Source organism: Maylandia zebra, linkage group LG15, assembly GCF_041146795.1.
Source record: "Maylandia zebra isolate NMK-2024a linkage group LG15, Mzebra_GT3a, whole genome shotgun sequence".
Classification (NCBI taxonomy): Eukaryota; Metazoa; Chordata; class Actinopteri; order Cichliformes; family Cichlidae; genus Maylandia; species Maylandia zebra.
The window spans coordinates 17,430,274-17,502,362 of NC_135181.1; the positions used below are offsets into that span (position 1 = coordinate 17,430,274).

At 40.7% G+C, this 72,089-nt stretch overlaps 1 protein-coding gene and 2 long non-coding RNA genes across 4 annotated transcripts; all 3 read right to left on the reverse strand.

The window, feature by feature from the left end:
* Positions 1-15,694: 15,694 nt before the first annotated feature.
* On the reverse strand, positions 15,695-24,776 carry LOC143412645 (uncharacterized). 2 transcript variants are annotated; one of them, XR_013093155.1, is made up of 4 exons: positions 24,566-24,776; positions 23,746-23,902; positions 21,929-23,653; positions 15,695-16,853 (listed from the first exon to the last, which is right to left on the reverse strand). It is a non-coding gene; the product is annotated as an uncharacterized LOC143412645 (long non-coding RNA). The 2 variants fall into 2 exon arrangements; XR_013093154.1 differs by having other exon boundaries at positions 15,695-16,874.
* Positions 24,777-32,763: 7,987 nt separating this feature from the next.
* thbs1b (thrombospondin 1b) lies at positions 32,764-44,921 on the reverse strand. The gene is made up of 23 exons (XM_076874025.1): positions 44,692-44,921; positions 44,451-44,527; positions 43,361-43,920; positions 43,166-43,241; positions 42,751-42,831; positions 42,517-42,626; positions 41,938-42,063; positions 40,829-40,925; positions 39,789-39,962; positions 39,484-39,660; positions 39,224-39,397; positions 38,839-38,966; positions 38,577-38,729; positions 38,166-38,384; positions 37,944-38,051; positions 37,384-37,543; positions 37,160-37,278; positions 36,462-36,696; positions 36,118-36,345; positions 35,731-36,002; positions 35,520-35,617; positions 35,293-35,432; positions 32,764-35,173 (listed from the first exon to the last, which is right to left on the reverse strand). The coding sequence occupies exons 2-23, from the start codon at positions 44,512-44,514 to the stop codon at positions 35,166-35,168; spliced, it is 3,507 nt and encodes a 1,168-aa protein (XP_076730140.1). The 5' UTR covers positions 44,515-44,527; positions 44,692-44,921; the 3' UTR covers positions 32,764-35,165.
* Positions 44,922-58,101: 13,180 nt separating this feature from the next.
* On the reverse strand, positions 58,102-60,309 carry LOC143412646 (uncharacterized). Its single transcript, XR_013093156.1, has 3 exons — positions 60,182-60,309; positions 58,585-58,877; positions 58,102-58,348 (listed from the first exon to the last, which is right to left on the reverse strand). It is a non-coding gene; the product is annotated as an uncharacterized LOC143412646 (long non-coding RNA).
* Positions 60,310-72,089: the final 11,780 nt, after the last annotated feature.

Consider the following 72,089-nt stretch of genomic DNA (forward strand, 5'->3'; position numbering starts at 1 on the left):
TTATAATGTTCATGCTGAATCTCACTGTGTGCTTAGTATACACAGGATATGCATTTGCTATAGTCTCATGCAAACATACAAGTGCAACAAAGATGTTGGATTGTGTTCATAAGGGCGACATTCAGCAAGAGAAACAAATATAGCCACTTTCCTCTTAAAATTAAGAGTCAGAGGTACAGAGGGGAGCCAGGCTGTCTGGGCGGACCCACTTTTAGTCAAAGGGAAACTCTCAGCACGTGCAGAAGCAGTTCACCTTACAGGTCAACAGCCAGAGAGGGGAAAGTTGTTGGAAACATGCTAAATAGAAACAAAGAACAGAAACTGCGGCTGCGAGGACACAAATCCCTCCCAATGGAGGTATTTATACGACACTCCCAAGGCTATAATCGCGGTCTTTTAACTATGTCTCTGGGACTGGAATGGAAGTGTTTATCTGAACCCACGGAGAACTGACAGGAATAGCCAATAGCAGTATAACATGACAAAGCCCTCTGCTGGCCATAGTGCAGCCAGAGTTAGACTTTGCTATTTTGGGTTAGGAACCTCTGTGCTTATTTTAGAGCCTTACCAACTTGGCCTGTCTGTAATCAAAGGATCAAAACTACTTTATTCTGAAAATAGGCATTATAGTACCAGCTACACAAAAATGGCATCAAAGACCTCAGCTGAAAATTTTGCTGACTTGTTGATGTAGTATGATTTTCAGCACAATTGCTTTGGCTTCTAGGAGAACATGCTGACAAGATGTTTTCCATATTTAGTCATAAAACAAAGTCCAAGATTGACTTTTCAGGCTGATATTCTTGAAGTTGCCATTGTTGCATTAATAGTTTAACGTTAATCTTAAGTGCTGACCAGTAAATTTGTATTTTTTAACATCACCACTGTTATGAACATGTTCCATGAATACATTACAAAAAAGTTTTTGGGGTTTTTTTCAGTAAAAGCATATAGGAAAAAACATTTGATCATTCAGTGAGCAATACTCGGTGTCTGTGGTCTTTGCATCCAGCTTCTTTGTGCTAAAGTAAAAAGAAGCTGGATGGCTAATGTGCATGCATCACTGTTTATCATAAAACATAATTTCATCTCAATAGTTTATGCAAATAGCACATCTAGTGTCCTTAATAAGCTAACCACCTGCTGACAGTGCGATCTTAAAAAACAAGAACTCCGTTTGGCTGCTTCTCTTCACTATGCCAATGCAACGTTTCCTTCCAGGCTCAAATGTGAAATTGTAATTCCCATTTTCTTTTTCTCCCTTTTTTTTTTTTTTTAATTGCCACCAGAGGCTAAGTCATCAGGCTAGCCAATGGGTTCACAGATTTGTCTTTTAGTGACTGACACAGCGACACTCGCAAACTTGAAGAATCTGAAGCATCTGGCGTGAAGAATCCGTCCTGTTTTAATATTGTGGCACCATCCCATAAATATGTCTTTCAGCTGTCAGCATTTGCGTCAGAGAAAGGCCGGCTTCATTAAGCAGATTCGTTACATGTGATGTTCTGCAAGAATAACCGTGTGCGAGTCTTTGGCTAGACCACATTGTGTTGCGATATTAGCTCCCCCTCTTCACCCAAACAGTCCATAGACATCGACCCCGCCCTGAGAGGCACTAAGCTCAGTGATACGGCTGTCAAACAAAATCTCTGTGCTTCCTTAAGTCCTGGTTGCCAGGGGAAAACATCAGGAATGCCGCCGGGTGACAAAAGACGATTAGAGGCCTGATTTCTCTGTATGCTGACATTTGTGAGTTTTCATGTGTTGTAAAGGAATTCTTGGCACTGAAGTTGGTTTGGAGACCACAAAAGGTGCTAAAGGTTGTCTTTCAGACACAACACAAAAGATGTTCTTGAAACACATGTGAAATGTATTTTTTCTCTCAACCTGACAAACAAGAGAAAGTACTTCTGTTATAGGCTGACGTTAAAAAGTGACATTTATATTTTCTACTACCACAAAAACTAAACCAACTAAGAGCCAACAGTAAATGGAACTTCCAATTTTGATCACTAGTTATTTGCAGATCTTAATAGTGTTATTCTTCCGAACAACTTTTTGGATAAACCTTATTTTCTTAATGACATGAAGTAACAGATGATCTCTTTATGTAACATGGCTGAAACTCATTAATCTTTGCCCCAGAAGGCACTTCTGTTCATTCTGTGTGAGACATAAAATCCTTGTTTATAGGATGATTACTTATATCTTAAAATGACCCTTTTGTTCAGAATAATGAATCTGTTTTACATGCTCCAGCCAGCCAATCTGATTTACTTGTGTTACCACAGTAGCTAAGCATGTTGATCCCTCCGTTAAGCTCCACAGGACTTCTGACGATGAAATTGGGTGATTTGGGATTTCCTGGTAAAGCAACGTAGGATGCAGCCACCTCAGTGGGCTCTGAGTCTGCATAATGAAGCAATTTAAACCGCTTTTGGCCAAGTTGTTGGTCTTGATCTGATCCTTTGATATAACTTGCAAGTGGGAATGCCTGCTTATTTATTTCTTGACCAAGAAAACTGCCCACTGTGAATGCAGGACAAAGGACACAAAGAGCTAATCTACCTGTAAAGAGGATTATTTTTGCAGAGAAACAAAAATCACCTTTATTCCTCTTGCACATCAAGGGTTTCGATTCATCCCCATAAAGTACTTAATTCATGTCATTATGAAGGCGAATATATATTCCAATATGGATTATTCAAGTGGAAAAACTGAACCAGTGTTGTGTCTACACATAACAGACAAGCCAGCAAAGAACTCATTTTAAATAGATGGCTAATGACAAAGTGCCTAAAGATACTGTTACAAGAACACACAATTTATTCCCATTTCTTTATCTGAATTTATGAAAAATAGTAAAATAACAGTAATTTTGGACCAACAAGATGATTCCCAAAGAACTGTTAACCAGAAGCTTGGCATATCTCGGCATAGTGTAGAAATTTGAGAAGAAACTTGACCTATCTGCTGTTCACTGAAACCTCATCAGTAATAGTCTCAGTGGAAGTTTGACTTTCAAGAACAGATTCTTAAGGACTGGAAACAGGGAGAAAAGGCTGAGGTTTGTCAAAGTACAATTACTATACAAAGTGGCAACAGGTTTTATGGTGTGATGAACAAAATTTTTAACGTTTTGGTTAAAAATCATTGTCTCCTATAGAGTTTTGAAGAGGTACAACAGGGAGTGTCTCCATTATAAAACACAGTAGGGGTTGTGTCATGGCTTGGGGCTGCATTTCAGCAAGTAGTGTTTGAGATCTTGTCAAAAATGCTGAAATTATTAATGCAGAAAAGTGTCATCAGAGTTTGAAGCATCATGCAGTGACATCTGGAAAGTGTCAAATTACTGACAGCTTAGTTTTTCAACATTATAGTGATCCTAGACGCTCTGCCAGTGCAGTAAAAGCATGCCTGGTTAGAGAAACGCAGTTGATAGTGGAACGCTATCAATCAGGAGCCCAGACCTCAACATTATTGAATCAGGTGAGATCATCTTGGCAGAGAATAAAAGCAAGTCAGCATCCAAAGCCTTGAATGTCCTTCAAGAAGTGTGGAGAACTACTTTTGAAGATTAAATAAGTTACAAGAAAGCCTGCCTAAGAGAGCTGAGGAGCACATACCCAATATTGCCTTTTAGAATCGTCCAAACTGAGTTTTTGTCTTATATAATGTATTTCCAGTTATGTTCACAAATATTACAATAAATGACTGCACCTGTTTCTCATTCAATCAGGGGTTAATGAATAAGGGGTTGTTCAAGACTTCTGTATAGTTCTGTAAATGTATTATTAAAATCCAAATAAAAAGAAAAATATTTGAGTGTAAAAATTTCAGACTAGTCTTCTTTCTAGTGTTTATATAGGTTTTAAATATAAGCTAGTATATGTTCACAAGCTAAAGGTTTGCCCACAAATTTGTGTTTTTGTATTAGGTGTGTGAAACTATTTGGGTTAACCTTCGCCTTGACGTGGGGAGCAGTCTCTGGGATTTCTATTAGCACCCATTTACCACCTGGAACACCCTGCAGCTGTGGCATTCCTCGACCATAAATACTCAGGCGGTTTGTTCCAGACCTAAAGTGCACAAAGCAGGATCACATCTGGCCGTTGCAGCCACAGCCTTTTTATACCGAGTCTCCCTCACTCCCTGATATTGGAATTTAATTGCATCCAGGCCGTCCAGTGGCCCACGAGAAGGGTTTCCTCAGGCATACCCAGAGAGCTGAACTGGCAGCAGTAAGTTCCATTTGACTCAAACTAATGTGAACAGCAGACAGGAATAACACAGTTGCTGTTATGTACACACATGCTGAGGCCCAAATGTGCACAGTGCACACACAGATACACAAGTGCACTCTCACTTGTGCAGTTTTTATAGCAGTACAGTAAAAAGTAAATACTACTCTCTGCATGACTCCAACATTGAAGAAAAAGAAGTCTTTTTCTGGGGGGAAATTTCTCTTTAACAGCTGACAACTCCGATCTTATATTTTATTTAAAATACCGCACTGTGCAGTAAACCTCTTACATGCCCAGCAAAACCATGTTCATGATAGTAATATTTCAAATTCTTGAAAAATATTCCCAAAATTAGTAGGCAGTAGATGCAGTATGTGAGATACCTTATGACGTTTACCTGTTAAACTCCTTATTATTGCAAATAGCTAATCAACCAATCATATGGCAGTAACTCAGTGTATTTGGGCATATAGACATGGTCGTGACAACTTGACCAAATTGAGCATCTGCATGGGGAAGAATGTGGCATGGTTGTTGGTGTCAGATGGGCAAGTTTTCAGAAGCTGGTGATCTGCAAAGATTTTCCCACACAATCATCTGTAGAGTTTACAGAGAACAGCAAGAAAAAGAGAAATCTGAAGAAGAAGAGAAAAGCGTCTCTGAATAACAGAACAGTTCCTCTTATCTTGAAGCAGATGGACTGCAGCAGAAGACCAAACTGGGAACCTCTCTTGTTAGCTAAGAAGAGGAAATTGAGGCTGCAATTAACATGGGCTCACCAAAATTAGGCAAGAGAAGACTAGAAAAACATTGCCTGGTCTGATGAGTCTAGATATCTGCTATGAAATTCAGATGGAAGGGTCTGAATTTGGTGTAAATGGTATGAAATCATAAAGCCATCCTGTATTTATGGCCCATGTGAGTATTGTTGCTGACCATGTCCATCTGTGTAAGGCCACAGTGCCCATCTTCTAGTGCCCAGCTTCTAGGATTAAATGCACATCACAAAATTTAAACCACCTTTCTTGAACAAAACTTTGTTCCTAAACATGGTCACCAGGTCCGAATCCAAAAGAGAACCTCTAGGATGCAGTCAAACAGAAGATTCACATCAGATCAATCTGTCCATTCCCTTGACCTCTGACTGTCGTTGCTGTCCATGGTACTGATCAAAAGTTGGAATGATTGAATAGATATTATTAGGGAGATAAAGAGAGGGAGAGTGTTTGTTCAGGTATGACATAGCTAGTAAAAGACAAAAAAATATCTGTACTGGAGTCCATCACAGAGTTGCTACACCTGCGGTTAGGCAGTAAGCACAGAATATCCACTGCTAGCATTGCCATCATATGTTTATAAGCAATTTCTTATTGTAACATTTTCTTGCTAACAATCTTAGTCAACATGCGTGATATAAGAACCTTTTAAAAATGCCTTCAGCACCTTAACGATGAAAGCATGATAAAGTGGGAATGTCAGCTTTTGCTGAGCATGTTGAACACATGTAGACTTTACTAGCATTTCCAGTTTAGCATCTTTAAGAAATTACACTACACTTTATTTTTCAAGGATATGTTTAATCAGCCTGTAGCTATTTACAAGTAACAATGTTTGCGTTCTAGCTTTAAATTTAGAAGTGATTTTTTTTGTGGTTTTGTTAATAATATATTTTTAGACAGCCATGCTAAAAATTGTATAGACACTACACTAAAAGGATACAATACAAGGAATTTTATAGAGTGATGCATTATTGTAAATTAAATGGGATAGTCATACGGAAAGGAGAAAATCCAGTCTCTGTATCATATATAAAATAATAAAAAGAAAGGCAGCATGAAAAACTGGGGAGTTCATTGTATTTGGAACAGCAGAGCATGTCAGTGGAAGTGGAATAAGTTGAAACTGATGTAGCGTGGTGACCCTGCTGAGAGGGCAGTGTTGACCGACGCTCAGGGGTGTCATGTGCAGACAAAAACATGTCAAACAAGGGAATATCTCTTTAACTATTTCCAGAGGTTTAAACAACAAAAAACCAAAAAGAAGTTTTCCCCCTAAGTTCTAAGTTTAACCACTTAGACTTCTAGATTTTTTTTTTTGAAGTAATACAGATTGAATCTAAATTCTTAGTCAGCTGACCTGTACAGAATATTAGACTTCCTTGCTGTTTACACAGTACACCAGAGTGAACAGATATTAATGAGTCACCCTCAAACTGACATCCACAGCTGAATTTACAGCAAAATATGAAATGTACTCTATATACAGTGCTGTGAAAGAGTATCCCCGTTCGGGTTTCTAGTTTCTTCAGATTCCTAGGTAGTGCTTAGTGCTTTGAGTTTCTTGTTTTGTTTCCTTGGCTTCATGAAGAGTTTTTCTAGCAATAAAAGCTGCGGTTTAAGTTTAACTTTCTGTTTCTGAGTCCTGCATTTGGGTCCTTCATCTTGCCTGCCGCACAGCCCCCTAGATATAGCATGAATTAACTGGGATTAACCACATTTTCTGGAAAACCAAGTTCATATTCATTAGCCACACCCAGATATTTTAACTCAAGATAGAAACCTGTTTGAAATCAAACCTGTTTGTTAATGTGAAATAGGCTATAAGATCTCAAAAAGCAGAACATCACGCCACACAGTTCCCTGTTTTAGTTGTAGCTCATTTGTAGCTCACAAAAATACCCACTTCAATCAAAAAAGCCTTCTCATCTCTGGACAAACCTCTGCCTCTGTCATGGTCCTGAGTCTGTAGTTTATTTCTAAGTTCTGTTTTTTGCCACACTCACCTTATGTTTGTTATCACTCGGGTTCTGTGTCAATAAAGCCCTCTCACTTCACTGCATATCCGCATCTTGGGTCCAGCTACAAGTTTAAATGGATCATTTCCACTCTGATAATCACAAACCAAGATTTCTGTGGTAGATTAAATCTAATTCCCAGGCATCATTAAATCTGGCGAAATGTTTGAATTTAATTTATTTGGACACATTTACAGACATGATGGTTACCGCAGGCTCTCATTAGGCAATGTGCTTAAAATGACTTCAGTTAAAAGCATGCTGACTAGCCAGTAGGTTTAAGCCTACTATATAGTCTTTGGTTGTCATTTTAAAGCAAAGGAAGCCTGCATGCTTTGAGGCGATGGAAAAAATAAGGGCAATTCTCTTCCTTTTTGTGGTTGGCATCTTAAAAGTCTTTAATTCCTAAATTGCCATGTAGATAACACCATAAATACATGGCTGCTAACTGAGCAGAACACTTCAAATGTTCAACGATGTAATTACAGGAGCTGCGGGGATAAGAATAGTAAATATAAAGTGTTTTGGTTCATTGATTGTAACAAATAGAGATATTTGGTATTTTCCAAGCTATTTTTATTCCTCTTACATCAGTTTATTTTGCAAGATGGTTTGTGTATGTTTCGTTTTCTAATATTATAAAAAATGTAGAATAATAAAATGTAACGACAAAGGTCTGACTGTAAAATAGAAGTTAACACTTAGACGGAAAAAAAAGTGCATGCATATGAATGACATGTGTAAGCGTTTTGAGTTTTCAAATAGAAATGTATAAGAAACAGTCCATGTATCATTTTCGAACAGAGGATTAATGTATGGTACATTTTCATTTATGACCAACAAACTACTCAAAGACATTAAAGAGAGTAATTATTTCTTCTGTAGTAAACATGTGACTTCAACTTTTGTGGCCACTTTTGGTACCACAACAGACTTACCTTGGCTCCCTCACGTGCCCGTAAACTCTTAACCCGCTATATAATTACGAGTGGTGACCCACTGCAGTAGATGACAGCTGAGAGAGTTAAGTACCTCCTTAAAATGGTGGTCAGAGATATTTTTTTTTACTTTAAGCTGTCTGACACACACACACACACCAAAGTGTACAGTAGATGAAAGACACTGACCATGATTGTACCGTTCCATCCAGTCTTACTGTAGGCTTGCATTGATGTTACCCTGTCATTTACACTGTCTGCCAACCCGTCTCTAGTGAATTAGGCCACAGTGTCTGTCAGCCGGACTAGAAGCAGCCAGTGTTTTGGATGGTGTTGCAAAGATTACGTCCAGTAATGGACAGTGTTGGTCAAGTTACTTGAAAAAAGTCATCAGTAACTAATTACTGATTACTTCCCCAAAAAAGTAATTCCGTTACTTTCAAAAGTAATTAATTACTTAGTTACTTAGTTACTTTTTATAAACACAATTTACAACCTGAATAGGTGATAAATCGATAGATCTTTCAGCCCAATTCTACTTTTTCTACATACTCCATCATACAAAATGTAATCAAATGGAAAAGTCCCTCTTTAAAACTTGTTTTATTAGTTTTAATCTTTTAACTTTATGCATCAAGCAAAAATTAAATTATATGCAACATTCTCTGACTGGAAGAAATTTGTTTAATATTTAAACCTATTTTCTGCACATTCCAGCACATAAAATAATTTTTTTTGTGTGTGTTTACACTCAGTCTTTCAAATAGATGCAAGTAAAACACAGCAGAAAATAAATAAAGTCAAAGACTAGCGGTCCTGTTGCGCTATTTTCACCTGTAAAGCAGGAGTGGGGTAGGCGGAGGTTTACCCTGGTGCAGGTGTGCTGCAGCGGTCAGTTGAAGAATCCGCGAGTTTCTCTGTGAGTTTCCCATTACGTCATAGCGCACTCGGTGCTTGCTTGGAAGTTTAGGGGTTTTTTTCGCTGTAAAAATAAGTTTTCTTCTCACGTACAACGGACGCTAATGTTTTTGTCACTTTTTATGGAACCAAACTTAAAGTAAGGTCAGTACTTCCAAGCTTTAAACGCTGCACGCTCATACTCTCTCCCGCACTCGATATATTATCCATTGTTGATCTGCACACAGCTGTTGTCATGAACGTCGCACTTGCTTATGTTACACTGTTGCAATGATGGGCCAACTCATCTCCCGTGCAACATATTTATTTTTACAGAAAACTGTAAAAACAGAAAAATAAGACAATCAGTTCTCTTTGGCGCGCAGGCCGTACGCTGCCTCTTCGCCACTGACACTACTTCTTCTAGTGTAGCTGACATTACTTTATACAAGTAACTTATACAGTTTCACATTCACATGCACCACCTTTGTAAACTGGTTAAATCACACAAATACATTTTACTATACACATGAACAACATAGTGAACTCTCATTACAGTTTTATCTTGTTTTTACTACTGTTTTAATCTATTTATGAACCTGTCTTCTTAACTGTATTTAATAAACTAGATCTCTTTCAAATAAATGTTTTTCTTAACATATTTCTATAGCATTCACTCTTCATGAACTAAACATAAAGCAATTCACATTTTCTCTTATTGTGCAGTTTTGTGCAGTTTTGTTGTACAGTTATTTTATTTTCAACTTTAATTTATATATTTATCTTTATCTTATTCTTCCCAGTTAAATTTACCCTTCATTCTAATTTGTGTTGTACAGTTATTTCATTTTTAACCTTAATTTATATTTTATTCCTTCCTAGTTAAATTTACCCTTTTTAATTTTTCATATTTATTTCCTATCTTATTCATAGCCTTTTCCTTTTTTGTTCTCTTTAGGTCACGAGCAGTTGTCCAAGCATTTCACTACATATCGTACTGTGTATGACTGTGTACGTGACAAATAAAATTTGAATTTGAATTTGAAAATATATATCTTGCGGCTTTAACCCAAAAATACACCTGCACCGAGCTCACAGAGTTTCGGTACAGTCTAACACTTGGATCGGCACAGGCTAACAACTGGACCAACTTGGAAATTAGCTCTTTAGCTTAACATTCGCCACACACAAGACATTTATCATTAATCGCCACTGCTGTCTGTCACTTTTATAACATCTGTTTATATTATCAACCACCCTACTTTCCCGTAGGAACGCTGCGTTACTGCGTTACTAAAACCGTGATTTTTTTTGCGAGAATGTCTCATGACAATGACGTAAGTGTGGCACTATGTTAAAGACAGACATGAAAATAGTAGCCCCCCATTTTATTTTATACTCAAGGACACTTTCTTTTAGTGAGGCCACTGCAATGTAAGTTTTACTGTTGTATAAGTTCCGCCAGCAGAGGGCGCTCGGTCCTGCACGCATCGGTAGCTGACGCTACACTAGAAGAAGTAGTGTCAGTGGCGAAGAGGCAGCGTACGGCCTGCGCGCCAAAGAGAACTGATTGTCTTATTTTTCTGTTTTTACAGGTAATCTGATTACCGTTTTTGCAATAGTAATCCCTTATTTTACTCGTTACTTGAAAAAAGTAATCGGATTACAGTAACGCGTTACTGCCCATCTCTGCTAATGGAGCCCATAAAGTCTCACAAATAGTAAAAGTAATGACAATTGGATAACATTTATTTACAGTGGCTGCATTTTTATATTTTATTCATTTCTATGTCCCGTTTCCTTTGCTGCATGGTTAAATAGATAGAAATTAATAGCAGGCCATCTTTTGAGAAACAGTGTAAGTCAAATGATAGCATCCACAGTAATGTGTTATTTTGGGAGCAACTTGTCTTGCATATTGTTGGTTGGGCATATTTGACATCCTACTCAACATCCAAGAGATAGTCTTTATTTTCACTTCAATCACCCCAAAGACACTACAAAAGTAGAGAAAAAATCCCAGTCATTATACAACTCCCTTTGAGCAAGACGTTGGTGACAGTGGGAAGGAAAAACTCACTTTTAACAGGAAGAATCCTCCATCATAACCAGGCTCAGGGAGGAACAGCCAACTGCTGTGGCCAGTTGGGGGTGATAGGAGAAGACAGAATAAAAGACACCTTTGTTGTAATCAGTTGGCCTATAACTTAGTTTAGTCTTTAGTCAATGAGCCTTTTTTTTTCTTCTTTTTATTTGGGCGCCAGTCATTTTTGGTTCATTAGCAATCCAAATTTTTTTCTGAAGTCCAAGAAAGAAGAAAGATCCCCAACAGATTTACTTTACCAAGTGGATCATCACAGCCTTGCCATATTGGTCCATTTGACTGACCTTCGTTTAATTTATTTTAATTTAATTTATTTTTTTAAATTTTATTTTATTATTCATTTTTAGTTATTACAGACACGACAGACATGACTGGGGGATAGGAAAGGGAGAAAGAAAGAAAGAAAGAAAGAAAGAAAGAAAGAAAGAAAGAAAGAAAGAAAGAAAGAAAGGGAGGGAGGGAAAGACGGGAAGAGGGATAGTGAGAGAAGACACTAAAAAGAAATCCACTGGATCTGCTGTTGAAAGAAGAAAAAAACAAACAAAAGGAGAGCAACAGAATAAGCACAACATCACAGCAATAACCTAGACAAGTATAAGGAGCAGTAAATACTAAATATTCAATGTTATTATCCAGCACGCAAGACCGACAGCGCACAATGTGCTTTGAGGAAGCAGCCAAGAAAGATATAGTTTGTGTCTGTGAGCACCCGTGTGTACACCTATGTGCACACCTGTCTGCATGAGCGCACTTTTATTCAAAAGGTTTCTCCATGTAACGATTTTACCGGCACACTTTTGAACCGGAGGTTTTTGGAAAGCTTTTATTTTGGTATTTTCGTTGATCCGTACAATAAATTTGCATGTTAGCCTAAATATTTAGTTTTCTGTAACATTTAGATTTAACATTTAACATTTAGATTTGACTTTTAGATTTAGATTTAAATATAATATTTAGATTTAATATTTAACATTTAAATTTAGATATAATATTTAGATGTAACATTTAACATTTAGATTTAAATATAATATTTAGATTCAACATTTAGATTTAACATTTAACATTTAGATTTAAATATAATATTTAGATGTAACATTAAACATTTAGATTTAACATTTAGATTTAATATTTAACATTTAGATTTAACATTTAAAATTGTGTTTAAAATATGAAAAGTTACAAGTATTTTACTAAATGTTGTAAAAAAATTACTCAAAAAAACATGTTTTTGTAAAGTTTTGAGCTAAATGTAGAAAAATGTTGCCGTTAATTTCAGCATGTTTCACTTTACGAATGGCACCTCATAGCTGTGGAGGTCAGGTAGCACTCTAGACTCTACAGACCTCCACATAGTGATGACGGTCAGAACCAAAAAGGTCAAATTTGGATTCATCACACCATAAGATATGTTATGATTTTCAATCGAGTTCTTATATAATTTGGCACACCTTAGTCTTTTCTCTCCATTTCCCTTCCATAATAATAATAATGACGTCTTTACAGATACCCTCTCAACTGTTACCATCAGAAATGGTCTCAGTTGAGACTCAGTGAGGCTTCAATGAACAGGAGATGGATCAGCTGATAGGTAAAATAACACAAAATGGGGGATGACTCAAACTTTTCGCACAGTAGTGTGTTAAGAGCTCTGGATTATAGTGCAGAGAAGAAGCCATGCTGTCAACCACATAATGAAACACATTAAATCTACTGCAGCTGAAGCACTTTTTTCCCACGGTTTAGTCAATTTTAGGCAGCACAATTACATTGTTTGGGTTGGGAGGAGTTCAGGGTTTGGTTTAGAAAAAACAAACAGTCAAATAAAATGTTAAATGAAAATTAGAAAGACATTTTCTACATAAAGAGTCCTGGCTTTTTCAGTCCATGGACCACTTATAACACCAAAGCAAATTTGCATGCACATTTAACACTCATTTCAGATGTTATATAAAGAGCCGTGATGAACACAATACGCAAAACAAGGGCCAAAAGAAATTCGGAGAATGATGATTACTTAAACAACCTATTGCAAATATTTACGTTTAGGCAGGTGTATTTATACATTAAAGAAATATATTTTATGTAGCTTTAAATCTGAGTAAAATTTGAGTACATCACAAACAGGTTTTTGTTTGCTTCATGGTTTCTTTAATAAACCAAACATTATTCAAGCACTGCATATAAAACAGAACAGCATATTGTCTGTGTGAACACGTCTGTTACAGTACTGTATAAGGAGCCCACTGTTCTCATAAGCCGCCACGTTCTGCGTGGTTCTTGGAGGAATGTCAGTAATTAGCTCAGTAATCACAAGCTTTAGGAAATCTGCAGGAAAATAGGCTTTATTGCTGTGTGAAGGCCTTCTGTCTGCACTGCTTTCTAAAAGGCTGGTTTTATTGTGATGTGAGAGCTCAACATATCAACAGGTTACAGTATGAAGCAGAGGTGCAAGTCGCAACCTCAGTTCTCAAGTCTTTAATTGTCAACCAAGTCCCGAGTTACAGCAATGATTTCAAGCAAGTCAAATCTTTGCTAACCATAAAACGGATATGGTGGCTACACACCCGTTTAAATTAAATTTCAATTTTTTCACTAGCTCAAGGTCTGCCAAAGTCATTAGATTAATGTGGGTTTCTTCCAATCAGAGTTAAAACAAATGGGTTATATTTTCAGTCTCTTACAAGTGGAAAACATTTAAATATAGTTCATAGTGAATTGAATTGTCCAGAAGCATTTAACAGATGTTATTATTTACAATTTAACCAAAAAGAATTACACTATATGAGACATGCTTGACATGAAAGAGCCACTGAACAAGAAGGTGTTGAACCTTACTTATTTTCATCATTTGCAAATAGAATAGTCGGCTAACTATGTCAGCAGAGACCTTCAAAGGATTTTCTCGAGAGGATTCAGTTTTTCTTTATCAATGAACAGTTGGCTTTTGCCCACCTCCAGAGGGCTCATGATTCAGTTTCTCATATTTGTGTCGACTGATTTGCAAAACAAGCCTCTTCAATGTAAGGCCCATTGTTTAGGATGTGTAGTCCTCATGGGATCATCATGATGTTCCGCAGAACTTTCTTCTGCTTTTTGAGTACAATATATGTGCCTGTTCCTCTCTCAAAGCACCTCTGCACTTTCATTGTTTGTGTCCATAAAAGAGAGGACCGAAACACGGCAGCTCTCAATGAGCTGCACCAACTCGCAGTGCTGTATTCGTGTAGCACTCAAAAATGACAAAAAGCAGCCATGAACAGTCTGCTTTTTCCACAAAAGGTTGCAGTGTCACATGAGCCCAGGAGGATGCTTTCTCACTCTGGCATGTTGAATGGAAGCCAGACAAATGTGACAATAGTGACTCAGCAAGCAGATGAATTCACACCAACGCAAAATACTCCAAACTCTTTCTCTTGCCTCTCTCTATGCCAGGCTCCTACAGGCAGATGAGATCTGAAGAGGAGACTTCTCTTGTGTGAGTATGTGTGCATCCATTATCAAGGCAACCCATCTCCCCTCTGGTCTGAGTGCTTCTCCAAAGTGTACAGTACAGCTAGCGAAGCTGAACAGAGAAAGGACTCCATTCTTCTCCCCCTCCTGCCTTATGGCAAAATGGCAGCACTACCTGAAGCTCTAGTTTCTGTGGTCCTTTTGTCTCGCGCCACCGATTGAGGGCACAAAATGGGTCTGGAGGGAACCCAACACCGCACCCTCACGTTCCTGTCAAAGCTATAGTCACAAGAATGAAATAAAGGGAGCTGTTTCCATGAAACCATGAAGGTAGAGAACTCAGACATTCATTTATTAATTAACTGTGCTTATAAAAATTCTTGTTTTAGTCCAGTTCCATCCCTTTGCATTGAACCGGAAAAGAGATACCTCACTACCACCTGCCTGTAACCTTTAAATAGGTAGTTTCCGCTTATTCTTGAAACTGTCCCAGGTGGGCTGCCCAGTAAAGAAATGCCACTGACCCAGTAATGTGAGCAGGATGCCTTCCTCTGAGTAGCTCTGCTCTACTGCTCTGGTCTGGAATATTACAGAGGCCAGTTGCAGTGGAGGCTTGTAACTGGAGCTTTTTGGTAAAGGAATGTTGCTGGTAAACACAGCTTTGCTATTAGATACGTGTGGTACCAAATCTGACCTTCACTATCAAAGGGATACACTACCTGTGCATGGTGACATGCCAGTAGCTCAGAGGATTAGTTTTGTGGGTGTGTGTGACTGCATGTGTGTGCTGTGCAAGTATCACAAAACATGAACAAAAATTACACTGATTGTGCTATATTCTATAAATGTTGATCTATTACCTTCTAAATGGTGCAAGATACAAAGTGGCATACATTTAGTATCCATCCAGGTCCATCCATACATTGAGCACGGACACAAAGTACTTACATATTTAAAAAAACAACAACAATCTGCTCAAATAATGACACAACAAGTCACATTATTTTCAAGATAACTACACTTTAAAACTCTCCAACACTATAAGGGGTCGAGTTTAGTGACTTGAATTAGCAGAGCTAGCAGGTTTAGTTTTCAGTGCATGGCTTTGAATCAATTTAATTGGATGTATTCTGTGAAAATGCACAGGTGCACCAAAGATTGAACTTAGCCATGAGACTAACCCATTTTTTTTTTTTACCAGACTGTAAACATGTTTATTTCTGCTATAAAATTGGGCAAAATAACACAGATGTCTATGGGGACTGACTCAGTTTAAGAGCATTTATTGGATGCTATTTGAAAGAATGCAATAACAAAAACAGCTATCCAGCCAACATGTCTTAAAAATCCATTAATCATTATTCTTTACAATGTGCGGGCATGCACGTGTATTAATGGCTCCACAAACCCTTCTCTCAGTCTCTGTTTTTTTCCGTTTCCCCCCCTGACACATTTCTGCCTACTTATGAGCCAGTTTTTTTCTCATCAACTTTGGCTACATTTGTCACATAGCCTGGCACTAACCCTTGCAAGTCTATTCCAGTTTGAGTGGAAACCTTGGTCTGTCCTGGACCTGTAGCCCACATTAGTCACTTCTGTAAACTTTGTCACAGTGTCAGCGACAGCAGAGACTGGAGTCTCTCTATTTTTTTCTTGGTCCTTTCCTGGTGTAATTTAGCCAGACGAGCTCCTCGTTATGGGGCCTTGACAGCAGAGTACAACTGATTCAAGATGCACATTTCTGTACTGTGTTTCGGAAAGTGTTATATTACAGTCTGAAAACGGAAAAATACATGACAGTGTTTATGCAAGAAGTGTCTGTGAGTGATCGGGCAGTAATGCTGTCCACTCGCTATAACACTAAATCCTGCTTGAATGGCACAGACAGAACTGTGACGCAAGTGGGTTAGAAAGAGAGGAAGGAACCAGGTAGTTTTTTAGCTGAGAAAGTAATTAACATACAGTTATCCAGACACTTTATTAGGTATACCTTGCTAGTACCACTTTGGCCCCTCTTTTGTCTTCAGATGTGTCTTAATTCTTCACTCTATAGATTCAACAAGGTGCTGGAAACATTGACATATTAACATATTTTGTCAGCTGCACATCCATGATGAGAATCTCCTGTTCCACCACATCCCAAAGGTGTTTCATTGAACTGATGGTGACTTTCGAGGCCCATTTGGTACTAAAGGGCTCAGAATGTGCCAAGACAGTATTATGTACACCGTTACATCAGCACCTTAAAACTTTGATACAAGGCAAGATAGATCCATTCTTTCATGTCCATCCATCCACCTATCGATTAGTCCGTCCATTGTCTTCCACTTATCCTCATCAGGGTCACGGGGGTCGCAGGGCTGGAGCCTATCTTCAGGGCGAGAGGAGGGGATACATCCTGGACAGGTCCCTATTCTGCCGCAGAGCTAAAATATAGAGACAGACAACTACAGGGAGTGCAGAATTATTAGGCAAATGAGTATTTTGTTCACATCATCCTCTTCATGCATGTTGTCTTACTCCAAGCTGTATAGGCTCGAAAGCCTACTACCAATTAAGCATATTAGGTGATGTGCATCTCTGTAATGAGAAGGGGTGTGGTCTAATGACATCAATACCCTATATCAGGTGTGCATAATTATTAGGCAACGTCCTTTCCTTTGGCAAAATGGGTCAAAAGAAGGACTTGACAGGCTCAGAAAAGTCAAAAATAGTGAGATATCTTGCAGAGGGATGCAGCAGCCTCAAAATTGCAAAGCTTCTGAAGCGTGATCATCAAACAATCAAGAGTTTCATTCAAAATAGTCAACAGGGTCGCAAGAAGCGTGTGGAAAAACCAAGGCGCAAAATAACTGCCCATGAACTGAGAAAAGTCAAGCGTGCAGCTGCCAAGATGCCACTTGCCACCAGTTTGGCCATATTTCAGAGATGCAACATCACTGGAGTGCCCAAAAGCACAAGGTGTGCAATACTCAGAGACATGGCCAAGGTAAGAAAGGCTGAAAGACGACCACCACTGAACAAGACACACAAGCTGAAACGTCAAGACTGGGCCAAGAAATATCTCAAGACTGATTTTTCTAAGGTTTTATCAAGGTTCAAGGTTCAAGGTTCTTCATTTGTCACATGCATAGTTATACAAGTATAACACACAGTGAAATGTAGCCTGACACGCTCCTCGACATGTGCAAAAAAATTGGGGGGGGGGGTGTAGAGGAAGAACATTATTTATATATATATATATATATATATATATATATATATATATATATATATATATATATATATACATTGGGTGAATGTGCAGTAGTAGCAGCAAGCAGGTGAATTCTGTACATTAATATGAATAGACATCTGACTATTTTACAGGATAGACAATATAAACATATTTAAAATTAAAGCAATTGAAATGTACATTGTGCCTTGGTTTAGTGTCTGGAAGAGTCCTGTCTCAGTCAATTATAGATGATGTGAGAGGGCGGGTGTGTGTGTTTAGGGCACGGATGGCTTGGGGATAGAAGCTCCTCTTGAGTCTCTCTGTCCTTGCCCAGAAGATGCGGAACCTTCTACCAGATTGCAGAAGTTGGAACAGTTTGTTGCCAGGATGGGACGGGTCCTTCAGTATCTGCGCTGCTCTTGTCCGGCATCTCCTGGTGTAGGTGTCCTGAAGCGGGGGGAGAGCAATCCTGCAGCAGCGTTCTGCTGTACGGATCACTCTCTGGAGAGCTTTTTGGTCCTTCACACAGCTGTTCCCAAACCACGATGTTCTGTGTGAGGATGCTCTCCACAGCGCCTGTATAGAAAATCCTGAGGATCTTTGGAGAGACCCTGAACTTCCTCAGTTGTCTTAGGTGATACAGGCGCTGCCTAGCCTTTTTGGTCTGGACCTGAATGTGGGCAGCCCATGTCAGGTCTGAGGAGATGTGGACACCAAGATACTTGAAGGACTGCACCCTCTCCACTGGAGCTCCATTGATGATAATGGGCTTGTAGTCTCTGTGCTGACTCCTTCTGAAGTCCACCACCAGCTCCTTGGTCTTGCCGACGTTCAGCTGGAGGTGGTTGTCCTGGCACCACGATGCCAGATTCTTCACTTCATCCATGTAGGCCGCCTCATCGTTGTTGGAGATGGCACCCAACACCACTGTGTCGTCAGCAAACTTCACAATGGTGTTGGAGCCATGGGTGGCCACACAGTCTGAAGTGTAGAGGGAGTAGAGCAGTGGCGAGAGGACACATCCCTGAGGTGCTCCTGTGTTGATGGTGATGCTGTTGGAGAAGCACCTGCCCACCCTCACCACCTGAGTTCTGCCAGTGAGGAAGTCCAACACCCATGCACACAGACGGCTGTTAAGTCCCAGATCCCTCAGCTTTGTGAACAGTCTGCAGGGCACTATTGTGTTAAACGCTGAACTGTAATCAACAAACAGCATTCGCACATAGTTACCCTGTTTCTTGTCCACGTGGCTGAGAGTGGTGTGTAGGATGTGGGCGATGGCATCCTCTGTGGATCTGTTGGATCTGTAGGCGAACTGCAGCGGATCTGTGGTGTCTGGGATGGAGGAGGAGATGATGTTCTTCAGCAGCCTCTCAAACACCTTCATTACTACCGAGGTCAGTGCAACTGGCCGGTAATCGTTCAGGGATGAGGGTTTGCAGTTCTTGGGCACAGGGATGATGGTGGATCTTTTGAAGCATGTGGGGACCACAGACTTCGCCAGGGACTCGTTGAAGATATAAGTGAACACACCTGCTAGCTGGTCAGCACAGCAGTGCAGCAGACGGCCGGTGATGCCGTCTGGCCCCGCCGCTTTCCTTGTGTTCACTCTCCTCAGTGCCGCTCGGACGTCATGCTCCGCGATGCTGGTCACCGGTCTCTCGCTGATGACGTCACTGTCCTCGGTAGTCAGGCGGTAGATAGCATTAGCTGCCTGGCTAACCTCGAAACGGGCGTAGAACTGATTCAGCTCGTTGGTGAATGCAGAGTCAGCGTTGATCAGCGCAGTGTCCCTGGCTTTGTAGTCCGTAATGGTGCGTAGTCCGTGCCACATACTCCGTGTGTCGCCCTGGTGGAAGTGGGACTCCACACGTTCCCGGTACCGGCGTTTGGCATCTCTTACCGCACGCCGCACGCCGTATGAGGCCGCTTTGTAGGCGCTCATATCGCCAGTGGCGAGACCCGCGTTGTAGGAGGCAGTCCTGGCGTTTACTGCAGTGCGGATCGATCTGTCCATCCACGGTTTCTGGTTTGGGAATGTGGTGACTCTCGCAGTGGGGATAATCTCCTCCGCTAGCATATTGACGAAGCATACTGCTACTTCCGTAAACTCGTTGATGTCGACTGCGCATGCTCTGAACATGTCCCAGTCGACGTCGTTGAGTGCGTCCTGTAGCGTAGCTTCTGATTGGGCAGTCCACCGTTTTACCTCCCTCGTGGTCACGTCCTCCCTCCATATGCTTTGTTTATACTGGGGGATGAGGAAGATGGCGTTGTGGTCAGACTTCCCAAAAGCCGGGTGTGAGACAGCTTTGTAGCCCTGCTTGTATGGCGTGTAGCAGTGATCCAAAATTCGATCCCCTCTTGTTGGACACGAGACATGCTGGTAAAAGTTTAGCATGACTTGTCTGAGGTTCGCTTTGTTAAAGTCTCCTGCTACAATGAGGGCTGCGCCCGGGTCCTTGTTTTGAAGCGAGCTCAGCACATCATGTAATTCGGACAAAGCCATACCTGTGTCCGCTTGGGGTGGGATGTAGACCGCCGTGGCGATGACCGAGGTGAACTCACGGGGCAGATAGAAAGGGCGGCACTTAATGCTCAGGAACTCCAGATGTGGCGAGCAGCCGCTGGAGAGAGTAGAAATGCTCCTGGCATCACACCACTTTCTGTTTACCATGAAACACACTCCCCCACCTTTGGTTTTGTTCGACTCTGCCGTTCTGTCAGCGCGGAGCACAAAGAATGAATCCGACGGAGTTACGGCCTGGTCCGGCACGGTGGGGGTCAGCCATGTCTCCGTGAAGCACAGAATGTTGCAGTCCCTCATGTCACGTTGGAAGGTGACCCTTGCTCTTAGGTCGTCGAGCTTGTTCTCCATGGATTGTACATTGGCCAGTAGGATACTGGGCAGTGGTGCGCGATGCGCCTGCTGTCTCAGTCTGTTCCTAATACCAGCGCTTTTCCCCCGGCGCTTCTTTGTTCTGCGCCTCGGATGAGCGGCCCGTCCTTTGTTGTTCTCCGCGCCGCCTAGAATCTCTGACGGCCAGGAAGGGTCAGGTTTAAAAGTGTCCAAGATTAGATGTGCAACCTTGGCACCGATGTTTACAAGTGATCCGCTGTCGTAAACTATAAGACTAGAGGATTTTGGGATGAAAACCAGAGCAAAAAATAGGTCAAAACAAGAAAAGTAGATAGTCGGAGCGGAGTGGTCAGGAAGGCGTCTGGACGTGGCCGCGCCATCCTGCTATCTGATCCTGATATCTGATATGGACTCATGAAATGAGAGTGAGTCTTGATGGGCCAGATGGATGGGCCCGTGGCTGGATTGGTAAAGGGCAGAGAGCTCCAGTCCGACTCAGACGCCAGCAAGGTGGAGGTGGAGTACTGGTTTGGGCTGGTATCATCAAAGATGAGCTTGTGGGGCCTTTTCGGGTTGAGGATGGAGTCAAGCTCAACTCCCAGTCCTACTGCCAGTTTCTGGAAGACACCTTCTTCAAGCAGTGGTACAGGAAGAAGTCTGCATCCTTCAAGAAAAACATGATTTTCATGCAGGACAATGCTCCATCACACGCGTCCAAGTACTCCACAGCATGGCTGGCAAGAAAGGGTATAAAAGAAGAAAAACTAATGACATGGCCTCCTTGTTCACCTGATCTGAACCCCATTGAGAACCTGTGGTCCATCATCAAATGTGAGATTTACAAGGAGGGAAAACAGTACACCTCTCTGAACAGTGTCTGGGAGGCTGTGGTTGCTGCTGCATGCAATGTTGATGGTGAACAGATCAAAACACTGACAGAATCCATGGATGGCAGGCTTTTGAGTGTCCTTGCAAAGAAAGGTGGCTATATTGGTCGCTGATTTGTTTTTGAATGTCAGAAATGTATATTTGTGAATGTGGAGATGTTATATTGGTTTCACTGGTAAAAATAAATAATTGAAATGGGTATATATTTGTTTTTTGTTAAGTTGCCTAATAATTATGAACAGTAATAGTCACCTGCACACACAGATATCCCCCTAAAATAGCTAAAACTAAAAACAAACTAAAAACTACTTCCAAAAACATTCATCTTTGATATTAATGAGTTTTTTGGGATCATTGAGAACATGGTTGTTGTTCAATAATAAAATTATTCCTCAAAAATACAACTTGCCTAATAATTCTGCACTCCCTGTATTCACACTCACAGTCATACCTATTGGCAATCACCAATTAACTTAACACCACTAACTGCATGTCTTTGATTCCATGCAAATTTGGCCCAGAGAACTGCTACTTACTGGTTATCTTCTGTCTTTCAGGCTGTTTTCTCTGAACCCTAGAGTTGGTAGTGTGGGGAAAATCCCAGCAGATCAGCACTTTCTGAAATATTTTGACCAGCCCATCTGGCTCCAGCCTGTTGACCTGCCGAGCCTGAAAAACACTGGTTGAAACCCTGTTTGATCTCAAGAACTGAAGAGGAGATAATTATAATGGATCATTAGCAACACAGATCAAGAAAGGCAGGGTACACCCTTAACATGTTGCCATTCTGTCTCAAGGTATTGGCGACTGTCAAGCCTTTGAGTCGCCGAGCAGCTGAATAGGGGAATAATGTTGACGCGCCCGCTGTTTAAAACGTAAGTCAAAGTTCCAGGTTAAAACTCCTTTATTTGTTATCAAATCCTTAAAATCCGTAGAAAAACAGTGATCAAAAACATTCCAAGCTTGAGCGGTCAGCAAAAGTCAACTTCCCCCATCACCCACTCATTCACAAAATTTCCCTCGGGCCGTGAACAGGTGATATAGCAATCACTATTACTGACACCACGTGACCCAAAGCTACGCCTATCCACAACACAAGGGTTAAGGGTAAAATGGAAAATTACAAGTTAATCCTGTTGACAGCCTGACATAACAAACACGAAAAGCTTTAAAAAATGGCATGAAAGACTGCAGCTGGGTTAGTCCTGACTTCATTCTTGACCCACACAACACACAAAGTTGTCATAGTGCTAGCTACCAATTCACACTACCACAACATACCATGCCTCAGTTAAAACCAGTCTTAACTTCTTCAGACATCGGCCTGCTTGCAGTAACAGTGTCTCAGTCACAGCTGTTTACAACCTCGTCTCTCACGCAGTGCTGACCTGTGGAGAGGTTCAGGGCACATGTGGAAATCTGTCTGCCACAGCTATCTTTAATATTTCACACCTCTGTGTGGAGAATAGGGGGAGTCGATTTGTGGCCAACAACAGAGAATACTCTAATTCCTGCAGGCGGTCATACGTTGGTTTGAGGTTTCAAACTGAAGACATTGTGGCTTTTTTCAGGCCATGGTGCAATGGTCTGTGTTTGTGCAAGAAATGTTCATATTGAGAAAATAATAAAAGCTTGTGTTATAGTTTCCAGTGTGGGTGTATATTGTTGTTCATTAATATTACGGCATATTCTTTCATTATTGAATTCAAATGATGTGTCTTACTGTAAGTGCTCTGCCGGACTTAAGCAGCTCCTCATCAGGGACTTTTTTCTTTTCAATTCCAGTAGAGCTGTTTTGTACCACTGAGAGAAAAACATTCCTAAAGCATAATGCCTCTACCACCAGATTTGATGGTACCGATATTTTTTACGGGTTCATTGTCACCATTTTTTGTGCCAAATAGCTCAATTTGGTCTCACCCAACCGCATGATATTCTCACAAGTCTTGTTTAGCTGTCCTGCATGATTTCAAAACATAACGATGTAATGTGCCACCCTTAGTTTTCTTGAATGTTGTCCCACCTGCTTTGAGATCATTAACAAGATCTTCTTGTGTAGTTCTGGGGTTATCCCTCATGGGATAACCATCGATGCTGCCTGTATGCTTAGTCGAGGTCAAAGAGTGGTAGACAGCAGTGGGGTGCGGTGACTTTTACAGAAAGTGAAAGTCTACACTTTCATTAAAAAAAAAATTATATTAAAAATATGTCAACCATGTGTGCACTGCTCTTCCATGTGCTGTTGTTGGTCTGTCAGCCAGCTGTGGAGAAGAGTGAAGTTAAAACATACAAAGAACTGAAGTGAAACTGACTGTTAAAACAATGAAGTCTCCACTTCAGCCAGAGTTTGTACCTTTCATGCTGTAGTTTTGATCTCTGATCATTTTTTCACACTTCTCCTGTTCTGCTGTCACTTCCTTCCCTGTTCTGGCCCAGGACATAGGTCATCTGTGTCCACGGGCATGCAGTTGGGATTTTGGAGTACTGCATGTCAGCATGTCTGCATTGCTCTGTATGTTGTCCAAACACAAACCACAGCTGGACACATTTGTAGGACCATAAATTGTACTTAACATAGGAAGCATATCTATTATAATGCTAAATCAGAGGGTTGGTGTACTTGCTAATGCTAGCTCCATTTCCAAACAACACAGAGGGTAATTGAGCCGAGATCAGTGAAAGCAGTGAAAGCTCACCTCCCTAAATGTGGTTCTGCTATAGGTTTCTTCCTGTTAAAAGGGAATTTGTCGCTAAATACTTGCTTTATAGGGTGTCAGCTGATTATTGGGGTTTTATTTGTATTACTGTACAGTCTTTATTTTGCAGTGTAAAGCCACTTGAGGCTTTGACTGTTGTCAGGATTTGGTATAATTAACCATGGACGCTGGCTGTCAGTAACTATGTTGTTTCCAACTAAGCTTTTACTGGATGGTATGTATTATAAACAAATACTTATTCCCTCACTACAATGCACACGATTCAATGTGAAATTTAATAAAATGTTTCACTGAAACTGTAGCCTGGTCATTTCTTAAGTGCTTAAAGTTATGAATTCAAACACGTCTTTACTCTACAGTCAACTTTGTTCCCGTTGAGTGAAAATAAAACACATTTCGCAACAACTGAATTTTTCTGTCAAGGTTTCACAAACGTTAAATTAATCTTGCACTTGCCTGAATTTCTTTGCATTACAGCTGGACCCAAATCAGATGTCTCGCTCAATTTTTTTGAAGAGAAACATTGTCAGTGCCGCTCTGCAAGCACAAGGTTTGCTCTCTGGCTGCAGGCCCGCCTCTGTGCCTTTAGTCTGTTCAGCGAGCGTGAGAAGAGAGAAGCGAGCAACAGCACAGATTAGTTAGCTATGTGTGCAGTGTTGTTTTTGTGGTTTGTTAGCGAGATGGAGGCTGTGTCAAAGAAAAAACAAGAAACACATTGTGTTGCCTCTATCCTCTCCAAATGATTATTTATATGCAAGCATAGTTAATGATTGGGTTTGGTCTTGTAGTTTTAGATCCCGTGTTATCACATATTTGGTGGTGGCCAATAATTTAAATGACCTGAATATGTAAAGAAAAAACTGTAAAAGTTCAAAAAAGGTTAAAAGCAAATGTTATTTAATAAAAACTAAAAGAAATATAAGCAAAACTTCCACTTTTGAAGTGCTTTAAACCTCTGCAGCTGCTCTGTGTGTTTGTTGTATATTTTCTCTTTAACTCTTAAACATGCGACTGTACAGTGATGCTAATGTGCAGCTGTGTCATACTGGTACAGATAGTGGAGGTGTACCATATGGGCACACAGTGTCTTTGCTGTGGCAGTGACGGTGTGTTTGAAGCAGCGAGTCTGTAACTCCACACAAGGCCAAGGCCAGGAGGAATTACAGGCCATCGGATAAACATAAGCTGTAGAGCAGTAGCAGGGCGTGCTCCCTTCAGGAAATTAAAAGCCAGTGCTTCTTCCTTCAGTCTGCCCACCTTCTCTCATCTCCTGCCAGTTCAGTAAATGAATAGCAAACTAATAGTGTCTGGGACTTTTCCTATCTACTGTTGTCTGTAGAGGGCATTCACCTTCACATTATCATACAAGTATAACAAAAAAGAATACTCTAATTTTTCACAGGCATGAAAGGGATCATGGCATTAGCATAATGAGTACTGTACCATGTCTTAGTTGTTTGCTGTAATCTAGAGGTGCATTGTCAAAACATGCAGTCAGTAAGAGCTGCAACAGGTTGGTAAGACTGATTCCTTTTGTATCAGTGATGTTTTGATGACTCAGTTTTCCCTTTTGATGAAATGAAAAAAACACCCTCTGTCTCTCGGGGAATGAATCAAGTATAAAAACAAAACACCTCACTGAATCTGAGCCTTTGAAATCCTTATCGAAGTTACTAATGTTCAGTTAGCTAAACATGTAAACAGCTGATAACTGTTGAAAACTGCTGAACACCTTTCTGTCATTATTAGATCAAGAGGAAAAATGTAAACACACTTTTCTTTACACCCTAGCAACTGCTCAGAAGCTAGATAGCTAGTTGCCTCATAAGTCATATCTGATCAGAGTATTTTCCACTTCTGAGTTCAACGATAAAGTAGTTGAACTTTAGAAATGCAAGAAAATGTTGATATAAAACTCCCATAGTGTGATTAGTCAGTGGGATGTTGGAGGAAAAGAACATTTGTGAATACATTTAAGGTTGCTCATTACAAATAATCAATAAAAGAAAGGAAATATTCCAGTGCAGGGACAAGAAAATCTGTTCTAAATTGTGAAAATCTTCAAAGATGACTCGCTCTTGAAAAGAGATTGTTGCATTGTGGTTAAGCTGGATAGTGGAGCACTTGTATATTAGTCAAGGAGAAGATGTGCTTAGTGTTTCCATGCTGCGGAGTAAAAGCAGGCCTCTGGCATGGCTCTCAAAGTAATAAAATAGGAAGCAAAGATGAATTTCATCCAGAATGGAATTCTGGTCACGTAGCCGTCTTTGCCAACATGGTCCTTGTCTGTTTTGGAGCATTCAGCCTTTTTGCTGCTTCTCTGCTTTACATGTGACCAGATGACAACGGGGAAAAATAAACAGCAGTAATGTACAAAACACACCACACAGATGTGACAGAGGAGGAACAAATGTGGTCACGCGTGCTGAACAGTGACTTAAAAAATGTAAAATTATGATGGATGGTATGAAAATGAACTAAAATTTCCCCCTTATAGTTTTTCAGTTGCAACTTATATTTAATTAACCGTCATCTAATTATGGATTTTTTTAAACCTGTTGACGTGCGTCAAAAGATGATGAAGGTCACCTTTTTTCCATCAAAATATTTGCTGCATGTTTAAGTTCACCAGGTGCAGTCAGCTCAGGGGTCAGAGGTCAGAGCACATCCTAGCCAGGAATCCCATCATGTCTGCCAAAAATCACAGGAAGCGCATTGTTCTCTATGGGGAATTACTTTATGAGGGCTTACAGAGAGGAATTATAGAAACGTAGCCAAAGTGTTTATGTGATTACACGGCAGTTATGTCACTAAGTCTGACCTAATAAAAAGAACTTCTTTGGTTGACTGATGCCATGATTGTTTTAGTTCTCATAAAACTTTTGTAGAGTTGTGGTTTTGAGTTGCTGCAGAGCCTCTGATTTGGAAAACACAAAGATCAGAAAATCCTGGCTGTTCCACTGAGTGTCCCAGAGTGTGTTATTATAAAATGACCCCTCATGTGACATCCAGCTGTCTGACACTTCCACGCTGGTATTACAGAGAGTGGAACCATTTGAGCTTCAGCGGTTTATCTTATAAAGGTGTTTGCAAATCTTTTAAAACAAAGATAGACTACATTCAAGTATGTGGTTATTGACCAAAGACAATTTGTGTAATATATTAATTAGTGTTATCATTCGTAAAACTACACTGCAAGACATTTTCAGTATTTTTTGCGCCTCTTTGACTCATATGATTATAAATTAGAAACCTTTGGGTAAACATTTGAACATTTGTCCACCCGGGCAACAACACTCTGCTACAATAATTACATAAGGGTCGATGCTGTCCTTCTCAAGTTAAATGCAGTGTATGAATGGTAAAAATCTGTGAAGGTCATTGTAATTAATGTAAAAGTAATCATCCTTTTATTATACTAACACTAATAATAATAATACTTGAATCGCAAAAGAACAAGCACTGAGTTGGACTTACCTCTTTGTTCCTGCCAGACTGTCTGTGGGTCTTTGCATGGGAATGCTTCAGCCTTTTGATGTATCACTCATCATAGATGAGTCCAGATGTTGCACAACCTCTGGAGTGATTAAAGTGATGACTTGACCAGATATGGTGCCTGCAGCTATTTTTTGTTCTCACAAATAGTAGAGTGCAGGTGTCATTGGGGTTTTATTTTGATCCCACCCTCCACACCCACGTAACTATAATGGCAAGAAAATGCTTTGACTAAACCACATCCCAGAGCTATTTTTCACTGAGCCTTTATTGTTCGAGATCATGTTATTTTCTTCCTATTTGAGTCTCGAATACTGTATGCACAGGTGGCGTCCTGCAGCTCCTGTACTTAAGGAGGTGGATGGTGGGGAAATACCACGGTATTCAGTGGGGGGTCCTCCATCTTAAAATAACACTCCAACATCTCTGTACACAGCAGCAGGAAGCAGAGAGGTGTTGAATGACAGAAGGAGGACGAGTGAGGTCAGATCAAATGTAACATTTCAGGTTTGAGGTTTGAGGCTAGCTGTGGCAGTTGTGCAAATGCGGTGCAGTCTCTCCAATTAGGTGGATGAATTACATCAGCTAAAGAAAAGCATTTTTAACTTCAGGGTGGATGCCCTTTGTTCCATTCATCAGCATATTATTCACTACTTTTTGCTCACACATTAAAGGTCTGTGAGCAAATTGAGGGATACAGCTTTGGCCTGTCATTATTTGAGGAGAGTGGGTGGCAACTAATGACTGAACTGGTTTGCAATTGCAGGACTACCAGTTAAGTTCTGGTCTGTCTGGGAATTTTTTAGCACTTGCAGATCGTCAGCTCATTTAAGTCTAACAAGAGCTATTTGATTAATCTCTGACCAAGACACGCACTTTAGGTTCACTGATGATTCTAAATCATGGATGTGAGTGTGAATGCTTGTGCATCTCACAGTGTTAGCCCTGCGATAGACTGTCAACCTAACTAAGGTGTACCCTGCCTCTCACCGTATGACAGCTGGGATAGGTTCCGGTCCACCAATCCCAGCTTTCATAGCTAACCCGGATTTACGATTACTATAAATACATGAGTTTGAGCTTTAGAAAAGTTTTCAACACAAACAAAAGGACAACATGTAAATTCAAACTTCGGAGTTCTGGAAAAAAAAACCTTGACCCGTTCCTAAGGAACCTCATAAAAGACTGCAAAAACAAAGCATAACTCACATCAGCATGCCAATGCAAGGACAAGGGTGTATGCTCAGCTCTAGTCAAGCAGGTAACCATATGGTGCAAGGCTCAATGCAGTGGCTTGGATTAGAGTTCAGTCCAGGTCCCATTGCTGTGTGCTTCCTCTTTCCTTTAAAAAACTTCATCTGAAATTTATTTACCACTTCTTATCCTGGAGTTTTTGTTTTATATATATAAAGAAATAAAATTTTCTTCATTAAAAAATAAGCATAATGAAGAGTACTCTTGACTCATTAGAAATTAAGACAAAACAGTCTAAAGGTACTTTATTGGATGGATAGATGGATGGATGGATATTCGTTCAAAAGCAGGGTTTGCAGAAATCATGTTAGAACAAACACCAAAGCAAATCAAAAAGAATGGGAATTGATAAATGACTTATCAATTAGATTTCTTATTGACTGTCTCACTGGCTCCACTTGGAGAGTCACCACCATCTCTAAGGTCTAAGGAGCTTAGAAGAAAAAGCTTCTGGACTTCTTTAAGTTGCTTGAATGACTGATCTGACCTGGATGACTGAGAACCTTCACAGACATATTGCCGTACATTTTGGGAGGAACACCCTTCAACTGGTGCGGGAGTATGAAAAGGAATCAAGGAAATTATCGGATTATAGGAACCATCTCCGTTTCAACTTCAAGCAACTTAAAGAAGTCCAGAAGCTTTTTCTTCCAAGCTCCTTAGACTACGATGACCTGGATGACTGAGAACCTTCACAGACACCATCTCTAAGCAGCATATCAAAGTCATTACATTTGTGCAAATTGTATGTGTGCAGTGTGGCCAAATGTTTACGCATGTTGAAGGTATTTCTCGTCTTATTTGTGTTCAGTGTTGGGGTTGTTATTGAAAAAAGTAATGCATTACACATTACTTCTTACTGTTCTTAAGAATAATGCATTATGTTACTTAATTACTCCCCAGAGAAAATAATTTGTAACACAACTTTTTATACATTACGCTCACATTTCTCCCTCTACAGGAAAGGGCAGAGCAGGCTGTACCTGCTGCGGAGACTCAGGTCGTTTGGAGTGGAGGGCCCACTCCTGAAGAAATTCTATGACTCTGTTGTGGCTTCTGCTATCTTTTATGGCGTGGTCTGCTGGGGTGGCAGCATCTCTGCTGGGGACAGGAAGAGACTGAACAGGGTGATCCGAAGGGCCAGCTCTGTTCTAGGATGCCCTCTGGACCCAGTGGAGGTGGTGAGTGACAGGAGAACGGTGGCTAAGCTGTCATCCCTGATGGACAACATCTCCCACCCCATGCAGCAGACTGTGACAGCACTGAGCAGCTCCTTCAGTGGGAGACTGCGGCACCCACGGTGTGGGACGGAGAGATTTCGCAGGTCTTTCCTCCCCACTGTGTCATGGTCCGCGGCCCGGCGTCCGGGGTGCTGCTGGGATGTCCACGCCCACGAGCGTGGCTGCTAACCCCACACCTGCATCCCATCCCAGGCGATCACCAGGTGGACTATTTAATCCTGCCCTACCTGCTGCTCCACGCCAGTCCGTAGTCGCCTCTCAGCGATCACAACTCGGCGTGTTTTTGTTTTCGAGCCACCTGCCTGTCCACCTGTCCGCCTGAGATTTGGTTCACATTCAGCTTCGCCGTCTCGACCCCTTTTGGAGCTCCACCCCCCTCTGGTTCACTCGGCCCGGCTATCACCGTGAGACGCACACTCCACCTTCCCTCGTATGCTGCCTTTTTTCCGCACCCCAGTAATCTGTCTCTCTTTTTGTTTTACAGCCTCTCACAGCCCCGCTCTCGGCGTTCCCTGTGCGGTCCCTCGGTTTCTTCTGGTTTCATACGTTGTTTTTCTGGCTACCCTCACGGGACACCTTTAGTTGCAATAAAAATTACTTTCTTTATTCGCTCCTACCCTAGTGTGTGTGTTCTGCTACTGGGTCCTGCCTGCGCTCGGAACTTCGGTTCATGACACACTGCTGTCAGACTCCATAATAAAGACTTTAACTGATCAAGCACACACATCCATACATATGCAATAATACTAAGTGCAATAATCCTTTCTGTCATCGTTGTATTTTAATCAGTTGTATATAGTATTTGTATTTGTATTCTATTTTTATCTTATTGTATATTTATTTTATTGTATTCTACTGTATATAGTATTTTATTCTATTCTGTACAGCTGTGTACTGTATTTATTCTTATTGTATTCTAATTTTTGCCTCATAACTTTTGCACTGTCCACTTCCTGCTGTGACAAAACAAATTTCCCACGTGTGGGACTAATAAATGTTATCTTATCTTATCTTATCTTAAAAATGACCTGAAACACACCATAATTACCAGTTAACAAAGTAAACCTCAAATAGCTAAGCGGGCTAACCCAGACATTGATATGTGTCTACTTCAAATGCTTTAACTACGTCACATCCAGTTTTAGAAACATCAGTGAATCCAACATTTGTGGGATTTTTTTGGAGGGTGAAGCTAAAATGGAAGAAACACAAAACTCCACACAGAAAGAAGTCATTAGTGACTCTTTTTTTTCTGTGAGGTAACAAACCAATACATGATTGTACTGCCTATCTTATCAGTTTCCCCAAGTAAGAGATGTGATATAATTTATTCATGGTTTAAAGGAAGATATTAGTGGTAAGACATTAAGACAGAATTTACAGTTTTCTGTAAACTGGTATGTGTTAACTCTCACATCCTGAAATGTGCAGGATGTACAGCCTAAAATAGGCTGTAAAGTAAACATGTGGGTGTTTGTAGGCAGCTGACAGAGACCTGTGAAAAATGCAGCCAGTATTAGGATGTCTGGTCTTTAATATTGCCACATTAGGTTATTATGGATTATTACAATACTGGCCTGTCTAAGTTAACAAAAAGGAGTTCATAATCAGCTTCCTTTTGTTTTAAGGGAAATGTAACCAGTTAATTTATATTTGCTTCTCTCCATTTGACTGCAACAGAATAAAGAGTCATTCTGTTTGCCATAAAATGATCTCCATAATCATATCTAAACACAACTATGTCTGGTCTGTCTTATTCTGCATATGTCTTATGCAGCCACTGTGGCTCAACGGCCTAAATCACAGGAACTCAAACATCAGCAGAAAGTCTAAGTCAGAATGCATCACTCTGCATGACAGCAGTCATTAGAAGTCACTGAGCTCTTGTTGTATTTCACCTGAGTGAATCTGAACTGTAAAGTGCACATGAAAAATTACCTGTATGTTTTCATTTTTAGGACGCATGCATTAGCAAGCTTTTGCAGCCATATGTCACCAGAACTCTGAGGTCTTCTATTCAGTGCTGGTTATCCATCCTTAAGTCTAAAAACTAAAGGTGTCAGAGCCTTTGCAGATGTTGCCCTACACCTTGAAACTCTTTGCCCTCTGATCCATGATCTACAAGCTCAATCAACTACAAAAGTTCAAAAAGAGCTTATTTTTTTGAACTGGCATTCAGGTAGCATTCTTTTAAATGCCCTTTTATTTCTAACATCCTGGTGTCCTTTTACTCCTGGTCTTAGTTTGTTTTTTTGTTTTTTTGGGGGGGCTCAGGTTTTCAGAAATCGGCAGTTACAAAATAACAACAATATAACAAATTCAGCACACACGTATATAATGCCTTTCAGTCAATGTCAAGGTTTGTGTCAACCTAATATTTGCATATTGCAAAAGAGGTCACACAGATCAAACTAAGGAGGAGACACCTGCGCCACATTCCTCATGAGGCCTTTATCATCGAGATGACGGAATGTACAAGTCTATCTGTGCTTCTGAGAAAGTAGGGGAAACATTTGACTGTGAGTAATTTTGATTGCTGTGCGCTGAATCTATAGATCTGATCAAATCTACTTGCGTTTTTGATGGATTTTGTTGGTGAGAGTCACTGTTCTCCATAAATCGTGGATTGATCAATGCTAGATGACATGAAAAACAATAAAGTAATGAGAATGTTAACAACTATTTATTGTCTTAAAATACATAACAAAATAGTTGTGATGAATAAAAACAGCATTTTGCTTTGTACAACTATGAAAATGTTTACAGACAAGCAAAACTAATTGTACAAAAATATTGGTAACATTGATACACAATAACAAAAAAGATAAAAACAATAAAGAACATAACATCCTCACGTCAGTGTGCAAACCGTTTATACAGATGGACATGTGCCCTTTAATAAGGCAGCAAATCCTGATAAATTATTTAAATAGCAAATTTCTACAAACACACGCGCGCACGCACGCACACACACACACACACACACACACAAAATCAGCGTCTCACAAACCACTAAGACAAACAGGACAATAATTTATCTGCTAAAAACCGCATTGGACATACGTGATAAAGCAAAATACAAAAAAAAAAAAAAAGAAATATCCCACCTTCTTATAATTTTCACTGTAGTAAATCATGGGATTGGGAGCTCTGCTGTATTTGTAGCTATGTCATGTTATATTATTTACAGCTCATGCTACAGTAGCACTAAGATGTCAATCATTTCAAAGGAATACGAAGAAGTACTTATGTTTTTGTTTGATCAAATTATACAACAGCAATGAGGTAATAATTGTACATCAACGATCTCCTTTGTTTTTCATCTCTCTCTGAAGAAAAGGCACACGGATCAGATACACTTCATGCTAAATAGCCCTGTCTGAAGAGTAACGAATTCTGGAGATAAAAGACAACGACAATGTTATGCATCCTGTATCTAAGCGTACCTGATTTGGGGTCAATTTTCACTGTGATTGGAAGGATACTTTTACTTTTTCAAAGTACAAAAATTTTGTTTACTGCCTACACTGTAGGCAAAAATCAATAAATTAGATGTATTTACATTATTTCATAGCAAATTCCCCCAAAAGTTGAGGGGGCTAAATCTCTTCGATTTCTACAGTTAGGATCTGATATAGGGAGTATTTTGGAAGAAATTTTGACTATGTGGTTATAGACTCAAGCAACTTTTTGTAAAATATAATTATCTCCATCTAATCCTGAGAGTTGTTAAGACAACCAGATGACATCAAAAAAACCAACAATACCTGTATGTAAATGATAGTTAACATAAACCAGTGCTGTCTTGCATTGCATACTTCCATAAGGCAAGTGTGACAAAACGCTCACATATGGCATCATGAAGAGCACAAGTACCCAGATAGGATACTCAAAACAGTCAGAAGATCAATATGAAATGCTGTACATTTCTCACCCGCTAACTATCTCCAATTCCAGCTAGCTAGCTAACAGTAGCAGGGTTTTTTTCTAGCTTACACCAAACAGTGCATGTTATGGATTTGTCTGGTGTTTAGGTATGTTAAATTGAACTGTAATCTTCACTGTTGAGTAATTCTGTATTAAAAGAATCACCAAAGGCTCAAGAAGTCGCAAATTTTTACAAAACATGTTAGCTAACTCATCAAAAGCAACTGTTTTTTTTATATTAGGAACATGTTTTAGCATGTTCAGTTTGAGACAACTTTGCCGGAATCCATGCATTACGTAAGTATGCAGTGTACATACTGTGCTACTTGGAACTCTGCTCTTGGAAGTATTCAAATTGAGACAAACACAGTTCATAGTTCTTCTACCCTAGAGATTTTAGGGTAGAAGATTTAAGAACTTTCTTGTTCCATTCATGGTTAGTCTTCCACATACATTCTGTACATGCATGCAAACATTTATCCACAGCATCATATTCCCCTTATTTCTAACTTGCTCCCCTCTCAACAGTTTTCTTAAATCATTAACAACAAAAATTCCTACAAAATGTCATCTTCATTTTTTGAGTCCTCATAAGTTGTATTTCCAGGATCTACATCCTGGTCAGACTGGTAAGGCAAAGGAAATATTCTTCTTTATTTCTTTGGGAAGTCCATCTAGAAAGTGAGGCAGAAAAGGCTGAAGAGGTGAGACAGAAAGAGAGAGAGAGAGACGTAAAGACTTGGAAGTGCATAGTTGTTTATGAGGAGCCATTCCTGTACAGAGATGAATGAGGTCTTTCAGAGAGCGGGTAAAGCAGGCAGAGCGGGGATAGAAAGGTGTTGGTGACCTACAGGCTTTGTTGGGTTTTTTTTCACCTCTCCCTGCTCTTATAGATGTTAAGGATGGTGGTGGAGAAGGGGCTCTCTGATCCTCAAATGGCATTCAGCTGGTTGGTTTTCTTTCCAAACCGGCTTCAAGTTACCCTGAGGCTAACCATATGCCCTTCGCCCAGTCTGAGTGAGCATGCCCAAAAATAAAGAGTTGCGGCAATAAATCGGTCCCTGGACTTTGCATGAGAATATAGAAGTTCATACTTTATACAAAAAGGTGCATTCCTCAGAGCTTCCTGCGCCGTACATTTATGCATCTGTCAAAAGGAAGAGACATAACATGAAGAGATTGCAGAGGGTTTGTTTAATGTCTTTAATTCTAGAGTCCATTTTAATAGAACAATGTCAACTTTAGTGGTTTTCAAATAAAACTTACCTCTGCATTCATACTTGAGGTCTGAGAAGTATACCATCTCTTGTGAAAAGACAAAAAGACCTAGCCTTCCACCTGCATACGTCTTGTCATAGATGCTACCAGAATCAGCCATGATCTTCTTACCCTCATACATGACAACTCTGTGGAAATCAAGGAAAAATTAGACATTTGAATGCCAAACTCATGAAGGGTAATTACCTACAGACTCAAAATTATTTTCTGCCCACCGAATGTGTCCTGTTCTCGGCCTATGGATCAGATGCCATCTGTAGGCAGTGAAGTCTTTCCATCCAACGTTCTTTGGGTCATGCCAGAGAGTGCGAACCTAAAGCGTGTGAAAAAAATAAATAAAAGACATGAGTTTTTCTATTTTATTTAGGTTTGATTATCAAAAATAAATGTTTCAATTGTCCATGAAAGAACAGAAGTCCAATGTACCTGTCCTGGGGTGTTGCCTGTGTGCCAGAGGGCATTTCTGAGGTGCTCTCCTGGGCCGGTGGTGGAATTAACCACTTTGATGGACAGGCCAGAGTAACCTTGTGCCTTAGTTGGCTTATGTGACCAGTAGGTCTGTGTGATTTGCTTCCACATCACCACATAGAACCTGGAACTGGACTGGTAGCCAAACACAAAGCCGGCATAGTCATCATCCCTGTCAGTGTTGATGAAGAAAGTCCCACTGAAGTCCACTGCATTGAACTCATGGTAGCCTGAACAAAAACAGGTTGAAAGGGTGTCACGACAAGAATTGAATAGAAAAAAGAAACTTTCCTATTAGTCTTTGCAAAGTTACACATTTGGTCCAGAGAAATCGTTGGTACTTACCAACAGCAATGCCAGGGTCACAGTTAACAGTTTGAACCAGCTCTTTGCCCTGGTGGCGGACGACCCAGTTAGGATCAATCTGGGAGGTGCCTTTTGGATCCAAAGGAACCATCTGGAACTTGCGGAAGTCTGTCTCACTGATGTCAAAGTTCTCGGGACACACGTCATAGATGTCAGGCACATTGTCCTGATCAAAGTCATCTTTGCAAGCATCTCCACGGCCATCACCTGAAAAATACATAATCCAAATTATTTAATAATAATAATAATAATACCCAGGGTGTATAGATATATGTGTTCCAGCATAAAACTGCTTAGATGTATCCATGTCCAACTTTGCTCACCATCAGAGTCCAGCTGATCAGGATTGAACGCCAGCCTGCAGTTGTCTTTTTCATCAGGGATGCCATCATTGTCGTCATCATGGTCACAGGCGTCACCTTTGCCGTCCTTGTCATGGTCAGCCTGATTGGCGTTGGGAATATACGGGCAGTTGTCCAGGTTGTTCTGGTGTCCATCCTCATCAATGTCCTGGTTGCTGTCGCACTTGTCTCCCACGCGGTCATCATCTGAATCCAACTGCAAAATTAGAGTGTTTAAACATCCTAGTTAGATCTGGTTTATGGGGAAAATTGAGTATTAGCTTACTTGTACTCTATACACCACCAAATAACAGCTGCATTCATGTCTGAACATGTCTCTTTTGGCCTTTAATTGTGCGCTTCACTCTTTAAAAAGCACATCAGTTTAGACTTCCCCTCCTTCCCTTATTCTTCTCCTAATTCCTGTTGTTTAACACATTCCTCTTTCTCAGTGTAGCCCTAGCCCCCCACCACGCCTTACTGAACTAATGTGCCCTTCAGCTGCATACAGGATTTACTCCACCTTTTACATGCCATGATAATGCTTCAGCAACTACTGAAGCCTGCTTTGACTGAAAGGGAGATATAAAAGAGAGCCCGGGAGATGAATGTGGATTATTGTTGCCGGGTAAGACTGAAGCAAATGGGTAACAGCAATGCGTGTGTTTGCTTTTACACACCTGATCAGGATTATGTTCTAGTGGGCAGTTATCACACATGTCTCCCACTCCATCCAGATCTGTGTCTCTCTGGTCAACATTGTACACATAGGGACAGTTGTCCTTCTCATTCAGTATGCCTGGCATAAACGGAAATAAATTAGATGAAAAGGCAGCACAAAAGCAGAAAATACAAAAGTATTGTCTAAGAGTTATGCTGATTATTTTTTGTTTGCAGGTCTCACCATCTCCATCAATGTCCACTGCGCAGGCATCTCCCTCTCCGTTGCTGTCGGTGTCTGTCTGGTCTGGGTTGCTATTGTAGGGGCAGTTGTCGCAGCCGTCACCCACATCATCACGGTCATAGTCATACTGCCTGGGATTGTACACAAAAGGACAGTTGTCCTGTTTGAAAAAGAGAAAAATGCAGTGTTAGAGAAAGAGTCAATGACAGTTTTTAAGGTGCTGCGGTTGTAATTTCCAACTCCCTCCCTGCCCATTTACAGGGAGGGGGTGATACAGGATGAAAAGCAGCTTTATTTGTAGGCTCTCTCCTGCATCAAATGTTGGGATTAGCAGCACACAGCGCAGCTCCTTCAGAACCTCAGCATTGGAATTTGAGGTTTTGGCTCAGCCTTGGGAGAAACATTTGTTTTTCTTTTGAGCGCCACCCTCCTCTACCCTACCCCCATCTCCACCTGTCCTCTTATTAGACAACGTGATGAATGCAAAAAGATGTGCACAGGCACCGTTTCACACTTATTCCTTGTACAATCTTATTTCCTGTCTGGAAATGTTTACTTACCCTATCATCAGGAATACCATCATTGTCATCATCATTGTCACAAGCATCTCCAATGCCATCCTTATCATAATCTTCTTGCCCTGAGTTCGGGAGGTTGGGACAGTTGTCCTGAATGAACAACAACAGAGTCAGTCTCAGCCATTATAAGCAATATTTAGATATTTTCACTTTAACTCTGCAAAAACATTGACATTTCTTTGCAGCTGCTTTGCTACTACGTACTTTTTTGCAGTGGTAGGTGGCGTTTTCAACACACACCAAATCTGAATTGGGCCACCCATCCAGATCTGTGTCCTCTCCGCAGATATGGCCATTGCCAGCATAACCAGGTTTGCACTCACATCGAAACATGGGGTCAGCAAAGTGTCCAAGATAGTTACAGCGGGCATTTTTGTTACAGTCATGGCTTCCATCGAGGCAGGGATTACGGGGTGAGCACACCTGTAGATTGAAGATGAGATGAATATCAGTGGTGAGACGAGCTCTGCATAGTTTAAATTCATGACATTCTCTCCTTAGAAAGGCACATATTCATCACAACACATTAGTATGACCTCTCCCTGTTATCAGTATTTGTTTAATAAAAGTTGTCTCTCTTGCTCTGTTTTTGGCTTCAAACAGGAATCTGCTTGCCTGCTTATTAGCGGCGGCCTGCTCCACACCATGGCCAAACGGCTGGGGTCCTGAGTAACGAGTTGGGCAGGGCAAACAGTTGTAGCCTGGAACGGTGTTCTCGCAGCGGTGCACCCCATTAAACTCAAAGCACGCATCAGGAACCTCTTTGCACTGTTTTCAGGATAAAAAAAGAATCACAGTTATGGTTACAATGTTGCCTGAATTCTAATATATGACTGTAGCTGCTTTAATCATTGAACAACAGCTAAAGACGTTTTACCTCATCAATATCTTTACACTTGATCCCATTGCCAGTGTATCCTGCTGGGCACTTCCCACACTTCCAGGAACCATCGGGAAAACTTGTGCACTTGGCACCAGCAAAGCAAGGGTTGGACAGACATCCATCTGAACACAGCAATGCAGTCATCAAAATCCTTCATATGTAACCTGCTTTTAATCTTAGTAATCCTAATCTTCCAGTTATGATCTCATTGAGATGGTACACTTACGTATATTTAAAAAAAAAACTTCAATAAATAAAACCTACATTGAAGTGGATGCCAACAATAATGCTGTAAAGACTAAATTTTAAAAACATGAATAATAAAAAATACCAAATACATGGAATATGTGGAACTCCTTTAAATGATAAAATGCCTCACCGATTGGGCAGGGGGTCTTGTTGCACCTCTGGATGTCCTTGGCTTCACCGACGCACTCTTTACCGCCGTACTGTGGTGCAGGATTATTGCACAGGCGTTTCCGAGTCTGTTGACCACCTCCGCAGGTGAGACTGCATGAATCCCAGGGAGACCAGGGACCCCAGTTGCCATTGACTGATGAAGACATGAAGAAAGCATGATCAACGTCTTCTCTTGCTTTACACAGTAGCAAAATCCAACTGTAGTATGAAGAAACTTACTGGGACACGGGGACTTTGTACACGTTTCAGTTTGCCGGCCTTCTCCAACACAGTCCTTGCCTCCTAGCTGAGGAGTTGGGGAGTTGCAGAGGCGGATTCGGGTGATGACACCAGCACCACAGGTGACCGAGCATGATGACCATGGTGACCAGTGGCTCCAGCTGCCGTCCTGCTTGACTAAAGGCCACAAGACAAGGTCAGAGATCAGTTATCAAGAGCCAAAAAGTTGAACCACGGTGACATCAAATCATAAAAAAGTCACACATATTTTCTGTCTGTTCTTGTTGTTGGTTAAGTTAACTCACAGCGCTTGTCACACTCCTGGAGGTAACAGTCTCGGGTTTGCACAGAGGTGCCCTCACAGTTGTTATTGATACGGTCGCAAGAGCGCCCACGCTGCTGGATGCCACGCCCACATGACACGGAACAATGGGTCCATTCAGACCACGGCGACCAGCCGTCCTCTGCATAGTCGCTCGCTGAGCAGGAGGGAGAGGGAGAGAATATGAGAAGGAGGCGAAGAGGGAGACAATAAAAGAGCTATTGCAGCGAAGCAGCACCCCCTCGCAAACAGCCCCTAACCTTAAATGAGGAGGGGAAGCTCTAAAAGCAGTGGACTAATGGTCTGGATTTAACTGGGAGACACAGCTGTTGTGAGCATACGTAGAGGACTAACTGGAGAAATAGAAAGGCCTCCTGTCCTCAGGATGGACAGGGATGCCCCACTGGCTTATGTTTTCCAAAGAGGAAACAGCTTTTGAAAACATGACCCTGGGTCTGTAATGACTTCAGCAAGTGGCTGAGGCCGGGATGAATGCGGCTCCCAATGTTTACTTTTAGGGAAGCATCGCAGCCAAGTCTGCCAAGGTATGAAGAACATGCCACCTCCCCTCATGTAAAAGATGGCTTCACTAAACAGAAAACCAATTTTCCATTCCCCTTTAACCAATTTGGCAAATTGCAGCCATTTCAACTTAAAGATTCAAAGATGTTTTAGAGCACAAAGCGCCAATGTTCCAAACACATAAGCACCCTTTCATACTAATGCAGTTAAATCATCTTTAAAACTAGCATTTTTTCTAATGAAGAAAAAGCTTTACATCAATACATCAAGGGAAATATTTGTGGTTTTTTGTTTTATATGGCAAATAAAATAGAAACAGCTCGCTCAGGGAATGGTACAGTGTTAGCTGAAATGTCATACACTTTACACTATGTGGACCATTAATGTAACATTTATAGTGCAGGTTTGCATACCTATAATTATTTTAATTACAGTGTGTCTTTGTATAGCTATGCAGGTCATAATAAAATGTGTTGGAGATCGTAGATTAGAAATGCTTACGTGTTCCACAGCGTGGGCAGCACTCTCCATCGGGAACAGTAGCATTAGCACAGGGGATCAGGGGGCAGGAGATCTTGCGACACACAGTAGCAGAGTTCTGCAAAAGCACAGAGATCAAATTCATTTTTAAATATTTGGATATCACTCAAGTTTTGCTGCAATTTTCCTCCAAACTCAGTCCAGGCACTCAGTCAAGTCCCAGTGCTTGAATGGAATTTGAAACACTGGACCCTTCACAACGGCGTCACTAATGTGGAGTTTGTGGGGTTGTTTAAATCCATTTAAATTAGTGCATGTTTGAAGATATGTTTTTAATCGAGGCCTCGCCCATGTACGTGCAACCATCTCATTAAATTCTCTATTGGTCATGTGAGTTTAATCATGGAAGAATGAGTGAGAAGCAAGAGTTCTGGCTGAGAACGGGGACCCCTGCAGCCAACACCTGCCGACTAGGTCAGGGGAGGGTGGGAAAGAGGCCAAAGTCCTAATAATGGATATGGGTTTCAGCATGGAGCCGGACTGGGCACAGAGCCCCGAACAAGTAAAGCCAGCCTGCCAGCACAACCTGTGAGGGTTCACTATGAATGACTCAGGCATAAGAACTGCCTTTTGACTATGCATGCTAATGTTCTCCCTCCAGGAACTGATCACTGACAGGGAAAAAAGCGGAACCTGGAAGAAGTAGTCTATCTGCACAGGGAGAAATAAGCAAATGAACCCACTGGTGAAATGCAGGAAGATTTCCTCCCAAGTATTTTACATCTACATCCTCCTGTCCACTTGTCAAAGCCAAGGTCTTGTTCTTAATCATGGGCAACGGATCACTTAAGTCCCTCAAGCCCCTCAAGGCCACAGTCAAGTTGAACTTCTGACAGCAGACCTGTCATTACAACAATAAAGACTGTTGGCCTCCTGCCCAGTCGCCACACTACTTACTAATTACTGACCAGATCAGTTGTGTTGTGGTTAAGTGTGTCTGCCCATTGTGGGCTGTCATCACAGTGTGCGTGCTTGTGTGTGTGTACATGTAAAGAGAAGTCAGAGCATTGAGTAAGTCCTCCTCACACGTGTGTTTAAGTACACTGGTGGGAGTGCTGTGGAGATCTCACCTGACAAGTGCACTCGGTGCAGTCATCCACGGTCCACTCGTCTCTGTTCTTGCGAACGATGCCATTGTGGATACAGACACCACTGTGAATTCCAATGTGGGATTTAATAAGCTTGTTTTCATCCGTCTGAGGAAAAGAGAAACAAGAAAAATAGACTTATGATAATGAGTTGTTAGCTTGGTTGTTAAAAGAGAAAAAATGTGAAGCCCCTTTTAAAATTCACAAAGTAACAGAGATACAATTCTGAAGAAATGCAGGAGGTAAGCAAATTCAGCGTCAGCACAGAGGAAAGAATTATATGATGTACAGAGTAATAAACAGTAAAACTACACAGTAAAAACCATTTGCAGTTTTTCTGATACTGATTTGCTGAAATTACAGATGATTTTCTGTCAGATGCCTTCTCAAGTTTCATTCACAGTGCAGAGCTTTACAAATATTTAAGAGCTCAGTATCTCCTTTGATTAAAATACAGACAACTGTACACACATCTGACGTACACACAGGCAAACAGATAACCAGCAAAGAGGCAGACGTCACTTAGGTTCTTCTACACTGTCTTCTGGGTTTGCTCCTTACCAGCTTGCGGAGTTCAGTGGACAGCTCCTTGACCACCACACCAAGACCCTTCAGCTCTTTAAACATACTGAGCAGGTCCTCACAGGAGAAGCCACACACCATCTGCAGGTCTTCACCAGAATACACAACAGTGAGAAAAACATACTTAATTTTTATTTCAGATTAAAATTATTTAATTCTCATATAGTTTAGAAAAGTTTGCAGACTGAGTGCATCAGATGCAGCAATGCCTACCTTTAGTCTTATGGCCACTGTACTCAGTTCTGATGGCCGAGGAGCCATTGAGGTTCCTCAGGACCATGGTGTCAGTCATGGCTGAAAGAAAAATACTGCTGTGAATCAGTATACTATTTCAATGGTAATATATTAATTAATAAGGTCGAGCATAATGCCCCGCAGCAGTAAATTATGCAAAAAAGTAATTAGTTCATTCTGCATAGGCTGGAGAACATACTGTGAGACCACAGAGCTCTGAGATATTTGTAAACTGGCATTCCTTTTTGGCATCTCGTAAACAGCTTCTCGGGCAGTGTTTGGTACAGAAATCAGCAGACAAACGGAGTACACGCAGATTTCTTTGATAAGGAATTGCTCGCACTTGAGAGTGCATGGAGCAGATGAGTGATTGGTAAACACTTTGAGTACTCACCGCTTTGGCATCCTTTGTTGCGCAGAATAGCGTCCAGAGTCGTTCCAAACACAAACCGCACGTTTTGTAGGACCCCCTGCAAGTATGAGTGTGCAGTTTAAGCACCGGTACACAATTCGAAAAGTTCATCACACTCAAAGTATTTAAAAAGAAATTCCTTCCTGACATATGCTGCTCCATTCTCTCAGCTCTCACCGTGAACTTGTCCTTCACGGCTCCCTTGCCAACCCTGAGCTGCGCGCTGGCCGGAGTCTCCTGCGTCAGGATGCTCTGAATTGGCGCATCCAGTTCGGCGGTGTTCACCTCATCGCATCCCACGTACAGCTTTGCCCAGTCCTCCTGCACGAACAGCGTGATATTTTTCCACTGACCCGTAGCCAGACCCACATCTTCGATGGAAACCACCTGCTGCTTGTTCTCGGTGGAGAAAACAATGTCCAAGGTGTTCGCTTTGCCGTTTGAGACGACCTCAAACACGGGTCCGGATCCATCCTTCTTCTCCACAGTCAGGAGGCTTCCCCTGGTGCGTCTGAACTGCTTAAAGTTGAGCAGTAGGAGGAAACCCCGCTCGGCATGGATGGAATCGATCAGGTCCCTAAACGAGTTCTCGGGGACCGGGGGGATCAGGTCCGGGTTGAGGATCTTGTAGGCGGGGCTGTACGGGTCGTCTCCTTTCACCAGGGTCACCCCGTGGTTCTTGCTGGGGACTTTGACGAGCTCAAACAAGTCATACACGCTATTGTCGTCTCGACTCTCTGCGGGTGAATAACAATAAGGAGTCAGCCTTTGTGAGGCGCTGGATTTCTATTGTTTTCACTTTTAGAGTTCTGCAAAACGTTTTTAAAGCCATACCAGCTCCTTTATATTCTTTTTTTTAACCTCCTAGGACCTGGCGTCCACATATGTGGACATCACATTTTGGGTTATTTAGACCAAAATATTAAATTTTGCTCTACAAGGGCCTGATATCCACTTACGAAGACATTATACTGCTACTGTTCTATCGAAAATTTAAACGAATATCCTCATAAGTGGCTCTCATGTTTCTTAGAAACAAAAATCAGGTAAAACAAAAAATCTGGTAATTCTTTGTTTTTACATTGTTTGGGTACCAATCAGCCCAAATATCAAAGAGAAATCAAAATTGCATGCCATGGAAGAGTTCGGGTCTTAGGAGGTTAAATTAAAAACAAACACAAAAAACAAACACAAGCTTTCTTTCCCCTTATCTTCCACAAGAATCATACTGACAAGTTTTAACCAGTTCAAACTGAGACAAACTCACCTGCGACTCTCGCAGCCTCGCAGGTCCAAAGCATCAATAACAAAAATATCCCCGGCAGCTTCATGGTGATCTGCGGTCTGTGACAAATAACCACAAAAACACAGCAGTTCCATTTTAATTTAAAGCATTAATGATATTGTCAGAAAGAGTCAGCCTGCAGCAGGTATACACCTAAAATACAGCTGCCCAAAGAGCGATGGCTGACGCTGCTGCAAAAACACTCAGAATATTTACCACTTACCTGCTTAAAGCAGCAGGTCCAAAGTAATAAAATCCGGAAAAATCTGGAGAAATCCAACAATTAATCCCCAAGCATGAATTTGTGACGAGTTGTTTTTATGTATACATATATTTATAAAGTTCCACTGCGAAAAGAAGGAAAATAATGACAAAAAGAAATTATTGTATTTTAGTTTTTGTTATATAGAAATTTCTCCCTCCGGTGTCAGCCGCTAAAATACAGCTTTTTAAGCCGAAGGGGGGACAAAGTGCTATTTAAATAGTTTGATGCCATTCCTAAGAAGTAGCCTCGTCCAATCACGGTGAGGGGAGAAAAAGGGACGACCTTATCCTCTTAGGAGAGAGAGAGAGAGAGAGAGAGAGAGAGAGAGCGCATTTTCCACTGCGGGACCAACTTCACTGCGTTGCCTTCAGAGTCTTAATAGTCCAGTGTTTCATCTCAGCGTCCATCCATCAGCCCTCACAGGCATTTCCGTCTCACAGCTACAGCGACGTGACACATTTATAGCGACGTGTTTCTAACATTCACAGTAGAAAAAACAAGTCTGTTTTCAGACTTACTTCTGCTTTGAACTTTTTATATAAACTTGTTATATTTCTCATACTAATACTGTGGTGTATTAACTTTAAAAAATACTATAAAAATTACACAATGAACCACTTTTTTTTTTTTTACCTGTGCTTAAACAGATGAAAGCTAGATATCAGAGTATATTTGGTGTGACTTGAGCTTCACAGATTATGAGCCTCAGTTTGCTGCAGTTCCGGATCTATCCGCTAGGAGCCGACGTATTCACTCCAGAGATGCCCGAGGCATTTCAAGGTGTTGCTGCAGCACACCTGAACTGACACATTGTTTTCATTGCCATTCAGTTCAGAAGAACTATGTAATAAGGTATTATATAATTTATTTAGCATATTTGGGCATTTTTTAGTGCACCAAGCATCAGGTCTAGGCTTGATTGATTGAGGCTCAACCAAACAGAAGTGTGGGAAGTGGGAGTGACATATAGAAAACATATAAACCAGTATGAAATGATGCAATTTCTTTAAAGTAACTCTTCCCCGCCAGACCACGCACAACTGTTCAGTTTTGTTTAAGATGGCCAGCTAACACGCTCTGTGTTCCTGGTTGAAGTGTAGAAGGGATGTTGAGCAGCTATTTTAGCTGCTGTTCTTACATATAAGTAGCACAGATGCTCTCTAAGAAATACCAATATTTTGCTATTATAATAAGCCATTAATAGTGGATAATGAACAGCGCAAGACTGTTCCTTATTTTCGGCTTCTCGGTGTAAACAGATGTCAGCTTCACACTTTAAACCTCCAAGGCAGTTATTTACAAAAAAATTCTTTGGTCGAATCATCTAATATAAACAGCTGTTATACTTTTTATACTAAATAAGAAAATTTATTGAGAGATTTATGAAGCATGGGAAGGAGCTCAGATTTGCAGAAACGTCAGATATACCTAAGGAGAGATCTGCACGAAGAGACTTACATATGAATCATTTCTATAAATTAGTTCTTCTGGTCAGGTTGCAAATGTCTCAGCTTTCTTTGGTACTGCACTATTGCAGTCTATTTCATCCATGTGGTTTATTCATACATGCGCTGTGATCTTTGCCTTTCATTGTCTGTATCTAAATAAGATGTGATGTTTCCTTACCCTTCCAATTTTCATCTGTCAGGAATGTAACATCCTGCCTTTGATAGACATTTAGAGGACAGACTTATAAGACATTCTAGCCAAAGATCAAGGGAAAGGGAGAATTTCATAGCAAAAGTCACCTCTACCCCCACCTCTGCTGCTTCTTGTGATAGCATACACATGCATCTTTTGACATAGAAGTAGTCATGCTTATCTCCTATTCTCAGACACAGAGAAGCTCTTTTGGCTCTTCTTATGAGTCTAATTTATCTAATTGATGCTTAATAGACATACACTTATGTGTAATTTGACAGGCTTCAGAGCTATGAGTTTAACAGATAGTTGTGCGATGATACTGAATGGTGGTTTAGATGTCGGGGAATGGCGCTGTACCCTGAGGGGTCCTAAGGTCAGAGCTGAGCTGACTTTTCTGGTGCCTGCGTGTCTGTCTCAGATTCAGGACCCTTAATGGAAACTGTAGGTAGCTTGTTTCAGCCTGCGGAAGACCCAATGTCACTCGAGTGTCAGGTCAGTTGGCTGGATTTTGATTTAAAAACTTAACAATAAAGATTTGTCGGTTGGAGAGGTGTTAACCTGAATGAGCAAATGGAAAGACTGCACAAATCGTGTGTTTGTTTGAGCTCATTTGGTGTTTGGTTCTTAATTTTGTAAGCTTAGCTTGCAAAGAGGGGAAATCATGCTGAGAAGAAAAATGTGCTGCTGTTTTGGCATCGGTGAATATAAATAAAGGATCAAGGGGGAAATTTTGTCTGAATACACACAAGACTGCTGTGCAGATGTGCGTACAGTGCACATGCATTTACACATGTAGATACTTGGCATCCTCTCTAAAAGACGACCCACAACAGAAGAGAGGAAAGGAAGAGGGAGAAGTGAGTGGAAGGTAAAGACAAAGGAAAGAGAAAGAAAAGACAAAAGGAAAGGAGAGAAGATGATGCACAGAGGAGAAGAAATAGAGACAAGAAAGTGAAAGGAAAAGAGATCATGATAATTTCGGATAAGGAATATTGCAAGGGAAGGAGGATAAAGGGAAATGAGAAGGAGGAGAGGAAGAAGTGATGGGGAAAGCAAACAACAACAGCATAAAGGTAAGGACAAGGAAATGGAAATGAGGGGGAAAATTAAGAGAGGAAATGAGGGAAGCAAAGGAAAAACGTGGAAAAGAAGTGACAAACAAGCAAAAAGTATCAGGGAAACAAACCTTCTCTCAATCCAGATTCTTCCATTAGTACACAACATATTTGTTTAGAGCATAAATTCCAGCTGAGAACTGTTGTTTTAAATCCAATACATGTTTGATTGCATGTTTATCAATGATTGTCTGGCTAGTTACTCCATTTTGCAAACATCTGCATCTTGTTTAACGTGACCACACACACGTACTGCTAAAATATTCAACATTTGAGACAACAAATCAGGCATGAACACCAAACAGTGTGATTGAGATTATTCATGGCTTTGTTTCCTCTTCAACTACCTCAGTAAGTCATCTATGGCTCGCCTACAAATGGTCCAAAATGCAGCTGACAGGCTACTCACTAGATCCTCTATGTGGTGTCATGTAACACCTCTTTTGTCTTCATTGCACTGTCTCCACCTAAAATTCAGAATCAAATGTAAGGTGTCATTGTTCACTTTCAGAGCGCTGCATAGTCAAATGCCTGGCTTCAATAGAAACTCTTGCACCAATATATAATGTATAGCGTGGAAATCATTAAGCTCTTCTGACTAAACCTTGGTGGTTCCTTGTTCTAGACCAGGGTTGTGTATAAGGCCTGAGGGCTAGGATCAACCTGGGAAAGACTCAAATCTGGCCCACTGGCCCACAAATAAGCTCATTACTTACTTGTGTGGGCTTGTTTTTAACTTTTTGGCATTATCATTGTTTTAATGTTTGTATTTGCTGATTGTTGTTGTCAAGCACTTTGTGATCCTTATTAGAAATTGTTTGAACACACGTAACATCAGTGGCTGAAGATAATCTGTAGCATTGGAATCACCATCGGAAGTGTAAACATGTCCTGCTGTTGGTGGAAAATTGCCATATTTGATTGTTTTTAACTTATACTAAGCATGAGTATGAAAGCACACAATTTGAGACAATTAAGAGAACCGTTTAAAGGAAACCATAAGAAGTGATCACCTAAGACATTAAAGTCTTTAAAGGTGGCATAAACCGGAACTGTCCTTGGAGCTCTGCACAAACATAGGAGAGCGTGTTATCTCTCCATAGAAATGCTTTGCTTTGTCCTCAAAACCTGGACTTTTTTTGTTTAAGGAAGCGGTGTCAACCACAAAGCCAGCATGCTGCCTAACAAGAAGACAGAAAAGCAGAAACAAAGAAAAGGTGACGAAGAGGAGGTAATAAACAAGAGGAGGCAAAAAAACAGTCCAGTACATGCACATACATGCCATTTCACAGGCCAGTCACTGAGTGGAATAATCCATCATCTGCTATTCCCTGTAAGTCATAACATAGAAGTGACATTATTTTATGACCGCTGAACAAAACTTTCCATCGCACCTCTGTTTGCCCTCCTGTTTTTGTTGAAGTTCAGCATCGTGGCAGGCCATGACCCATCCTCAGGCCTGCTTTCACATTCTACGGTACTGGTTACTAAGTTATTTCTCCCGTAATGTAGAGTCAGAGGAAAGTGATTCAAGAGGTTGGAACTGAGGGTGATAAATTTATTGGTAAGCTGTCAGTCATTTGGTGAGTATGACAGGTATGATGATACACCTGAAGTTGTATAATACCTGCATGGAAAAACACAAATGAATGTTTCCCGGAATTTATGGTACTACCTTAAAAGGTTGTTTGAGAAAACATGACATGCTGAATAATAGGTTAGTCAAAGGCAAGAGTGAGCAATTAATTTTCCCAAGGGGCTGTTAGGATGCCTGGGTCGTTGACCCGGAGTTTTATATTATTTGTCATTTCGAGTCTTTTGGTTTCTCTGTCAGAGTTGTGCCTGCTGGTTTCTGTTCTGTTCCATAGTTCTTTATCCCCGTGTCAAGTCTGCGTCTCTGTGTTATGTTTCCTGTTTTACTTTGAAGGTCCATGTCTTGTGTTAATGTATCTGGTTTTGCTTCCCATGTTTCGTTAGGCCTGATTTGCCCCAGCTGTGTTTCCCTCCTGTTACCCATTCCCTGATTGCTCCCTCTGTGTATTTAAGCCCTGTGTTTCTCTGTGTCTGTGTTGTGATCTACCCTTATCTTGCTGTGTGTTCTGTTTGTGTAAGTTTACCTTGGAGTCTTAGTTTTGTTACTTTTTTGGAGTTCTGCATTAAAGCTTTATTTAAGTTCACCTTTTGTCTCTGAGTGTCTGCACTTTGGGTCCTTTTCCTGCCTGCACACAGCCCTTTCATAACAGGGGCTGCATGGGAAACAGACTGTTGCAGACGGACCAATAAGATTATAAAGAGACCAAATTAATGCTGAGCAGAATTGAGTTGACCAAAAGCTGAGTATCACCAAATTCCCATAAGGATGCTCAAAGTTGCAGCTTGTGCTGTCACACTTCTTCAATTTGAGACAGCGTGATGAATTGCAGCCTCTTACAGTTATTCCCACGCCCTGCTTGCAATTATTACTGAGAAGATGACATGGGGAATTTTTCCCACCCTAAATTCAACATGGCGTGAACTCAGCACATGGTCTTCTTTGCCTCATCATCAGAGAGAAGATGAGCCAGAGATTCTGGGTTAATGCAGAGAAGGAAGCTGAGAGAAAAAAGGCAAAAAAAAGGGGGCAATATTCATTTTGCCTGATGCTTGTAAGTGTTTGTGTTTGAAGATGTTTTTTTTTTTTTTTACTTTGTCAAAGCTCCACAGTCATGCTTTCCAGATGAGAGAACTTACTTGTCATAAATTAAATTATTTACCATCTTAATCATGTATATGTTTATCTTCTCACAGCCCAAAATCTATAGATCACAGATGGGGGGATGCTGCACCTGAATCCATTCATCTATATTCATGTCACGTCAGCCTGCGCTGGTGTTTGTGTGTCTATGACCATTTGGAGTATATCCTGGTTTTGTTTCATTTATGTAGCAGCAAAGCCAAATACTTTGTGGCTCCAGCTTCTCGACTGTGAGTACGTGCTTCTTTCCCGCATTATTTGATGTAAACAAGACATTTTTTAAAATGATTTTTAGACCATTTTACAGACATAGCAATCAGTGAGTCAGAATAAAATGGTTTTTTAAGTCTTTGTTCTTCTTGTTAAGCTTGGTAAGAATTCTTGCCTCAGCATTTCAATAAAACTACTTTTATTATTACTGTGTAAACAATACAACGGCAAGACAGACAGACAGACGGATAGGCATTCTTCAACGCCACTAAACCCGCTCTGCTTCTTTACGGCAATTAAGCCACACAAAGCGTGTAGACACAGCGCTTCGATGGACAAATTGAGCCTGTACTGTATACATCTTATTAAAATGAATGGACACTGAATGCCAAAACTCGCAGGGCATTCACAGAGCGACACTAAAGGTTTCGTTCAATAATCCAAAACAATGAAGTGACTGTTAGACAAACTCTGTCAGACCCGATGCACACGGGAGCTCAAAATCCATTTTCCAGTGATGCAGACCTACAGATGACCACCTGTACATTTCTTTCATTGAACCCTCCTTTTTATGCTCTCACTAATTCCCAATAAACTACCCATTGGTGTGTTCACCCATGACATTACTGCGACCAAGCCATTATAGCTGGGTCCGCGTTAAAAGACATTAGTTGCCACAGGCTCTCTGCGCAGTGATTTCTAAATATCTAATAGTGTCTAGGAATGTAGTCTTGATCCAGTTCCATCTTCAGCCTATTAGGAGGTCACGGTGTGCCAGCTTCTTTTCATGGGCTTCCATGGACAATGTAATTTGCATTCCAGAGCTCAGTGGGTTGGGGGAAAAAGACGTCTGGGTGTTCTGAATCATCTGATATAATTGCTGCTGAGAGCGTAACTGCCGATTCTATTTAATTCTAATGGGGCCTCGAGTGAAATGTTTTCCCCAAATTTGGCAAATTAATACAAAGGCCTGTCTTGACCATTAGCAACTTCACAGCTGTTAACCAGCTGTTTACAGTCCAAAAAAAAAGATACCCTGTGTTACACAGGCAGCCGTGCACGAATGAAAACTTTTTAATAGGTCTGCCTGTCATTTTGCTTCAAAATATACTACTTTCATTACATATTAGTGGCACATGCTCTTCTACTGAAGTGCAGTCATGTTGTTGAGCCACAGCTCTTTTTCATTTCACTCTTAATAACCGCCTTTATTAAATTTGCCTAAGGAGGAGACACTGTTAGACAGTAGCAATGTATGAAAGCAGTTTAAAGCTTTCACAAAGGGTTAAGTCTATTAAAACAGGAGTCATATATGTGTTTTTTCCTTATTTAGAATCATTAGATGGTAAGATGGTGCACTGTCCTGTGATAGTCTGCCTGTAAAGAAGCTGTTGCACTTTCTTCTTTGGAAATAACTTTCCAGACTCATTTCCCCTTCATGGAATGTTTTTTTTCCGGGTGGATCAAACTCACGTTTGGGGCAAAATAAAGCGGGTGAACTCTGCTCATATAAATTGGTGCTCTCCGAACAACACAGTTTTTATTTTATTTCAATTTTATTTATATAGCGCCAAATCATAACAACAGTTGCCTCAAGGCAGTTGGGGCAGAAGAGAAATTGCTGATCTACTGCTGTATTTTTCAAAGCAGCTGGATGTTACAGCTATGCAAGGTGTGCTTTAGTATTGGTGCTGTGATGCATCAGGCTATAGCAACAAGGAGATATTTCTCATTGCATATGGATCACACTGAAGTGCACTGGGTAAGTGTCATTTTTCAATGTGCAGGGTTAAGACTGCTCCGGGTCAAACACTTTGTGGAAACAATTCTTTCTATTTAGTAGAGATCTTGGTAATGCCTTTGGGTAGTTACCCTCATGGCACACTTTACTAGGGGCTTGTTAGTATCTGGTTAGACTCCTTACCTTCAAAGCTGCTTTAATTATATGGCATATATTTACCAAGGTGGTGGAAACATTCTTAAGAGATTTGATCCATGTTGCACCTGCACATCCATCATGCAAATCTCCCTTTCTCAAAATCCTATACCAAAAGTGCTTCATAGCATTGTGACACAGTGACCTCATCTCACCACGCAATGTTTCTCCAATCTTCTACTTTTCTATTTTGGTATGGTGATGTTAATCATAGCCCCAGTTTCCTGTTGTTAGCTCACAGTAGTGCCACCCAGAGTGGTCTTCTGCTGCTGCAGCCCATCTGTTTTAAGGTTTGTTGTGTTGTACATTCAGAGATACTCTTCTGCATATCTTGGTTATGATGAGTGGTTATTTGAGTTATGTTGCCTTCCTATCAGCTCAAAGCAGTCTGGACTTCAATGAGATATTTTGACACAGGGAACTGCTGCTCGCTGAATATTTTCTCTTCTTCACACCATTCTCACTAAACTCTTGAGATGGCTGTATGGGAAAATTTCAGTAGTTCGGCAGTTTCTGAAATACTCAGACCGGTTAACAGCGATGCCATCTTCAAAGTTTGAAGTTCAGCAGGTTGTTCTGACTATGTGTACATGCCTAAATATGTAAATTATAAACAAAATAAGATTTAAAGATGTTTATCCTGCAAGTCAACATTACAGCTTTATTAAAAATTCCATCTAGTGTCATGGATACAGTCAATCAGGTACGCATCTATATTTTACTACAATGATGTGTAAAAAATCAAGTGCAGATAAAATAAACATTATCTGTGGGAGTTCAATATTGCTGTACTTTAAAGGTAGCAATAATACATACCCTGAGACGAGAGCACAGTGCTCTTTGTTTTATGTTGTTGCACTTTCTTTATGTTGGGCTTTGTTAGCAAAATCTTGAGGTCTAACCGCTAGCAGAGAATGCAATAGGATTTTTGATAGTTCTACAACTGGCTTCTAACATGATGTACTTGCTAAGGCACCTGCAGAAAACTGAACCAGAACAAACATGAATTTGCTTTTACAAGTGGAAAATCACTTTCCCTCAGGCCTATTACTCTGCATATAAGGCCTCCATCACTCACCTTTTATGTAACAACATACGCACAGGCATTCATCTTCAAACACCTCAAGTTTAGTAGTTTGGGGGAATTATAAACAGTGGACATCGTTTATGACTGCTCAAACATTCTTCTGGGACACCCACTTCAACTGCGGTGACCTGACGTAAAGCAGCAGTAAACAACTTTCGTCTCTATTTGGTGAGCCAAAGAGGTCACCTGTCACGTCCACATTCCCAGCATACCTACATATACCGAGAGCCTTGTTCTGTATGCTAGCTTCATTTATCTAAGACCTCGACAGAAATCCCTGTTATTAGCTTTTAACTCACTCAACATAATAAGAGGCATTACAATACCCCTCCTTGTCCTGCGTCATCAGTGAAAGCGACTCACAGCTCATGGAGGACGTTTGGGCAGGCCTGATTCAAATGGACTTTGCGTATCAGGTCTGTTAAGTTCAGAAGCTGCACATTTTTGTTTGAGAATAGCTTTTTAAACTCGCTTTCTCTTAGCAGTTTGGTTGTAATTGCCACAGTGTCTGTGAACCTTACTTACAGGGAGAGTTAAAAAAAAAGGAAAAGAAAAATGCTGTGCTGAAATGACTCAAGGGGGCATGGACAAAGAGGAGGATTGGTCTAGACCTGCACAGCCAAAATCAAGCAACACACAATTAGATGAGTGTGCCAAATGCCAGCAGTTACGGAGAAGGGGTGTGGATCGAGACCTGGTAGTGACACGCAAGGCCATGAAAAAAAGAAATAGCCTCTCAGTGCGAGCTTTGCATGTGTACTGCTTGAAGCTATGGGTAATTTGCACCTTGCCCATCCCGACATCCGTGGATTGTTTACATCAGGTGTAATGGTTTTACTGAAGGATGTGTGCCACACCTCATTTGTCATACATTCACATCTGTCATTACCCTCCTAGCCTACTGAACACAGTCTGAAGCAGTCGGTTCAGCTTGGATGACTTTCGTGGCCCCAGGCTTTATTTTCAGGATTCGACTAGTCTGGCCTGCAGTTCTTATTCATTTTAACAATTTAGGGTAATTTAATATTCACATTTGCTCTTGAGAGAGATTTTCTGGTTTTAGAACAGTTTTACTTTCCATGTTTTTAATAGCATTGTACTGACCTTTTACCTCTGAGTAGACTGATGTGTCTCTGGATCAAACACATTGTCACAAGACTTCTTGTTTGCCATCCTGCCTAAAGATAATTTGCGATTTATGACTCTCTACTACAATGTGTTTCCTTTTCATTGTTACTTTTTCCACTGGCCCCAGTATGACCTTCCTCACGGGTCGCCATAACCAGGTTAAGAGCCTCTGAGCGAGACGACATCTTTCAGCAGCTGTTTAGTGCATGAATGAACAACTGACATTTCAATGAATCCTTCGGCCACCTGTTCATGCAGGAGACGCGAGTTAGTGTCCAAGCACTCATTTGAAGAAATCCTCCGGGCTTAGCTACAAAATATTCTGAGTAGCTGCCTCTAAAACTAATCTACATCAGTTGGTTTATCTTTTATTCATCCATGTCGTGTCCTGTCATTCATTTAGGCAGGAGAAGCACTTGGCTTATATTTGAGGGAAAAAAGTGTTGTGTGTGTGAGAGAGAGCTTTTTAGTTTGTTTAGTCCTGGCTAATAGAGGTCTGTGTCAGTAAACATATAGCTAAAAATGTAAGTGGTTGATAGGACACAAAATTTAAATCTGTAGAATTAATTGTTGCTCCTGAGATAAGTAAAGCAAGTATCATTTCAAACAAGCATGACAGCATCACAGGATTCCTTATGCTTTCCAATAAGGAGTCGTAGATAAACTTTATATAGCTGCTCTTTTTTCAGTTGTTCTTCCTATACATGCAAACTGTCATCTATTCAGAATCAAGATGTTTGCTTGCTGGAGGCAACATCCTGACTGTCATGTCACTTCATGTTAACAGTGCACTTGAAGAATCAGTGGGACAGTAGAAGTTATGTGTACATGTTCTGCAGTTTAACATCTTGACAAAAGGCTTATGTGATGCCTGTGTTTGACGCTGAGAACCTCTCAGTGTGTTTGGTCTCAGAGGGACAAACCCTTTGTTTACCAAATCCGTCTGACAAAACAGATGTTAACATTTCTGTCACGCAGACATTCATCCAAGTGTTTATTTAAAGCCTCCCTATTTCTACTTCCATGTTTGGCATTTTATCCTGCGGCTTTAGCATAAAAGCTAAGCTCGATATAGGTAACCTGCTTCCAGAGCTGTTGTTTTTGTGTCGACCACACTTATTCGTGCACAGAAAGGGAATGCAGTGCCATGTAAAGTCAGTTTTAAAGATTCTGACAGACTTTGGAGGCAGCTATTCTTTTTCACATCTGTGAGCCCTCGCCATTGAAAGTCAAACAAAAAACTGTTGTGCTGACTGACATGCAGTCTTAAGGTAAAAGGATTAATGTCAGCTCCCCAATACGAGTTGCAGAAAACTGCTTATTTAATGGCTTGTAAGCCTATTAAAATGACCAAACTACCTAAAGATTTTGGTAGTGAGGTTGCGGCGGTGTGTGGTGCATAAAAACAGCTGGGCATACACTCATTCTATTTTGTTACACCTTTATCTAATCAGCCAGTTTTAACCAGTGACTACATTTAGACATGAAGTCACTTAATGTTCCAGCTGCAACGATCTGATGTTAGGTCAGGAGTTTTCCATAAATAACATGAAGTCGCTTTTTTGTCTCAACAATTCAGGCTGCTGCTGGTGATGCAGGGGACATTTCCAACCCATGCTGACCACGTCCATCCCTTTAAAATCATGGTGTACCCATCTTCTGATGTATGCTACCATGTCACAAAGCTCAGACCCTCTTACTCTTCTTGAACACTGAGTTTATTGCCCTCAAATGACTTCCACAGTCACTGGACATGAATAGAGCACCTTTGAGGTGAGGTGAAATGGGAGACTGACATTATTAATCTAAAGTTGACAAACCTCCATTAATCGTGTCAATATGTTTCGAGCACCTTGCTCTAAGCGGGTCCATACTGGTATTAACGCGGTGAATCTAATAGAGTTTCTGCTGAGTGTATATCCAAGAAAGAAAAGAAATCTTTCTCTGAGGGTTGTATATATGGGTTAATGTTCCCTAGTTGGCTCAATAAACCCACAGTTCACTTGCAAGGTGTTTCTTTTGGATTTTTTTAAATGTTGAAACTGAGTTATTTATTCAAAACAAATTGTATCTGAGCTGACATCAGCTTGTCACAGTTTCCCCTATAAGGTTATTTTTAAACTGTAGGTCATTAAAACCTAGTCCAGGAGCAGTAAATGGGTAAGTTTCAATCTATTTTATCACAAAGGTTTTCACATTATTAGGAAAAACAGACAAAACTCCCCTATGACATGTAATTACGTAATGTCACGAGTATATAATATATACTAATATACAGTAATATATACTAGTGTAAAACAAAACTCAGTGTGTCTGTTTGTTCCTCTTTCTCTCCCAGCTTTCCTGTCTTCTGTGGAGAGAAGATGCACATGAGCTTCAGAAATAGGCCATGAAGCAATGGAAGAAGATGGGCTGCTCTGTTGAATCTTGATTTCTTTTAGGTGTGTGTGTGTATGTCACTTACCTGGAGAGCACTTGGCACAGAGTATGGGAAGAAGACAACCCAGGGGAGACAAAGTTGTGCTTTGGGCAATGTTCTGCAGGGAAACCAATCATCTTGCCATCCATATGGATGTTCCTTTGACAGGTACCACCTGCCTAATCACTGTTACAGACCCTGTGCACCCCACTAATATTCCCGGATGACTGTGGCTGCGTTCAGCAGGATAATGGGCCCTGCCACAAATGCTCCAGATCTCAAAAGAGGAAACAAAACAATATTAGGCCAGTGGTTCATTACGCCTGATGGGTGTACATTTTAATATACTTGCATTATGTGAAATGTATTATATAGGTTTGTATTCACTAGATTAAGAGCTTCTTTTACAAGGAAACTGTCTGTTTGATTGAGTTTATTCGATCTTTCTGACACATTTAATCACGTCTGACACTGATGTTTATCTCTTTCCTCCTCTTGGCAGGTTTTGCAAAACAATGTTTGCATCGAGATTCATATCGGAAATGTTTCAGCGGTCCTGTGCTTTGTCAGCACACACTGTCAACAGCGAAGGAATGCGATCACTGTGATGTCTGTTAAACCTTCATATCCTATTAAACAGTTGCTTATTTTGGCAGCACTTCAAATTAGCCAAAATATTTTCAGGAAATCATTCCCAAAATATTTCCTTTTTTCCCTCCTCTTGAGTCACAGTTGACACTAACCAGGCCTGTTTCAGCAGCTCTGTTGATCAGGTTGCTTAGCAACAGTAGGATACAGGGAGCGAGTGGGAGTGACTGCAGGGTAACACAGGGAGCTCATGACCCTCATGAAAAGGCCACAAACCCAGCGAGATGCTTAAAGATGTTGACATGTGCACAGCACATCCTGGCCGTGTGTACATGACTATAAAAACAGGACATTGAGCTTGAATGCATTAAAACTGACACGTTCTGATTGGCACTTTCTTTCTTACATTAGACTTTAAAAGTTGCTTTACTCACAAGTATTCGAATTATGCTTCAGTGTTAAAAGTACTACACTCAGATCTTTTTAATGCACAAAGATTTTGGTTAGTGAGTCTTAATTTGTTGATTTTGACAGTTTTATATAACCTTCATTTTCCAAAACAACAAAGACTGAGGCTGACACCATGCATAGTCATGGCCAGTTTATAAAATGAATCTCATAACAGCAACACAACATTAAAACAGTATTAGGTATTAAAATTAACAATGGGCGAGAAACATGACTGGGCATAAAAGAGAAGATCCTGGAGCTGCTGGTCCCTTCAGACGTAAACATGGGGAGGGGTTGACTGTTTCTGCAATAAATTAAAATAAATAAGGATGTAAAACTGTACAATGTGTTGGAGGATTTCATGATTTACATGCATTTCTTAAGATTTGGATTTGGAATACATAAAAATTTCTGTGGGCGTGGTCTCTATTTATACGCTGCAGCAGCCACCAGGAAGTTAAGAGAAACTCCACATCATCACAGACATTTCACCAGTTATTTAACAATGCTAAAAAGCAAGAGAAGATTGATTGCTCTTACCTAAAAGGAGAGCAAGTTCAGGGTGAAATGCTGATGTGATGAGTGGAACGTGCAAAGGTTCCTGCACCACATTGAGACTGCTGATGTGTAACCATCCACAAAGAGCACGGGGTTAGCAGTGATCTGGGTACACAGTTGTCAGACCGATCATCATTTGGTCTTGTGGTGGGGTGGCTTCATTTATTCTTCATTTATGCTCAGTTAAGGGAGACTAAAGGGATCCTTTTCTCTCTTCCTGGAAGCTGTTAATCGCTTTAGTGAAACCACTACATTGGCAGTGTGGTGTTGCCAACCTGGAAAAAGTTAATGGATGAACCATGCTCAGTAACAGCAGTGGACCAGAGTGTCTTTTATCACTGCATGAGACATATTTTGGCCATCTGTGTTAAATAATCTTTTTTTTTTCTGCTACTTGGGGAAAAAAGTATGTTTTACATATCAACAACTTTTAAACTGTTGATGGCAAGAAGCTTCTTATTAAGAATATATATATATATATATATATATATATATATATATATATATATATATATTAGAGATGGCACGATACCACTTTTTTATGTCCGATACCGATACCGATATCATAAATTTGGATATCTGCCGATACCGATATGAATCCGATATAGTGTTTTTTAATCAACAAAACTGTTTTTTAAATATCTTGCTGCATTTTGTATAAGTTCATACTCAAGTTTAAAACAACAACTACACTAAAGCTATTCTGTTATACCTGTATGCAAAAAAAAATACTTCATAGTTCAGCAATACTGATCAATCTAATAAACTTAAACCTACACCATCCTCCCTATTCTGGTATTTTAAAGAGTACTTGGCATAAATATTAAGCAACCTAACTAATAGGGTTCCAACTCCCAGCAACAACAAAAATAAATAAATAAAAAATAGGGAACCACCCCTCACGCTCCACCTCATGATGCTTAATCGACGTAATCAACCTTAATTTGATGCAGTGTGAAAAAAAATGCACAGAAATCAATTATTTTTCAAGAAATATTAAATAGATTCAACATCTTTCTTCAACAAAATTGCAGACTGCACAGATGGTACCTTCCCAAAGGAAAAACTACTATAGCTTACTAGGGTATATATATTAGACTTAATAGTCACTATATACAATAATTGACTTCTATTCATTTTACATCAAATTAAAACTTTGGGTGTCAGATAATTATTTATTAAAAGCTTGACATTTTAAATGAGAATAAGAAAGAAAAGTATGTCTTTGTGCCCCCTTTTCCCTGTTAATGCCCTATCGGCCCCCCTGGCTAAACTTTGCTAGATCCGCCCCTGCACAGTTACCAGCGTCAGCTGTAGAAAAAGATCCTGGTGTAGAAAGTTATATTAAATAAATTCTAACAACAGCTGATCAAGCTTAAACGTGCTGCTGTTGTTCAGCCGCTGGTTTCCTCTTTCTGGTGCAAAGTGGGCCAAAAGCAAACTAGAGACAGAAAAGCCGATCAGCTGATCGTTAAGCAGTTTCATGATTGAAGTAGCAGCAAGAAGAGGCAGTCGCTCCATATATCGTTTGGTAAGCTTAACGCAGGAATGCTTTACAAACATTCAGAGATGGACTTACACACTTGCTTTACTTCTCTCGGGGATAACTTTGTCGGAGATGAAATGCCGGGTTGCTAGCGAAGCTCCACATGCTATCCAGACCACCGACAGGTCCCGCATGCCACAGCCGCTCTATCACGTGATGCATACTGCTCCGACGTGCTAACGTTCTGAGGTGAGTTACGGCATGTTGCAAGTTTTGTGAGGTGCTTTCGTGATATTTAATGGATCGGATTACATTTTTTATTTTTCTCCGATATCCGATCCAGTAATTTAGGTCAGTATCGGACCGATACCGATACGTAATATCGGATCGGTCCATCTCTAATATATATATATATATATATATATATATATATATATATATGTATATATATATATATATATATATATATACAGTGTTGGGAAGGTTACTTTTAAAATGTATTCCATTACAGAATACAGAATACATGCCCCAAAATGTATTCTGTAACGTATTCCGTTACGTTACTCAATGACAGTAACGTATTCTGAATACTTTGGATTACTTAATATATTATCATGCCTTTTACAACAACGTGAATCTACTATTGCTGTGTGATTTATTACTATTACTGAAGGTTCGCGACTCCGAACTGTAGTAGAATAGAATAGAATAGAATTCAACTTTATTGTCAGTGCACATGCACATGTACAGGGCAACGAAATGCAGTTTGCATCCATCCAGAAGTGCTTAGTGATATAGATATATTACAATATATATTAGCAATAATATAGATATGTAAGTATATTACAGAAATGGGTCTATTATGTTATAATGTACACGGTATGAAGTATGTTGTGAATATTCTATAACTATAAGTATGTACAGGCTGTAGTGAGTACAAGCTATGTACAGGATATGGACAGGATATAAATATGAAAAACTATACAGAATATGAAATAAATAACTTTACAGAAATCTGAGATATACAGCTATACAGAAATGGGAACTATGCAAGTTGTAAACAGTTGTAGGGTTAAAAATTATCGTATGTACAGAATGATTGTTTACACAGGGCTATACAGTAGTGCAGTTAAGGTAAGTGAGGGTGTGGATAATTTCTACAGAGGCTATATAAAGTGCTAGTGGTTGTGAGTGGTGGTTCACTCCATGTTATTATTGTGTGTTTGAGGGTACAGTTGTCCATTGTGTGTGTGTGTGTATGTTCAGTCCATGAGTTAACGTGGGTCAGATGTCAGGAGGCAGAGTTCAGGAGTCTGACAGCTGTGGGGAAGAAGCTGTTCCGGTACCTGGTGGTCTTAGTCCGGAGGCTCCTGTAGCGCCTCCCAGAGGGCAGGAGGGTGAAGAGTCCATGTGATGGGTGACTGGGGTCTCTGATGATTTTCCCAGCCCTTTTCAGACACCGCTTCCTGTAGATGTCTTTTATGGCAGGAAGTGGTGCGATGCGCTGGGCAGTTTTCACGACCCTCTGCAACGCCTTCCGGTCCGAGGCAGAGCAGTTCCCGTACCAGACTGTTATACAGTTGGTCAGGATGCTCTCGATGGTGCAGCGATAGAAGTTCACCAGGATGTCTGAGGACAGGTGGTTCTTCCTCAGAGTCCTCAAGAAGAAGAGGCGCTGGTGAGCCTTCTTGACCAGCTTGGAGCAGTTGGTCGTCCAGGTGAGATCCTCGGAGATGTGGACTCCCAGGAACTTGAAGCTGCTCACACGCTCCACAGCCGTCCCCTTAATGTGGATGGGTGGATGTGGGTCAGCATTCCTCCTGTAGTCCACGATGAGCTCCTTGGTCTTCTCGGTGTTAAGCAGCAGGTTGTTTGTGTTGCACCACTCAGCCAGACGATCCACCTCCTCCCTGTAGGCGGCCTCATTGTTGTCACTGATGAGGCCAATCACCGTGGTGTCATCTGCAAACTTAATGATGGTGTTGGAACCATCAGCAGGTCTGCAGTCGTGGGTGAAGAGGGAGTAGAGGAAAGGGCTCATCACACAGCCTTGTGGTACACCGGTGTTCATCGTGATTGTAGATGAGCAGTGGTTATCCAGCCGGACGTGTTGGGGGCGGTTGGTCAGGAAGTCCAGTAACCATTTGCAGATGAGGGAACTGATGCCCAGGTCTGTCAGTTTCCTGATGAGTTGTGAGGGGTGGATTGTATTGAATGCTGAACTGAAGTCTATAAACAGCATTCTGGCGTAGGTGTTGTTGTTGTCCAGGTGTGAGAGGACAGAGTGCAGTGCGATGGAGACTGCATCCTCTGTGCTCCTGTTCTGGCGGTATGCGAATTGGTGGGGGTCCAGGGTGGGGGGGAGACAGGATTTGAAGTGTGCTAGGACCAGCTGCTCTAAGCACTTAGTGATGATGGGGGTGAGTGCTACTGGGCGGTAGTCATTGAGGCAAGATGGGTTGGAGTTTTTGGGTATCGGGACGATAGAGGTGGATTTGAAGCAGGCCGGTACCACAGCGTGGGCCAAGGACAGGTTGAATATGTCTGTCAGCACTCCTGCAAGCTCCTCAGAACACGCTCTGAGAACACGCCCGGGGATGCCATCGGGACCTGCAGCCTTGTGGACATTGATCCTGCTCAGCACCGCTCCTACATCGGTGGGGGAGAGAGTCAGAGGTTGGTGGTCTGGCGTCACGTCTGCTTTGGTTGTGGTTGTGGGGTTCCCTCGCTCAAAACGAGCATAAAAGTTGTTGAGCTCGTTGAGGAAGGAGACATCAGAGGATGCGGGGGAGGGTTTGGTGGTCCTGTAGTCTGTAATGGTCTGGAGTCCTTGCCACATGCGTCGGGGGTTGGAGTTGGAGAAGTATTCTTCTACCTTCTTTTTGTAATGGTGTTTGGCTTTTTTGATGCCCTTCTTTAGATTAGCCCTGGCTGTACTGTAGGCGTGTGCATCTCCTGACCTAAAGGCGGTGTTGCGGGCCTTCAGGAGGAGACGAACATCCCGGTTCATCCAAGGCTTCTGGTTGGGGTACATGGTGATCCGTTTCTGGGTGGTGACACTGTCTGTGGTTTCGGAGATGTAATCCAGTACAGATGAGGCGTACTGGTCCAGGTCTGTGTGGGTGAACATATTCCAGTCTGTGTTTTTAAATCTGTCCTGGAGCACTGCGTCTGTCCCCTCTGGCCACACTTTAATTGTCCTCACAGCAGGTTTCACACGTTGGATGAGTGGTGAATACCTAGGTGTAAGGAACAGGGAGAGATGGTCCGATTGTCCAATGTGGGGGAGGGGTGTGGCTTTGTAGGCTCCAGCCAGGTTGGAATACACATGGTCTAAAGTCTTGTCTCCTCTGGTGTGGCAGGAGACATGTTGGTGGAATCTGGGAAGGACTGTCTTTAAGTTGGTGTGGTTGAAGTCGCCAGCAACAATAAAAGCAGCCTCGGGGTGTTTATTCTGGTGTTTGTTAATGGCTGCAGAAAGTTCTTTCATGGCCAACCTAGCATTAGCGTCGGGGGGTATATACACGGCAGTGAGTATGATCGAAGTGAGTTCTCTGGGGAGATAATAAGGTCTGCATTTGACCATTAAAAACTCCGCATTAGGTAAGCAGTGACTCTCAGTAGTAGTAAAGGGACCTCTGACTAATACGGCGGGGTCCCTGTCGGCTCGTAGACGAAAAATAGCTTTACTTTGTTGTGTGGGTCAACTTTTCTTGCGAGAGACAGAGAGAGGCGTTGAAAGACTGCTCCAACGGAACTTATTGTTTTCGGAGGAAAACACGAACACGGTGTACAGTCGAGTCTTAATAGCTTACTTACAACTGGGCTCGTCAGGCTCTCTTCTTGGCTGCAGTGGTTATTATTATATTTACATGCTTCCAGCTCCCGTTTTTCCTCGATGACAGCTCGTACCTTTCCACTCCCCTTTTTCTCCCTCCTCCCGCTCACAGACACATAACCTGTATGGCAGTCCATTCTCCCTGCAACACGGACTACACTGCCCATGATGCTACATTCTTTAGAGCTATGCTTGTAGCATTCTGCCTGTTAGCTTAGCACAACAACAACAACAACGAAAAGGCGCTCTCTCACCCAGGAAACACACAGTCGCAGAGAGAGAGAGAGCGTCGCCCTGTAACCATGGCAACCGTAACGCTGCCGCCTGGAACAACAGAACGTAGCTGTCAAACAAAACCCAAACAGTCCTGACCCGCGACAAAATGAAACAGGAAAGTACCGCAGTGTAATCCATTTATTTCAACAAAGTAACTGTATTCTGAATACCACCTTTTTAAACGGTAACTGTAACGGAATACAGTTACTCATATTTTGTATTTTAAATACGTAACGGCGGTACATGTATTCCGTTACTCCCCAACACTGTATATATATATATATATATATATATATATACATACATACATACATACATATATATATACATACATACATACATATATATATATATATATATATATATGTATGTATGTATGTATATATATATGTATGTATGTATGTATGTATATATATATATATATATATATATATATATATATATATGTATGTATGTATGTATGTATGTATATATATATATGTGTGTGTGTGGTGTTTCTGGCCACCTGGCAAATTCAAACCTAATGGTTACTACATTAGCTCCACTTTAGCACATTGTAAGTACATTATTTGCTATCAGCAAAGCCTTTCACATTGTTGCATTATTATTTTTTTTAACGTTGAATGTTTGTATTGTCTAATCAGGAGAAAAATGATAGCAGTCAGGATAATGTTTAGAGTGTTCTTTTGTAGTGTTTTTGCATTTGATTATGAGCCTTCACATTCACAGATTGATTACCGCCCCTGACGTTTTATTGCAGTGCTATTTCTGGTCTGTCCCACATTGAGGTTAGAAGACTGCATGATAAATGTCGATGACGTCCTTTTGGTTGTCCTCGGCAGGCACTTTGCAATTTCTATTTGAAGTCAGTTTATGCAGTCAAGAGCTTCTGTGTCACAGTCTTATGTTTGATTAGTCTGTCCTGGGACAGCAGAAAAGAAAATGCAAAGATGAAAGGAAAAACAATTGTTATAGACCAAACAAAAATGTAAAGTATATTTCTATAATTTATTTTATGATAAGAACAAAGGTCCTTTTAATTGAGATCATAATGATTAATCATTGGCCACTTCATTCCCTAAATGTAAATAATAAACTGTGATAATCAGTTGCTATATAGAGAAGATTGTGGTTCATAAAACATGTTGCTCTTGAGTCGAGACATGCATTAAGCGATGTAAATATCTTTGTCTTTTTCCATTAAGTTGTCAGCATGTCCTTTTCTTTGCTGGGATCCCCTGTGTTATTGCATTCCTGAAGGAAACCATTAGCAAACATGACTGGGTGGAGTGACTTTAATGCAACTTTAGACATTCATGCTGAAACAAAACAAAACAAAATAAGCCAATCAGAATGCCATTAATTGCCACTGTTGGTAATGTGCTTTTAGTCTTTGGAACTATGTGCAAAGTGCAAATGATCTCCAGTAACTTTCAAACCATTGGATTTAAAATATTCGACAATTTAGAAGCAGACATAATATTTTTGTAAGGGGGCTAAATACGGACACATACCACAGTAGCAACAGCTTCCAGCATGGTAATGGACAGTGGACAGTGACTGTGATACATACTGTAAGTGTAAAGCCCACTCAACTGTGAGTAATGTAAAAATTAATCTGCCATTCAGTGTGGGCTACTTTTATGTTTGTGCTGTTGGTTCTTTTAGCCTAGGTCATAGTCTTGGAAAGAAATTGAAATAAAGAAGTAAAAATCAGAGGGGAAAAGTGTCCACTGCAGCCACTGTCTATGCTTCTCATTAGTTCTTTTTTTATTTTTCTGTCATTTTCATTTCTATTCAAGATCATGTAAGCTTTCAAAGTCATAAAACCGATGACGTTTTGAAGGTGATCTCTGCAGCTTGTGTCGGTTAAATTCTCTCTGCCTGGCCAAAGCACTACATGCACCGATGCAGGACAATAAAGCCTACGCAAAAGACTCTTTGGCCTCCAATTCGACTCATGCCTGTCTCTAATGTTATCTCGAAATAAAAGCAAGAAGACCACCAAATCTAAACGTAAAAACAACATGGACGTGCTTTCGGCCATCCCAGTATTCTGACATGTAATGTCATATTTCTTTAAAGGGCAGAAAACATCCAGCACTGGCTTGGACACAAGTCGTGCAGTGTAAGAAAAGAACAGTGCAGCGCACGCCTCAAGTTTGGGTCCTCTGCATGAGGCCTGAGAGTTTGTAGGTTCTGTTTCTTAAGTCTTTCTAGGAGAAGGTTTGAATACTCAACACTATCCTGAGATATAAACATAACTATATCACCGACTGATGTCAGATATATGGGAAGGACTGAGAACATGGACTTGGTGGAATGCTTTAGGGAAGAACCACATAAGATTCTTAGCTTGTTATGCCACAGAGTTCACCCCATTACCCCCACTTCTTTTTTTCCTTTGTGTGACTTAAAATCTGACAAAATAACTCTGCACTATTCTCAGCAGTCCTGTTGGCATCTACCCAATTTCTCCTTCTCTGTGGGAGTCTCTTGAGAAAATAATCACTAGTCATGGTGCTGCGGCCAAGCTCCAACAGAAGCAGAATTCTGAATGGAAATGTCTGCAGAGAGGTTTATGGCTCTGCTTCTGTGGCGTGCGTGTCAGAGGGGTCATGTTTGTGTGGATATCAACAGGATTTATGGCACAATAGCAGTCAAGTACTCTGCTTTGATCCAGAATATGTGACACAGGGTGCAGGTTTAAGCTGTTTCTACCAGGATTCCTATTGCTTTTTGTCAGGCCTCCTTAAAAGGGCAGAAGTTGGGGTCTTTCAAGTCTTTCAAATCAAAAGACTAACTTATCTTTTTTTATTTTTCATTATGGTGAGTAAGGCAGCAAACCCATCACACCCAGGAGTGATGAAAAGAAAGTGTGCGTCTTAAAAATTACTGTATTTCAAGTAGCATATTTTACCCCATCTATAACAATAATAATAATACTAATAATAATGGAGCCAGACAGCATGAAATATAAATTATACAAAGTGTTTTTACCCAGCACACATTATCATTGTGAAATTATTGTGAAGTCATCTGATTAAATGCTCCAGGATATTATCTGTTTGAGATTCCTGGAACAGTTTTGACATGACCTGACTTGTAAGTAATATTTATGAATGTAAAGTACTAACCCTTGGCAAATGAAAGTGACACAACAGAAAATCTCAGGTTTCCTTGTAACTGTTTTTTTTTTTAATCGCTTAATTAAATCTCTTAATATTGATCAATTGAGGTTTATTAATAAATATAAACTAAATATTCCAGGAACTGTCAGTGTCCCTGACATTAGGACTGATGTGACGTCTTTGCAATCACTGAAGGGAGAAACATTTCTTAACTTCAAGTACGATTTGAGTTCTTCTAATCTGTAATTTTTATGTTTCTCCCTAGAAAAAAAACAGAAACCCCCACAATCGTCCCCTGAGGACAAACAAAAGAGCCAAAATAGTTTGACCTTGCAGCGATACAGAAGCAGGCTGAGTTGAGACTGAGGCAGCTGATTATGCACTTCTTGTTGGATGATGTAAAGGGCATAAAAAAATTAAAGGTTTTACTTGTAATTTAACTTTTAGTTAAACCAAGATGTATGATCAACACAGACTTTTAGGTAGACTTTTTTAAAGTTAGTTAAATATGGGCTAAATTTCCAGCACTCAATCCTCTCTGGGGAGCAGCAGTAAATGGTAAATGGCCTGCATTTGTATAGCGCTTTTCTAGTCCATAGGACCCCAGTGAAGTGTTGGCACTGCATTAACAAGAAGCAACTGCTAAAAATAATTACATAAGCTGATTTCAGTGGTAATACTGAGCCAACGAGGACAATCGTGTCTGAAAGCCATCAAAATCACAATGTTTCCATGACCTTATGATAGCCAGTTTCAAGATGTACCAACACAGCACTGTGATATGACAAGAGTCAAGATGACATGAAGACTGGCACTGGTAGTGTCCTAATTTCAGATTTAAAGGTTGCATGGTTTTGTTTCCATAAATCTGTCTGCAAGTCGATATCAAAGCCAGCATTAACTTTCATTAGACTGCAAAGATCTGAGGAGAAGCTGCGATCTTTACCTATCACACTTTCACCTTCCTCCACATCCTGCTGTTATACCTGACGAATACCATTTGAATCCTAAGCTCATCCTTTCTGCAGGTGTTTTGATTCACCTCTGATAAAGCCCCTATTCTTTCTGATCTGACTTCCTAAATCAGTTTAAGCTGCTTTGTGTTTTGGGATGTGGCTGTGTTTGGCCCCGGGACCATCGTGATCTGAGAAAGTCTGTCACGCTGATGCCTGAGGAATGCGTGTTGATTTAGAGGATAAGGAAATCTATCAAGATTTTATTAAAACAATCCTGGGTTTCAGATCATATTACACCTGCACTGATATGAAAGATAAAAAAAAAGTCTTAATACTTATGGGTTAAAGTATCTAGTCTGTCATCAGTATCAGAAGAAAGATTTAGATTATCACAAGGGATGTCTAAAGGGGTACATTTCCACCTCTTAAGACCCATTTTCATGCTGGTATATTTCGACGTTTCTGTTGTCCTTCGGGAACCTAGGGCCCACTCAGCTCTGGTGTTTTGTATTTAAATTACTCTGAAATATCCATCCATTTGCACCAGGGGCGTAATTTCCAGGGGGGTTGGGGGGCTAATGACCCCCCCCCCCCCCAATAATCAGACCCAGCCAATATAACCCTCCCAATAAAATTATGAATTATCTTGCATAAATAGGCTGTTGGCTCACTAGAGTAAAAATAGGATGGCAAACTCCTTGCAACTACAAAAAAATGGTGGATGACTGTAAGATGACTGCACAGGTACCTGAGTGCTTATAGCATTTTGCAATTAAATTGCTGTACAGCGCCAACAAATTTCTAAATTCTGGCTGGACTCTATGAATGTAAGTAGTTAATTGTAAGTAAGTCAATAAAATTTATTTACAGAGTGCTTTTCACAGGCTTGAAACGACAGAGTAATGTACAACAAAATGAGTAAAACGCTATGAATAATCACAAAACAATAAAAAAAAAAGAAAAAATGTGATGCAAATTTCTGTTTAATATGAATTTCTGTACATGTAGATGGTAACAGATTTGCAACAGATGGTAGCAGAGCTGCAATTTTCACCAATTTCACCGCTTTATCGCAGTAAACTGCTGTATTATCACAAACAAACAGATTGCAGGTAATTGCCAATTTGACCCCATTCAATCACAACCTGTTAACAGACTCATTCCATCTTATTGCCTTGCCATTGGCTCCACTTATATTCTTTTCCTCTTCATTTATTCTTCCTCTCAGTGTGTGATATCAGAATCCACACTGAGCCTTTCAAGCCACACCCATCTCACCTATAGGTGCTATCGAAAACTACACTTGCAGTACTTCCACACACTTTGTTCTCCATTTTGTACCTTTCTCTTGTTTTGTGTATATTCCTTTAGTTTGTATGCATTCCTATTAATTTCAAACATTTTTCCTGTTTGTTATTTATTCCTGCTGTCTTACTATTTATATTTTATTCCTGCGCAACTGGCGTGGAGCACCCATATCCTCAGTCAAAGGTCCAGTGCCAAAGACTGTCAGCCCAAGTCCAACATCTTGAATTAGCCATTCTAGTGAACAAGTTGGCTTTGAAAAGTGAACACAAGCAATACCTTTACTGGTAGGCTACATTATTGCATAACCCTCACAGATGTGCTCCAGCTGTTTGTCTTATTTTGAATACTCAAATAGAGTTTTCTTTTGGCATCCATTTTTTGCAGCTATCCAGCGAGTCACTTTGCAATTCCTTTTTATTTATTATTATTTTTACATACAGATAAGCTCCCGATGAAATCAAAAAGCAGTATATTCCATTTGATCTCACCTTTTACACCTTTTCTCAGTTCCCAGAGTCAGAACCAGACACGGAGAAGCTGCATTCAGCTTTTATGCTCCTTATATCTGGAACAAACTCCCAGAAAGCCTCAGATCAGCTGAAACACTCAGTTTATTTAAATCCAGGTTGAAGACTCACCTGTTCTCAGCTGCATTTGAATAAAGCACCAAATCCACACTTTAAGCTTAAATTTCAAAACTTACATTTAACTACTGATTTTATCTACTGTTCTGATTTTATCTGTTTTGATTTTATATACTGTTTTGTTTGTTTGTTTGTTTGTTTGTTTGTTTGTTTGTTAATTAGTTAGTTAGTTTATTTGCTTGTTTTAATCAATTTTAAATCATGCTTTTTATTTGTTCTTGTTTCTAATGGCACTTTGAATCACCTTGTTGTTGAATTGTGCTATACAAATAAACTTGCCTTGCCTTGCCTTTACATGCCTGCATTGCTTGGCAATTACACCTCAAATATGCTATTTGGGAACTTTGTTTCCCTGCAACTTGTCCTTGGATGAAAGGAGGTGTGTACCTCAAAAATGGCAAATTAGCAGTCGAATGGTATATGGAGAAAAGAAAAATGGTTTTCGTGCTTGCATCATGAGGAAAAAAGACAGAATTACAAGCATTTCCTATTAGGTTAGGTTACACATTACTGCAGTGTTGTATACCAGGGCGCAGCTTAGCATAATTGAATTCATCAATAAGACACTGCTCATGGCTATTTGAGCTGAATGGCAATGAGTAGTGACATAAATTTTTGTACATGACAGCAAAGTTACTCATAAAACCTCCGCTTGAAAGAACTTGTCTGTTCTTCCATAAAATGTGTTTCCAAATATCAACGCAATACTCGGTAAACTTGATTCAAATGAATGTACTGAGGACACAGTCACCACAGTTCAAAGAATCATAATGCCTTTGAATCTGTTCAGAATCAAATGTCTTCAAAGTAAGAATCTGCACAAAGACATGAGTAATTCCTTGAACAATCTTGAACTGTTACACAGTTTGGCAGAATAATCCAGCTTGTACTTTAACTCAGAGCAAGTTCTGTAGTGTTTTAGCTGAAGAACAAAACAGACACTCGTAGGCATGGCAACAATCAAAGGAGTATTTCAATATTAATGACTTTGTTCAACCTAGAGTGGAGAGCGTTCAGTTCAGTTTAATTTTTATATTGCCAATTTGCAAGAACGGTCACCTCAAAGTGCTTTATATTTCAAAGTAAAGACCTTACAATATTAACTAGAAGATTATTTCCCATATGAACCACTTGGTGATAGTGGGAAGGAAGATATCCTGATGAACAGGAAGAAACCTCCAGCAGAACCAGGTTAAAGGAGAGGTAGCCATCTGCTATAACCAGCTGGAGGATGAGAGGAAAGGGAAGAGAAAAAAATGAGTACATAAGGGGAACAGAACACAAATAATGGAAGAGAAGAGACCAAAGCTGTGTCCCAAAACGTCGGCTGCATCCTTCGAAGGACCCGGCCTTCGCGGTCTACGTGGGCCGGGTCCTTCGAAGACCGAGAAGGCCGGAAGTGCAAGGCTGTGAAATGGGACGGTCTAGCATTTGCTAGTTTGCGTCACAGAGGAACCCACCCGATGGATTAATAAAGTTTTATTTAATCTAATAATCTAATAACTTTGATCTCAGCCAAACCGATTTGCTCCAGAACAAATAAAACACCGAAAAAAGCCAAACAATTACATTTTTAAGTTATCCGAGTTACTAATATATCATGTTTAACCTGAGCAGCAAAAGACAGCGGGGTCTGAAAACAATGAAGCCGGGAGTCCGCTGCTCTCGCTGGCTCGAGTGACGATTGAACCCCCCGGCTAGCTATCGAGCGGGTGGGTAACAGACGTCTCCAAAAACGTCGGCGCATCCTGGGCCTATGGGAACATAGCTAGCGATGGATCAGGTGACCTTGCGCCAGCTCAAAGCATATCTTCATCAAAAAGGAATATGCATTATTACAATAGTTAT

Bases quoted from the DNA above. Each gene is read 5' to 3' on its own strand.
- thbs1b (XM_076874025.1), bottom strand. From the start codon at position 44,514: ATGAAGCTGCCGGGGATATTTTTGTTATTGATGCTTTGGACCTGCGAG. The intron at 43,921-44,450 runs GTGAGTTTGTCT...ATTCACCCGCAG, and splicing joins CGAGGCTGCGAGAGTCGCAG to AGAGTCGAGACGACAATAGC. The intron at 38,385-38,576 runs GCAAGCAGATTC...TTCAATCTACAG, and splicing joins AGGCCGCCGCTAATAAGCAG to GTGTGCTCACCCCGTAATCC.